Source organism: Grampus griseus (assembly GCF_964374135.1).
Source record: "Grampus griseus genome assembly, chromosome: 1".
Classification (NCBI taxonomy): domain Eukaryota; kingdom Metazoa; phylum Chordata; class Mammalia; order Artiodactyla; family Delphinidae; genus Grampus; species Grampus griseus.
The window spans coordinates 69,150,901-69,221,838 of NC_139017.1; the positions used below are offsets into that span (position 1 = coordinate 69,150,901).

Consider the following 70,938-nt stretch of genomic DNA (forward strand, 5'->3'; position numbering starts at 1 on the left):
TCTGTGCAGGACCTCCCCCCCAACCCCACCCTGCATGATAATTCCTGAATTTTGGAGTGGAGTCTGGAAGGCAGGGAGACTGGAGAAGTGAAAGGTTCAGGGAACCAGGTCTCCTACCTGCTGGGGGTGGGGTGGTAGATGGGGGATGCTGGATGAAAACAGAGCCCAGGTTGAATATCCAACAAATTGTGCGGTGCTCCCCAAACTTCCATGAGCCAACAAATCACCTGGGATCTTGTTAAAGTGCAGATTCTGATTAAGCCGTGGGTCTGGGGTGGAGCCTGAGAGTCTGCATTTACTACAAGCTCCCAGGTCTTGCCAATATTGTGATCCATGACCCACACTTTGAGTGGCAAGGGTGTAGAATATGTAGCATTAATCTTTCCCAAAGAGTTGGGGGAAGCTCACCGTGGGCTGCTGAGCAGGTAAGTTCTCCCACAATAAGGAGCCTCCAAAGATGCCATATTCCAAGGGACAGAAACTATAGGAGAGAACATGTGAGAAGAGCTGGAATGTGGCCATTTTAGGGTCCCTGGGGAAAGGTTGGGTATCATAAACAGCATTTAGGTGATATCACTTTTTGGCAGTTCAGGAACACTTTGTGCTCTGCCCTAAATAATACTGTAATGCAGCAAAAGCCAGCCCAAATGCCAGCAAGATGCCTGTAACAGTCCCTATTATTACCACCACCATCACCCCCACTCGCTCAGCCTCTCTTTTAAAGGCACACTTCCTGGGAGCTTCCTATTAAACTGTCTCAGACAGATTCTGTTAGCCCTTTGGTCACAGGGTTAAGTGGAGACAGAAGGACAGAGGTGGAGGTGAGTCTCAGCAGTCCAGCTCGTTCTATGTACTATTGCCTTTGTAAAAACGTTTCAGGGAATTGCCCAGAAGGCAATGGACTATTTAACCAATTGTCTGCCCGGCAAACTTTAATACTAATTGCATTGTATTTCCTCCTAGCTGTAACTCATTTCACAGCTTCCACATCTGCCAGTTCATTTAATCTTTATGTCAGATCTGTAAGCTAGGCAGGCCAATGTCATTACCTGCCTTTTCTCAGGTGGGAAAACTAAACCTCAAAAAGCTGGTAAATGACACGTTTCAGAATGCCACGATCCCTGTCTCCCAACTCAACCCAATGCTCTATCCAAATACCCATTTCTCATATTTTGTATGTTCCCAGGGAATTGAAAGGACCCGTGGAGTCCCTAATTGATGGCCTGGTGTCCTGGGGAGTTGTCAACTCTGGTTTTTAGAAGTTACCTAAATTGAGATCATCTAAGACACGGCAAGGGGCAGGAGGAATTTGGTAAGCGATTTCTTAGTTTTACCATTTCTATTTATTAACGTTAATTCTAGTGAATAACTTTCTAAAATATGTGTTTAGGCTTCTCTGCTTTATTTTCGTAAGGCTCCTCATCCTCACAGAGCCTGTGTCAGAAAATAATTCTCTGGCTAAACGGGGGTCTGGAGAAGTGGAGCCGAAGTGATAATTTCTGACCACTAGAGGGACCCCAGGCACCAGCTACAATTTTTCTGCAGCAGCTGGTGCCTGGAATGGTACCCACCGCCTGGAAAAATTCAGGTCAGGGGCATATCTGGCTAAGAATCCCTTTATTGTTCTACACACCAGGTCTGGAAGAGACCAAAGCATCCCAGCTCTGAGCCAGAGGACTTTAATTCGAGGATCCAAACAAAGAGATTAAAATGGTCACAAGTGAGACCCAGACACCAGAATCAAAGAATATGCATTTTAGTCTATAGCTCTTTCATTTAACATATCACCTTAGGGTTTTCAGAGTCTTCTAGTCCCAACTATTCGGCTTCAGAATATCCTGACTTGAGTCAAGGGCTGTTGAAAAAAATCGCTTCCCGGGAGATTCTGACGCACTGCCAATTTGGGAAAAAGCTGCTGGACTGGTCCTGGCTCTATCCCAAAGCATGGGATATCCCTCGACTATATTCTGATGATTTGTTACTGCCCAGCCTCAGCTTGAGTCCTTTCTGTTACTGTGAAATCCTGACTCAAATCAGTTCTATCCTCTTATTCTTTTCCATGGCACCAGTTCTTTTCTCTTATAACAGCATTTGTAATTTATCTGTGTGTTTAGTGTCTAATCTCTGCCTCTCTTATGGTCTCTAAAATTGACAAAAGCAAGGCCCTCATCCTCTATGCCCATCACTGTGAAACAAGAACACAGAGCCGTATAGAGCACATAGTGTGTGTGTGTGTGTGTGTGTGTGTGTGTATGTGCATGTGTGTGTGTATTATTTTTTTACATTATCAAAAAAAAAAAAGAATGCCACAGCCCATCCCTGTACACTGCAATCTTGTTGAGGAAAGCCTTTCCTAACATTCAGTCAAAATCAATCTCTGTTATTTCTCCACATCCCGTGTTTCTAGTTTTAAAGCTCCAGCTACATATATGTTTAATGCTTCTCTCAAGGACAACTCTTCAGTTATACAAAGATAGCTGTGTATTTTTCTACATTTTTCCAGAGTCAATGCCCCACCCACACTCAACCCTGCTCTTCCAGCCCCTGCTTATAGAAGAGGCATGGTCTCTGGAGTGGCATCATTTTGGCAACCCCCCTTGGAAGAGCTCTGATTTGTTAGTGTCCAACATTTGGTACCCAGAGCTGAGCCGTTTATTCCCCAAATGGCCTGTCCTGGGCAGGAGAGGACGGTGTAGTGCCCTCCCTTGTCCTGTACACCACATCTCTTAATGCAGCTGGAGCCTGCATTAGCTTTTCAGTCTGCTACACACACTATTGAATCATCTTTAACCTGTGCCCAAGCGAAACCTCTAAATTTTTTTTTTTCATAAGAACTTTTGTTGAGCCACGCCTCTTCCATCCTGCTTTTATGCAACTGATTTTTTTTTTTTTTCTTGCGGTACGCGGGCCTCTCACTGCTGTGGCCTCTCCCATTGCGGAGCACAGGCTCCGGACGTGCAGGCTCAGCGGCCATGGCTCAGGGGCCCAGCCGCTCTGCGGCATGTGGGATCCTCCCAGACCGGGGCACGAACCTGCATCCCCTGCATCGGCAGGCGGACTCTCAACCACTGCGCCACCAGGGAAGCCCATATGCAACTGATTTTTTAAAATACACGTTTTGTATTAATCTCTCAAACTTTATTTAATTTCTGCAAAAGTTTTTTCTATCTCAGTGACCTTCCCTCCAACTTACTCCTTTCACACTTCCAGAGTTTCCATAGATCTCCCTCTGTCAGTCAGTCAAGAATGTGAAGTGAATAGCCCTCTTCTGGGGCCTGAAGGAGTAGGTGTAGAGGAGGAGAAACATGGTCATATTTTTGGAAGCTTCCAGGCTGATAGTCAAGAGAGTCCACTTCTTCCTCACCTCTTTCTCAGGTCACAGACAGAAAAGGGCCAACTGATTTGTAAACAGCTTTCTTTTCCAATGCTCCACACCCATCCCTCTTTTCCGAGTAATTGGCCTTCACTGCACTGGCTTCCAGAATCCACCACATCTACCTTATAAGAGTGTGAAAGGAAAAATGTCCTTTATTCTTGTATCTTCTCTGTATCTGTACATAAAGAACATTCTGGATGTGACAGAGAGACAGAACTACCCATTGGCCAGGGGCTTTATGGTTTGCTAAGGGTCTGTAGCTGTGAAACAGAGGCCTGGACGGAGCAGTCTATGTGACGGAGGGCCTTGTAGATTCCCAGTGTGTCCTGGGATCTGGATATGTCCAGGGTTATTAGGGAGAGGGCTGGGAAAGCCTGCGAACCAAGGAAGGAAGGGGACAGGAGGGGACCAGATGAGTCCAGAGAGATGCTGATGTCCAGAATTGTGTCTGATTCACTTCTGTGTCTTCTGGGACCTCTCACAGTGTCTTGAACTTAGAAGGCACTCAATACATCCTTTAAATGAAATGAATTATACACCCTTAAGTGCCTTAAAGGGTTAACCCGACCAAGTACCTAGAACTGCAGAGAGATGAATGCCATATTCTGGCTACAGGGGCCAGAATGGGAAAGAAGGAACCAGAGTTCAGAGGTTGGGAAGGGCTAGGGGGCAGGGGCACTAAGCTGGAACTAAAGAAGAGGAGGAGGGAGAACAGAGAAGAAAAAAATCATCAAGGAGACGGAAATGACTTTTAGATCCAAGGAGGGTGTGGGCTCTCCCGCTGAGTGTGATGAAACGTGAGGAGGTGGCTAGGCTCCAAATTTGGTTCTGAGCCAATGGAAAACTCTCTCCCAGAACTCTGGTGAGTCTCCTGGGACTCACTTTTCCGCAAATAAAGATGAAGAATGACAGCCCTTCCCAGCTCTCCCCTGCCGTCCAAAGCTCGCAGCTTTGTCCCAAAGGAAAGCACGCATTATTCCTCCGACATGGCTGGGGAACTGAAGTGGTGAAGTCCCCCAGCTTCAGCCACCTGAAAGTTGATCCAGAAATCAGGTTCCCAGAAATCGTGTGCTGACAGCCCTCCAGTCTCTTCAGCCCCCAGATGCTTGCATGGTGCGGGAGAGATGGCCTATAGGACTTAGGGAGAGGAGCTCCGTTTTCTGGCAGTTCTTCTGTGCTAATTCTTTGCTTACTTGTTCCTCTTCCCCATGGGACCGTAAACCTTCCAGAGTGGGGACCATGCTTTATTCATATAAAATTAACTAATTCCCATATTTAGCACATGTTTACTGAGCTCTGACTATGCTCCAGTCACAAAAGGGGAAAAGTTCTCCCACTCTTGGTGCTAGTTTTCTAGTGGTGGGGGAGGAAGGGGAGATTAGAAATAAGCTGGTAAGCAGACAAATGAAAAAAGAGACGATTTCAATGTGTGATACACTGTACACTGGAAACATCTCAGGTGAATTGGTGGGGAATCAGTGGGTGCGTGAGGTGGCCGGGGGCTATAGCCCATTGGATGTCAGGGAAGGTCATTCTTGGAGGAGGCGAGATTCGCATTGAGATCTCAAGTATGGGAAGGTGTCAGTCACAAAAAGCACAGGAAAGAACATTCTGGGCAGAAGAGATGTCAAGGGCAAAGACTCTTAGAGTGGGAAAAGGACTTGCCCGTTCAAAGAACAGAAAGTCCCCTGGGTCACTGGGCCTCTGGCTTAGTGAGCAGGGAGGAGACTTATGGAAGTCCCAACAGGCAGTGCAAAAGCATGTGAGTTTAGCTCTGGGTACAGCAGGGGAGAACTAAATACCAAATTTGGGCTGTAATATTATATTTTCCTGAAAAGAGACTTCACAACGTTCATCAGATTTTCCAAGAGACCTGCGATCTCCCCTCCCCCATACGTTGATGATACCTGATGTAGAGGGAGAAGAGAAGGCCCAGGCCCTTCAGAAACATTCAGTTTGGAGCCACATGCAGTGAATTCTTCCAGGATGCAGAGAATTACCCAGGAGAAAAAGTACAAAGAATGATCCTTGAGGAGGTCAAGGGTGGAACTTGGGACATTATCTGTGACATCTTAGGGAGTAAACAACATCTAAGTGTCCCCCAAATATGGTAGGAACATACCCCAAAATATGAGGAGAAATGGCAGGGTTAGGAATTTTGGGGATCTCATGGAAGACATCAAATTTGCAAACAACTGGACAATGAATCAGAGATATTTGAGCATTACAAGGACCTCTTTCTCTTGTTTCTACAACTGTGTCTAAAAGGTTTCTAAAAGTCTAAGGGTGATGTAAAGATGCCTAAAATCCCCCCAATACTATGCCCCTAAATTTCCCTAAGTCAATTTTTTTCAAGGACCCCTTTCTCCTGGAGATTCCCTCTTCCCTCCACCAGATAGTTATAGGGAAGATGAAAGCTGACACACATTTTGGCTGAATGGACTTCTAACCTCCCCACACAGCCCGCGTGCCCCATGCCCCTCCTGCCCAAATCATTAGAAGATGTGCAGAGATGATTTGGAAGGGTTTGGACGTGTTTATTAACCTAAACAGTCACATTCGTCTGCAAGGTGCGCTATTGTTAATTAAAACTGCGATTCTTCTTGTGCCCAGAGAGTAATTGGATAGCATACAGTGGTTTTCAAGCAAATCCCTGGCAATTAGAGTTGGCAGTGAATGGGGTTTGAAACACCAGTGAAGTTTTCAATCAGAATTCTCTGAGGGTGGTTTCTGGAGGAAGGTGATGAAGGAGCTGGGGGTTTACACAAATAGGAGTAGATAAAAGGGTGTGAGGACCAGGTATTTGCTTCCTAAATCCTTTGGGAGGAGCTGCAGTTTGAAATCAATGAACTATGGGCGTCCATGTGATCTTCCACCTTCCCTTAGGAAATAAGTCTCTCTCCATAAAGAGGCAGTGCAGACTGACCCTACCCAGGGCGTGGAGTGCTCCCAAGAGCTTGCTCCCTGGCTGTCATCTTTCTGAGAGGGCATTTTTCTTTAGGCCCAATAACTCATACACAGCTAAAGTCTCTGCCTTCCCTGAGATTAAATTCTGAAGGGTTCAGAGGAAATAGGATTTGTATTCCTGAAGGGTTTCAGAAAACATGCCAGAGTTAGACTAGTTTGGGAGTGGTTGGTGGCATTCAGTGGGTTAAATGGACTGGTGTGACAGGACCCCAGGAAAACCTTAAAGAAATGACTGAGGCCAGGGTTAGACTTACAGAGGAACTCTCCAAATGCAGTGTAGATAACACAGGGAAAGGCCAGCCCCCTAGGGGACTGGGGCAAAGCTGTGGAGATGGAATGGGGAGGAGATAGCCATGGGGAGGCGTCTCCAACCCATCCTGACCTCTTATCAGCTGCAGGCTTCTGCCTCTGCCTTTCTTTTGTGAAAGATGTGAGAGCTGCAGAGCTATCTGAGGGTCTCCCTAACAGGACTGAGCAAAGAGGGATTTCTATCTGGAGGCATGGCTTGGGGTGTAGATAAGACAACCCCAGTGGTCTTAAATTAAGCCTCCCTTGCATCAGGTTGACACTGGAAGGTTCAGCAAGTCGAAAATGCCCTCTCCTCCCCCTTAACTAGGTCAGCCTCCGAATCCAATAGCTTGTAAAGGAGTTGGCCAATGTCTGAAGGATTGAGAGTGGTCAGGTGCTGGAGGGGGCAAACTACGAGAATAGGCGGGAAAGGGAGTAAGAAAAAAGAGAACACTGGGACACATGCATAAACTGTGGTTGGAGACCTTAGCATAATTTAGGTTTGTAAATTATGTCTTTTTTCTTCATTTTCTCTGCCTTCCTTTCTGTTTCAGAATGTCTCCCGCCTCTCAATAGGTCCCTAAATCCCGCCTTTCAATTTAGGTTACACCAATCGGCAGCTAAGCTGGTGGTTGCTAAGAGACAGGAGGTGGGGGACTGAGAGGATTTGTCACTGCACCCACCCAGGAAAATTCCCCAAGCCTAGGATGCTCTAACTCACCTCTGCTCCTCTCCTGCACTCTCCTACTTAGCTCCAAAGTCCAGAGTCAAGCAGAAACGGTTTAGGGGAGAAACCAGTTATAGCACATCTTTTTTTTTTTTTTTTTTTTTTTTTTTTTTTTGAGGTACGCGGGCCCCTCACTGTTGTGGCCTCTCCCGTTGCGGAGCACAGGCTCCGGACGCGCAGGCTCAGCGGCCATGGCTCACGGGCCCAGCCTCTCCGCGGCATGTGGGATCTTCCCGGACCGGGGCACGAACCCGTGTCCCCTGCATCGGCAGGCGGACCCTCAACCACTGCACCACCAGGGAAGCCCTATAGCACATCTTTGAAAAACGAAAGACCATACCTAGATTCAGACAGATATAAGGTACCTCTCAAGTCTCCCCAGCTTTTTAACTGGGTTGGAGGGAGAAACTCATTTGTGTGTGTGTGGCATCTTGGGTAGACGGTGAATTTGTTGGTGCAAGTAGAAGTTGTTCCCCTTATGAAGTGGGGCTTATTCATGGTCCTTCCCATCATCACCTGAACTTGGCTGAGAAATAGCCCTCAGGATCATGACTAAGCATCCAGAGAAAGGGGGGCGGGGGGGGGGCGCCCAGAGTGAAAGGGTACAGCGTGGAAAGCGGAAGGGTATGTTTGTGTAGCAAACAAAAAAAGGTTTATTTTGAGAGCTGAAAGGTGTTTGAAAGGGAAATTTGGGATCCAAATTCTTGGCATCCAAGAAGATGACCCAGCCAGATCAGGCCCTTCCCCATTAAGTATCTCAGGCTTCACAACTTCTTGGTTTGTTTAGTTCCCTCTACACATCCTTCAAGGAGAAGACTAGATACAGAAACCGGAGTAAGGAAAACTCATTTGGTAAGGAGTGAATTACAAATCCTGATTCCATATCCTGAGAACAAGGAAGGAGAACAGAATGAGGTGAAGGGAGAGGCCTGAGAGAGATCGGAGCATACACAAATGCAAATCAGACACTGACGGAGAGGCAAGTGTACACGTAGACATCTGTTATTACATGCATTCATCTAACGTGGATGTGGGTTCTAACAGATTGAGGACAGACAGATGCACACATGCACACACACACACAAGGATGAGGATTATGCTGAGAAATAAACCTGGGAGAGATGACTCCTGGGAAGTGGCTTTAGAATTATCTTGATTTGTTCCCTGGGCTAAGCAAGGTCCCTCAGGATGCTTCTCTCCACCTTCCCGATCTCTAAGCAAAGCCAACAGGGAGACAGACGGCAGGGAGGAAGGCTGGACAGGCTGAGCCGGGAGGAGGAGTCATGCTCTGGCCTCATCTTCAGTCTTCTCTGTTTTTCTCTCTCTGGCTTCTACTCTGATTTCATTTGCTTTCTGCAACAGCTTCTCTTCTTTCTTTACTAGCTAAGCCATCTCTTCTAGTTTAGGTTTAGCTGCTCTCCTCATAGTCTGATCCCCCTGCTCTTCCCCCTTGAGATGGCAGTAACCCCACACTTCAAGAGAACATCTGTGTGCCCCGAGGATATTTGCACATCATTCATTTTCTCCCCAGGCCAGCCAGACACTGCCAGGAAAGTCTACTGTGAAATCTCTCTCTCTCTCTCTCTCTCTCTCTCTCTCTCTCTCTCCATTCTCCTCCCTCTCTTCTACATCCCCAGACAAAACAAGAAACCACCAGCTTCATAAAAACAGTGTACACTTTAATTCAAGTTGACAGGTGGGAAGAGAGCTAGGATTTGCATCCAAGGATGTCCAGATGAGAAGACTGTGCTGCTGAGAGGGGCAGGGAGGGCAGAGAAGTTTGAATGGCCTGGTAGCAGACCTGGGCGAGGAGCAGGGGTGTAGCCACACAGTGCAATATTGCCAGGGCTTCTGCCAGGTCCAGCAGCACGTCCAGGGTCTGCTGGGCCAGACATGTTGACACCACCATGGCCCTGGACCTCACCAGGGAGTCCAATCCCAGAACCATGCCCTGAGGCCACCAGAAAATGAACCAGACATATAGGATATCAACCCAGGGACATGGCCCCCTGCCCAATGCCTTCTTCAGCCCCTTGGCTCCCAACAAACCCAGTGGCAACAAGATGAAGATGGCAAAACAGGCTGCAGCATGTATGTACCGCAAAATTTCCCATTCCCCGCTGAAGGTCACTGTGCAGAGTCCATGGGAAGTGTCACTGCCCAGCGTGATTGGCAGTGACAATAGGGCAGCCACTCCCCAAAGTCCCACACTGATCCGCAGCCTGAGGCCTGGGACGTGACCTCTACCCAGTTTGGGGCCCAGGCAGGCATGGCACCCTATCAACAGAGCTTGGGCAAAGGCTGAGCCATACGAGACCAAGTGAGCTAGGTGGCACAGGGAGGCGATGAGGGCCCCACTCAGCCCCCGTGCCAGGACGGGCACCATAATGCTGAAGAGAGCACTGCCCACAGCCAACTGCACCAGGATAGACCAGTTCTGGTAGACCTGACGGGGGAACAGAGGTCTGAGAAACGCGTAGAGGACAGCTCCACTAATCAGGATGCCCAGGACACTGGCGAGGATGAAGAAGGGCAGCGAGGAGTCGTCGAGCAGGATACAGGAGTGGCAGGGCGCAGCTGCTTCCACATCGGTGATGTTATAGTCTGCATCATACATCTCAAGAAATTCACTCCAAATCTTGTCTTCAGTGGCCAGTTTAGTAGAGTTGTCATCAGCCACCTGGAGGACATTCTCAGAAGGGGCAATCAGAACATCTAGTTACCTCACTGAAGGGTATCCTGGGAACTGAGGGCAAGAGGTGGGGAGAGAGAGACAGTGGGGAAGTGGGGGCTGGAAGAGCCGGATGGAGTGGGGATGGCGGGAGAGGACAAGGAAGGGCGACTCAAGAGGAGCAAAGAGTCGTAGAAAAGCAAGGGAAGGGCCTCCCCTGGTGGTCCAGTGCAGGGGGTGCGGGTTCGATCCCTGGTCGGGGAGCTAAAATCCCACATGCCTCGCGGCCAAAAAACCAAAACATAAAACAGAAGCAATATTGTAACAAATTCAATAAAGAGTTTAAAAAATGGTCCGCGTCAAAAAAAATCTTTAAAAAAAAAAAGAAAAGAAAAACAAGGGAAGGGGAGTGGACAGGACTGGGAGAGCGGGGAGGGGGGAGGTCTGGATGGAACAGACAAAGATGAATGAGGAGGACCCAGGACACTGAGGTAAAAAGGGGAGAAGGAAAACGAGGGAAGGGACAAGAGATGAGAGAAGGATAGAGGTATACAGACCCGAGGGGCAGACAGAAGGAGTGGGGGGGCAGAGAGGGAGGGGCTGTGGGCTCAGACCCACACTCACCGGGTGCAGACAGTTCCCCATGACACTGCTGGGCTCAGGGCAGGCAGAGAGATGGGCTGGGATAGTTCTGTCAGTGGCTGTGGTTCCCAGATAAGTGCCAGGGACTAATGAAGGCCATCGGCTCTGGGCAGGGCTATGGGGCGGGCAGTGCAGGATGGGGATGCATTCAGGAAGCCTTTACCCCACGCCCACTGCCTTCCTGAACCTCAGGACCACTTGAGGCCCTGGCCCAGGGCTTCCTGTTTTGAGGGTGGATTCCGTTGGTGGGGACCTGCGCTCAGGAAAGGAAAAAGGTGGGGACCAGAAGGTGGGTATTTTCCCGAAGATGGAAAGGGAGACTTACTGAAGGTGGAGAAGCCAGGGGGTTCCCAGCATAAAGGGATTCTTCAAGCACAAGGAAGGAAGAGGGGGCCAGAGGTGAAGTGTGAGACAGAGATAAGAGATGTGCTGGGAAGTTGGAGGGAAAGGGCAGCTGATGGCTCTCACTGCTTCTCTGTCCCCTTGAACTTGATCCAAGGAAAGATAGTTCAAAAGGGACGTGTTTGTGGGAGGGGGTGTTAGTGGTGCTTGTGGCTGGATCCACGTGATGCTGGCAGCCTGAGCCACATGTGTGCGAGCAGGGGCTCTTTGTGTATCCGTCTGGGTGTAGGAATGTACTTACTTATCTGTTCTCGTCTGTGTGTGTGGCTGTGTACCCTGTGTATCATATCTTAGTGCTAGGTTTTAGGCAGGTGTCTTGGTGTGTGTACTGCTATCTCCAGGTCTGGGTGTTTCAGTGTGCGAGGAGGGAGGGCTTGGGGGCAGCTGTCAAGGTTGCATAATGAAGCTACTTCAGGGAGCGATTGGGCACTTGCCCAGCCACCTATGGGCACAGCGAATGCATCTTCCATACCGAGCAGAACACATGACGTGACAAGTTAAAGCAGGCTCTGGGGGACAATGGGACAGCATATTTTAATATGGGACTGTTGCCTATGGGGTAATCTCTATTCATATTTCTGTTGGGGGACATAAAAGCTCTGGAAATGCTACACTGGCCTGGCATCTTAGCAAGATGTAACGTTTCTTGTGGTGGGGGAGAGCTATTTCTCTCCAGTTGGCACAGGGAGAAAAGGCGTGCACCCTGCAGGAGGATGCCCCTAAACCGACACCTCTGCTCCTTGGTACCCCCTCTCCCCACCATCCCACTGCTTTCACGTGATCTCTGCTCTTTTGTTCCCTCCACCCCTACCATGCATTTTATTTCCTCACTTGGGGACACTTAGCCTGGACATTGGGAGGGGTGACTCATGGAGTGTCCGAGCTGGAACGATGAGATAAACAGGGTTGGTTAGGCGACACTGTTTCATTTGTCCAAGAAAGCGCGGGATGTGGTAGTCAGTTCTGACCAGTGGTCTTTCCCACTCACACAGCGCCGCCTGGAGGTGGAAGCAAAGGTGCAGAGGGATGGCCATCTTGCTAAGACGGTCCCCTTTCTCCCAGGACTCTAGCTTCAGTTTCAGGTTCAACGTGAGGTGGGCTAGAAAGGGAGTTTGGGGGGTCTGCTGAAGTGGTCCCGGAATGGTGTTGGGTCGGTCTTCTTCTCCAGCACAGCCTGGCACAGGACATGGGGAGCAGTCAGGTGCTGTGGAATGAAAGGACCTGGCCAAAGGGGATGAACACACTTCTCTCCCTTGGAGAGTTATATCCATTCCATACAAGATACCCTGGGGCGAGCAGCACGGCAAGGCACACGCCACCCCTGGAGGCGCCACGTGCGGGGGGACCAGCAGAACAGCCCTTACACACACGCATCCCAACAGGAGCAAGGGCGGCAAGAAGGAGGCAGCCGAAGGACACGGATAATCCAGATATATTGAGGGTGGCCCCTCTGAGATTAGCACAGGAGAGTTAGAAAGATTATAAAGATACACGATGCCCTCCCTGCTCCCTGCCCCGCCCCCCCCACCGACAGACACACACACACACACAGCACAACGGCCCCTCCCCCTCCCCCCCGTACAAATATGGCTTCTGTGTAATATGGACAGAGTGGTTCAGCTCGAAGAGGAAAAGTCATTTTCCCAAAAGCGAGTGCTGGGAGGCAGGGAGCCCACAGGCCTGGGGCCCTAGGCTGCCTTGCTGCTGTAAGAGGAGGGGACCCCGGGCTCTAACCAGCGGCTGGAAGATTCACAACGGTATTACCTGAACGGAAAGGGGTGGCAGATCTGCTGGCTGCAGCTGCCCCCACTTTGCACGCCCCTGGGTTGTCAGGGCAGGAGGACATGCTGGAGGAGGGGCAGAGCAGTGCCCAGGGGCACCCTGGGTCTGAGGCAGGGCGGCCGGCTGGCGGGGAGGGCGAGCAGTCTCGTCTCCACGGCAACCGGCTCGGCCACAAGGAAGACAGAAAATCAAAAGCAGGGGTGGAGATGGGAAGGAGACAGGCAGCATCACTCCCAGCCCTCAACGCGCCGGGTACAGACTATGGGAACAAGAAGTGACAGTGGTCATTCCAGGGTCAGCGCCAGGGAGAGGCCTGGGGGATGCATAGCAAAGGCTGTGGCACTGACTCCTTGGCTGTGAGAGGGGAAATGGAGGCGGGGGTTGAATGCCCTGTGTTTTAGGGAGAGATGAGGTGGACGACTGAGCAAAAACACACGCTGGGACTGTTTTCTCCATGACAGATGGGCGCTGGGGATGGCATGGAAAATACCAGGACGGAGCAGCGTCCCAGGTGAGGTACACAGCCTGCCTAGGGACCGTCAGCTCCCAAAACCCTCCTTTACAGGAGCCGTCCTCCCACAGCCCGCCCACATGCCCAGGAGCCCCTCTGCCTCTCACTCACACACATATGTGCACAGACACACACACAGACACGCACTCACATTATTCCCTTCGTTTGGGCAGGAAACAGCTCAGTGCAGAGAAGCTCCTTTTAGTATTTTTGTTGTTATGTCTGCCTGGCTGCTGAGGGAGGGAGGGAGGACTAGGGACAGCTTCGGGAACAGGAAGGGCCACAGGGCAGCACAAGACGGGGAGGAGTTGCTGAGCAAGGCCATAAGATGAGTGGTTGCCGTGCAACAGACCAGGGGCTCGGGTGAGAGTGAAGGGCCCCTCGGCGGGGAAGCAGATGCAGTTTAGGGCCCAGAGCAGTGCCTCTCCCACAGCTGCTGGAGCAAGGAGGGGCAGCCTTGCTCTGCTATTCCCCCCCCACAAGGGCGGTTCCTGGGAAAAGGGCCTGGCTTCGTTCATCGTGGGGAGCCATCTCCGCCATCCTTCCTCTCCAAATCTGCCCCTCCTGCAAGGACCTGTGTCCTCCCCCATGGGGAAGCCCTGCCCCCCCCCCCGCACGTGTGGCTGCATGCCACCTGCAGGTCACATCCCCTCGGGGACCGCCATTCACTCCTTTCCTGTTGGGGTGGAGAAGTGGTGTCAGGTGGTACCTGCTCCTGTGTCCAGAGCTCGAGGTGTGCGACTAACAGAGGAAAAGCCACCTCCAGCTCCTGGTCACAACCTCCCCGTCCCTGGAGAAGTCCAGGAAGAGCCCCTGCTGCAGAAGATGGAGGGCTGGTGAGAGCCCCCCACCAAACTGACCCCGCTTCTTTCCTGCCCTTACCCTTTCCTCATTCTCCTCCTAACACTCTGGGTTTTTTTTTATTTTGTTTTTGTTTTTTTTGTTGTTGTTTGCTTTCCTCACCCCAGGACCCCCTGCCCCTCCAGCCTGGAGACGGATTTGATTTGGGATTGTTACAAAAATAATAATAACCCAAACGCAGAGAAGCCACGGAAAGGGCTGAGGGCAACCCTCCCTCCCCCCGCCCTCCTCCCTCCCCATTCCAAACCGAGTACAAAACCGCACCCAAAGCAGACATTCTGTACGGGGGGGGGGGGGGGGGGGGGGGCTGGGGAGCAAGCGGGAGGGGCGGCCCTGGGGTCGCTGTACAAGTCCAGGTTGGTGATGACCCCAGCAGTCCCCACGGGGTCCCTGGGGGGCTGCCCCTAGATGAAATATTCCTTCTTGTCGTCCCCGCCCGACTGCCCGCCTTCTGCGTTGATGATGGCTGTGTCTGCATCTGGGGCATCGTCAGAGCCTTTCGCCTCGTGTGTCAGGTAGGTTCCTGGGGAGAGAGAGAGAGGCTCCTTCTTTTAGGAGCAGTTTCCAAACCTCTGAAGCCCCTCTGTCCACTTTCCCACCACCCACCCACACCTTGCTTCTGTAATTTTTCTCCTGCCTAGAGCTTTATTCTTCCTCCCCACCCGCCCTAATTTGCATCTTGCTGCCAACATTCGTCACCTGACCACACCCCCAAGAATTAACGAATCCTGCCTTTAACTAGAGTCTGATCTATAATACAGGCCAAAAAAAAAATGGTGTGTGTATGTGTATATGTGTGTGTATATGTGTGTATATATGTGCGTGTGCATGTAAGGTGGTGATAGGGAAACTGCTAGGTCAGCTCCATGACAACGAACCTAAGATCTGGCTAGCATTTGCCCAGTCCACGTAAGTCCAGCTGCTGGCTAGAAGGAATAACAGAGGGGGAGGTCTGAGAGGAAGGCATGTGAGAAGAGGGGAGGGAGAGATGGCAGGGATACAGGAGAGGAGAGAAAAGTAAAGGGGTGGTGCGAGGACAAAGCACAGGGAGACCAAAGGACAAAAAAACATGAGGCTGAACAGAAAGGAGGAAAGTGCAGGAAGGAATGGGAAGGAGAGGCAGAGTTTCGGCAGTTCTCTGTCTTATGGCAGGAGACCCTGGAGGCAGAGCAGCATGGGAGCAGCAGCTGACTGAGTGGGAAGGTTTGATTTTACTTGGATGGCCACCAAGGGATCAGGCTCTACTGTGGGGTTGGAGGTGCTCAGTTATCACAGGGTTGGCTGTGTTCTTTCTTGCTCAAACTCTCCAAGGGGCCGACTGAGTCTCCAAAGGCCCTGCCTGCAGCCTTCCCTTCACTGATCTCCCTACCCACTCCCAATCCCTCCTGATGCTTCCCTCATGCCTCTGACCTTTGTGCCGGATCAAGTAGTGGCCAAGGAAGATAAGCAGGACGAGCAGCAGGAAGACGATGAAGGCTACGATCCCACCAATGATGGCGTGGTAGGTGCTGGAGGATGAGGGCACCGGACTGGGATCTGGAGGGAGGTGGGATGCACACAGTCAGATGTGGGAAGAACTTTTATCTCACAGCATTTCTGACCTGGCCGTGGATCATCTTACACAGCAGACAACATGGACTAACATCAGGAGAATGGAGTGGCATCTTCCAGCAAAAAGGGATATGTCTTCTTTTGTACCTAGTTTCTTACAGACTATCTGGAACATAGTAATTGTTTTAAAAGAATGTAATCATGAATAAATAGATACATCTGCTCACACTCAACCTTTTAAGTTGAGTTCGTGAACCTGAAGCTTGACCTTGGTCAAAGATCATCACTTTAATGTCTAAATCATCTCTTGTTCTGTGTGTGTGTGTGTGTGTGTGTGTGTGGTGTGTGTGTGTGTGTGGTGTGTCTGTGTGTGTGCTGTGTCTCTCTCTTTCTTTCAATTTCTGGGTTAGCAGAGTATTTCTTCCCCATCACCCATGCCCTCTTACCCTCCCGTCTGATTTATATTCTGAGCTGGCCTTTCTAGGGGGGCTTCTCACCATATTCACCCATTGTCCTGATATCAGATAGGGAAGGAGAAGTGAAAAACTGATGGAGCCAGGAATAGGCACTTTGAGAGCACCTTACAAAAGACGATGGGCTGTGACTCCCTGTATAAAGAACAGTGTTCCTTCTTGGCAGGGGAACTTAGAGTTCCAGCAAGACGCAATCCTCCAGCAGGTCTCATCAGCGAGGTCTGGGACTCCATCTTCACTTCCCCACCAACCAGAGGTTTGTGGGAAGGACAAAGACTGAACTGCTTCCTCCCATGATGGCAAGGTCTTGGCCACTGGATATAGAGAATCTGTCCTCCATAGCAGCATCAATAGAGGATAGATTCCCAAGCACAGGCTTGGCCAGGCATGTGAAGGAGAGCCGCAGCCTTAGTCAGGGTTCCGCAGATCTCAGGAGACAGTGCACGGGCCAGGGCACAGTTCTGATGTGTCCCAAATTACATGAGCTCTCGTTGCGGCTCTCCCACCCCTGGGAGAGCTACTGTTGTTTCATAGACTCAGCTTGAGCCTTGATGCCTCATTGACTCCTCATACATTTTGTCTCTCCTACCTTATGTCTCCTCAGGCTTGACTGGACCAGCTTTTTAGTTCCTTGCCTGTCTCCGCCTTATTTGGAAAAAAAAAAACTTATGCTCTGGTTTTTATGCTCTGCTTGGGAGGGAGGGAGAAGAGGGTCCGCGGGGCTCTATGATAGGAGGGGTGGGTGTGATGTTGTAATCTGGAGGGAGCACAGTGAGGTTATCCACTGTTCTTCCTTTTCTCTCCCCTCTCCCCCCGCCCCCGGGAAAATGTGAGACACAATCCACATTAAAAATCAGTCCTGGATAATTATCCCAGAGGCTATGGGAATGTAAATTCCCTAGAAGAGCATAGGTCTGCACGACCAAAATGAACTCTGGGGTTGTCAATTACATGTCACTGTCTCTAGGTAGAGCTCCATTTAATTTCACTCCAGGTCGTTGGGAGTCAACTCGGTTTAGGATGATTTCTGGAAGGAGATGCAGTAACTCATTCTACCACCAGGCGTCAGCACTGGCAGAAGATGCAGTCAAACAGGAGCGCGCTTTCTAGCACAGGGTGGCGGGGGATCAGCAAGAAACCAACCACAAGGGCACAGGAATTTTCTCTCACTGCCAATCATCGTCAGAGATCTGGGGGCAGACACAGGACCTCAGTGCATTGTCCTTGCTCCTGGCACCCTACAATAGCTTTGTTTGTTGTGCTGAGGCAGCTCCCACATGCTGAGGTCTGCTCCTGGAGTTGGAATCACCCCATCTAGACACTTTGGTCCCAAGATCTCCGATCTCTTATTCCTGGGAGGCCTGGCTGCTATCCCTACACTGCTTTAATGGGCATTTCACATAAGGGAGTCTCTGATGTTCCCCTGATGATGCATTTCCCCTGTTATGAGGAAAGGCTTATTAAGGCTTTCTGGCAGGACCCCACTGCTGTTGGGGTCTTCAAAAAACCTCCTGCCAACTCTGCATAAAGAGGCCTCTGTCCTAGCCTATCACTTCTCCTGAAGCTGGATTGTGTGGTCACACCTTTGGGAAGAACTTCAGAGAAGGAGCATCATCTAGTCTCTCTAGAAAATATGGCATCTGAGAAAAGATTCTGACTGTCTCTCAGCACAGTATGAACTTAGCTCTATTTTCCACCTGAATTCTGTATAATGGGTCCAAGGTCTGCAGAAAAGGAGATGACAGCAGCAGCATGCATCCTGTACTAGTCACAGGAGAAGCAACTCTGAGGACAGCCTGTTGCAAAGGGAGACGCATCTACACTCACACCTGAGCGGCTCGGGGGCCTCTACACACAGAATTCTTATTCTTGTTGCCAGGTGAGTGCAGGGGCTGGAGGATGGTGTTGCCTGGGTCACCACTGCTAAACAAAGGCAGATGAAAGTCCACCATTCCACTGGTTTTTCCTTATTCCACATTCTAGAATGGACCTGGAGCCTAAGTCCTCGGGCCCTCTGGTGGTGGGCTGTTGCCCTACTAGCCCACTCCCAACTATGGTCTGGGGATGCTATCAGGAGATGGAAAGACTGGGGTACCAGATGTTAGAGGAGAGGAGAAGGGGTTTGCTGGAGGAGAGCTGCGGAAGGCTCACCGTTCACATTGAGGGTGTAGTAAGCCTTGTAGCTGCCCATGTTGCTGGTGGCTGTGCAGCCATAGGTGCCGCTGTCACTCTTGTTGAGGAAGGGGAAGATCAGGGCGCTCTCCTGGGTCATCTTTAGCGGCGGCACACTGCCCTCCTTCTCCCATAGGTACTGCTGGGGGCTGTTGAGGCAGAGAAATCGAAGGGTTCAGAAAAGAGTAGGGCAGGGAGCTAAAGAAGGACAAAACAAAACAAAACTGGGAGCAAGGAAGTCAAGGACAGTTTGATGAAGGCTTGAGCAGTTATAGGGGCCAGAGACACTGAGCTGCTCAGAGGCAGGTGGAGAGGGACTCCTTGGGGTTCAGTCTGGGGACGAGGAAGATTGCCTAGCTTGTATCTAACTGTGACTTGGTTCCTTACAGGAACCTCAGGGGCTCAGCCAGGGGGCAGCCCCTCCCCACTTCTGCTGCTTTGCAGGAGAAGCAGTCAGAGGATGGGTGTCGTTAGACAGTGTCAGGGAAAACGAGAGGCTCAGACAGTACGAAGGAGATGGGAAGACTTCAGGCAAAGTCTCCGTCTGTAGAGGTGCATTACAATCCAGGAAGTGGATCTCCTTACGCGGGGTTGCCACGCCCCTCGCAGTGGAGCAACAGCTTCTGGCCCTCGCGGGGATGCGGAGGGTCTGGCCTAATCTTCGCTGTTGGTGTGTCTGTGGAGAAGGAAATGGGGTCAACGTGAAACTCAAGGTCACCTCGATCTCAGAATCATCCAGTTATGCATTTCAGCTGCCACCCCTAAAGGCCTAGGAGCCCAAGAGGCTGTGAACAAAGACCACCCCCCAACCTCTGTGAGCAAAGACCACTATGGCTGTTGGATGTGTGAGGGAGCCATATGGCAACCTTGCAGAGGTAGGATTATGGAAGGTCTGTCCTCGCTGGGGACCCAAGGGGTGTCTTAACAGAGAGCTGAGAAGAGAGATCACTGGATCATCTGTGCCTAGCACATAAATGGAACTTAATACATATTTCTGAGGGAACAAATAAACTTGAATTTGATCACTGATTGAGTTCACAACCTCTCCATCCTCTCTGCAAGGGAGCTTAAATGGGAAGCAATGCTTTAATGCAGAACATCATTTTTAGTAGCTGGTCCAAAAATGAAGTGAGAGCTTTGAAACAGCAAGAGATGGAGGTCATATTCTGGCTGCAAAAAGGCCCTGACACAATATAGATGGGTTCTGGGAAGGAATGATGGCATCTGCCACCGATGCCGAAGGGCTGCTTAGGAGGCTGGGTCCAGATGGCCGCATAGAACAATACAACCAGATGCCGGTTTAGAACAACAGATAAAGAGGCCGAGCTTCCCCTAAGGAAAGAGCCAACCTTAACATCCGGTTAATGAACATGTTTCAGTCCAATCAAACGGGATGAAGAGAATCAGGCCAGGTGAGAGAACGGGTGTTCCAAGGCCTCACAGCCAGAGAAGCCTCTAGTGCAGCACCTGTTGTATAGCATTTGTTGACTGACTGCTGATCACAGTTGGGCCAAAATGATCCCTGGAGAGTAACTGCCAGATGGTCCAGTACCTAACAGAGGAGTCTTTGGGGCTCAGACAGGGGAGGGCCTTCTTTAGCCCTGGCCAGGGACCAGGCCCTGGACAAGGAGACCAAGGCCAGGGGCTTTACATTCAGAACTAGTTATCAGAGAAACACCTTATAGCAATACAGAACTTTGAAGTTTACAAAGTTCTTTCATTATATAGTGTTTCATTTACCCTCATGAAAATTCACTGAAGTAAGAAGGGGCCGCTACGAGATTGAATGCTTTGGTGAGAGTGACATAGCTAGTAAGCAGTGGCTCACTGTGGCTAGAATCCAGGTTGTCTGTTTCCAGATTGAGAGTCTGCTAAACGGACAGTGACACCACCCCAAACCTACCTCATGGTCAAGTTTCAGCAATGGGTCTAGCAATTGATTTAAAGAGCATTGAAGTCAGGCCTGGATTTTCCATAAGGAAGAGATGAAAGGTTTGAGCTATTTTAGAAAAACACCCAGCCTTTAGATAAGTTAGGACAAGAAGTACATTCTTTTATAACTCATTATTTTCTCCCTTTCTACTTTATTTATTTCCCCTTGACTTTTTTTTTTTTTTTTTTTTTTTTTTTTTTTTGCGGTACGTGGGCCTCTCACTGTTGTGGCCTCTCCCGTTGCGGAGCACAGGCTCCGGACGCGCAGGCTCAGCGGCCATGGCTCATGGGCCCAGCCGTTCCGCGGCATGTGGGATCTTCCCGGACTGGGGCACGAACCCATGTCCCCTGCATCGGCAGGCGGACTCTCAAGCACTGCGCCACCAGGGAAGCCCTCCCCTTGACTTTTCTACTCAGAAAAGTTCTTTTTGAAAATTTGTCAATTTCCTCAGGTGAGTGGGTCGTTTCCCACCCATATTCAAGGCAGATTCCATAGAGGGATGAGGATCTTTGGAAAGGTTGGGAGTAGTGATTTTGACAGTGGCCATTTCAGGTCAGAATCCCAAGAAAAATCATAGACCTGGGGCAGACTAGTGGGGGGTACTGTAGGGAGAAATCTGGGAATAATGATGCCAGACAGAGAGAGCATGTTTTCCTGCCACCTCTTTTCTTGAACTCATAGTATGTTAGACCAAGAAGAAGCCTTTGTGATTCCATGTCCATCTTCTCATTTAGCAAATAAAGAATCAAGCTCAGTGGGGTAATTTCCTTAATATCACTCAGCTAGTAAGCGGTGAAGGGCAGACTAGAATCTGTCTTCTAATTCTCGATTTGCTACAGTTACTGCTACAATTTACAATCTAGGTGCATAACACTGGCCTAGCCCAGGAGATGGTAAATTTACCTATCGGGCCAAATCCTGCCAGCTACATTCTGTAAATAAAGTCTTATTGGAACACAGCTACGTTCATTTGTTTACATATGATCTATGGCTACATTCCTGCAGCAACTGCAGAGTTAAGTAGTTGAGACAGAGACCACATGGCCCTCAAAACCTAAAATGTTGACTATTGGGCCATTCATAGAAAAAGTTTGCTGACCCTTGGCCTAACCCCGGCAATTCTTGTCTTATTTTTTTTCACCTATTTACTTATCTGTGCCTGGTCCTTCATATACAGTAACCCGCACGTTTCTCTTCCCCACTCCCCATCTCACACCAGATCCTCTTCACTCACAAGCCCATGACATACATAAAACTTCAATGCGTTGAGCGGTGGATCTGTCAGCTCCCTTGAGAGATTCGTGGTTCACAGAGCATACAATGTCTGCCCCATCGTCCTCCCGGGTGACCTGGAAGGTGACTGAGCTGCTCACGGTGAAGGTTTTGCCATTGGGATCTTCCTGTATTCGGGTTGGTTCCCCTAGAGAGCAGAAACAGACACACACTCGCACACACACATAGACACAGAGTGAGCCCTAACATGCAGAGATTGTGTGGGCCCCACTGTAGACATACAGATGGTGCGTCTCAACTTAGGCAGACTTAGGAAGTTGTGAAATGGATATGTACACACAAGGAGGATGGAGTCCCCGACGGGCGCACACACACACACACACACACACACACGACTGTACACAGAATATCTGTCATTCCCCTTTCTTCTTCTACACCATGCCTTATGTGCACATACACAGGCATATAGACATGTGCCCCTCACTCCCTCTCTTCTCCCCGCTGTCCCAGCACCACTTCCTCCTGTCACCCCCAAAGCAGGAGGAACTTACCATGAAGCTCTTGGTCACCCTTCCTCCAGGTGAGCTGGGCTGCAGGTTTGCTCCCAGAAGACTGACAGTTTAGGGTAGTTGTATCCTTTTCCCGTAACGATGACTTGTAGCCAGTGATTATGGGCTTCTGTGGGATTCCTGCCATGGATAGGGGACGGCCAGGATAGGAAAGAGAAGCACCCGGAGGTCACACCTCATCTCTCCCTGCCGAGGTAGACTCTCTGAGGGTTAGGATATCTGAGTTCTAGTTTGGTTTATGCTGGGTAGAAGGCTAGAGAAATTATCTTTCTCTTTGATAAGAGAAAGACCACCCCAGGGGGAGGAGATATGGTGGTGGGAGATTTACCATACCTGAGATGATACATGACCCAACAACCCAAAAGCACAGCTGGGTGGCCACAGATATATGTGAGGCTCAGGGGAGCAAAGAAGGAAATTAAAATGTAGGATCAAGATGAGAGCATGCAAACCACGGGGGTACTCATCTTGGAAATTATAATCATACACTGCACATACTTCTCGTGTTTCCCTTACACAATCTTGGGAGGTAAGTGGAACAGACACCATCATCCTTTTGTTACAGGTTAGGAAAGTCAGGCTCAAGGAGAGTAAGAGATTTGTCCCAGAGCAAACAGTAAGTAAAGGAGAAAAGATTAGACCCCAGCACTCTTTGCATTTCATTCCATTGCAACGGAAACGCACGCTGAACTTTCCCCAAATGCTTGGAGACTTGCTTGGCTCTAGGCTGCTTCAGGGGCCCATGCAGGGAGATTTGTTTGCAAGGAATCACGCTGTGGAGACACTGGGGTTTGGGAGCCTCACCGAGCACGGTGACGAGGGACTTGGCAGTTCTCACGGGCATAGTGAAGATGGAGCAAGTGTATTCACCCTCGTCGGCCAGGGCCACGTTGCTGATGCTGATGCTGAGCTCATGGGGCGTCGATCTAACCAGCTGAATCCGATTATCTCGAAGGGCTGGGGGAAATTGGGAGAATTGGAAGCAAGGCTTTAACTGGTGACTTTCATCTTTATCTTCCAATCCCAGGCCAGCTTTTTTTTCAAGAGAGGGTCTAGTGTGGTTTTGGGGCAGGGGAAAAAAAAAAAAAAACTGCTCCTGAGTTTGATTAGTCTTTAGTTTATTCAGTTACTTTCCTGGGCCACTGGGCTCAGTAGCCTCAGAGATACTCAGAAAAGTAGGTTGGATTTGTGGGCCACATTGGGGCAACACTGACATCAGCTGTCTCTTAGGGCTCCTTTGGGGTGAGTCACTCCAGGACCCTATAAAACCATGCATGGCCTAGGTCAGAGCCATAATTATGAAGTTTCCCTGGAACCAGCTGAGGACCCCATGGCCTGTTGCTTCCCCATATAGCATCCCTTCACATTTCTCAGCCTCTGGACTACAGGGACATTTCCTCTCAGCTCTGCAGCCCCCTTCCCCAGCCCACGTTTCCCATGGAGGCAGATAACTCGTGGGACACTACCTCTCTTCTCTCCAAAGTAGAGAGTCTGCTGGGCAGGGTTAGACCACTGCAGGGATGAATCCTCATGATCTTTGACTTGGCACTTGAGCACCACGGTGCCACCAGCCACCACTGTCTCATCAGATGTCCAGGGCTGACTGTCTGCAGGAGTAGAATTGGGTTAGTTTCCTAAGGCAGCACTAGCCCCTCCACCCATTTCTGGGCCACAGTCCACCTCGTCTAATTCAGACCATCCAAGGCCCGTGTCTCTGTATTCTCTTAACGCATCATGGGGGAAGGAACAGAGGTGGGGTGAGGCAGGGGAAGACAGACCTTACTTCCTCTTGCTTTGAATGCACAGAAAAAAAGTCACTTGTTGACTATTTGCTGAATGAACTGACAGGGCCACAAACATTTAGAGGGATAAAGGCACCCCAAATCTACACATACCACTCCCCATGTATCTTTTCTGATAAGAGTTCTACCATTCACCTTTGAAAACACACATACAAGTCTGTCATTCTGTTTCACCTTCCTGCCACCACCTGCATATAAGGGCAAGAACAGAAGTGGTTGTAATAATGCCCAAACTAAAAGCGAAGGAAAGGCCAACCCCCAAGAATGTGAGTTGCACATTCGTTTACACAAGAGGTAGCTGATAAAACTGCAAAATAAACGAAAAAGACTTTTAAAAAAACCTAAAACGTTTTGACACAGACTTTTCAATTCCTCCAACAATAGCCTCCCTTCAATCATCAGCTCCCTTAACATATTCCTTTCAGTATCAGTACTACCCGCCTCCCAAATCAACACACAAACCCAAATCACTATCCTGACATTACTTTAAAGAATAATGGATTAAAGTTTTCCCTTCGATGTGATAGAAATATGGTTTCTAATCCCTCTCTACTTAGTCAAGTTAAACAAAAGAAGGACTAGTAAGATAGCGTGAGGATGACTCATTTGAATCCCAAATGTGCCTTCTAATCAGGCCTAGCTGTGAGCCCCTCAGTCTGTGTGACACTTGCTTCCTCCACCCAATGTTGTCCCATGTTCCCCAAAGCGTGGATTCTGATTCCTAATATTGATTCCCTCATCTTCAGGTCTGACTTCCTGTGACCCGATGGCACTGACCCCTGCAGAGCTAAACTAACGCATTCTAGCTCTGATTCCTGAAACATCCACACAATTTCTTCTACGGTACTAAATTACTTAACCAGCATTGTCGCCTCTGAATCAGAAACCAAGAAACGTACTTCCGACACTCCCTGATGGAGCAATTTAAAACAATCCCCATGCTCCCTATGGAACCAACCTTACCCCTGCCCTATCTGCTTATTCCTGTCTTTCCTGGTCACCAGAGCTCCATTTCCAAGGAATATTCAATGAGCGTTGCTAGCAGAGAAGGGGCCCTGAAGAGTGAAGGTGGCACCTGCCAGAGCTGACACCAAACACCAATGCTTCTGAGTGGCTGTCTCCAAATTGGAGCCCAAAGCCTTGCTGCTAGTTTTAGTGTTTAGAATCCTAAAAATTAGAACTGACAGGGACCTTAGGGATCATGGAATCCAATTCCCTCATTTTACAGATGTAGACAATGAGGCAATGGAGGCGAAGCGATTGCTTAAGATCATTCTACCCATCAGTGATCCTAGTCAGGACTAGAATCCTGACTCTCAAGGCAGTGCTCTTTTCACTGGAATGCGCCTCAGGTAATCATCTAACTGGAGAATCAAAACTACGACTTCCGTGTTAGCAAGCCAGAGACTGAGCCGGCCTAATAAAGGTGGAAGTGATATCTTCCTTAAATATCTCAACGAAAGGTTTGGGAAACCTATCATTTACTGCTAGCCATATGCCGATTTTTGACTTGTAATCCCATTGTCCCTGGATCCTTTTGAAGAATTCTATCTTGATTGTGTCTTTCCAGAACCTCTTTATTCTGAGTAATACACTCCTCCTGGCATCATTTTATTTTTGGAAAAAGGTGTAAGGGATACAGAGGTCCCTGTACCGGAGTGAGGGAAGGAGGAGTAGGTGCCAAAGGAGTTGGTGGTGTAGAACTAAGTACTAAAATGTCAGATGGAGATGGGGAAGAGTTGTGTGGTAATGAGTGGAGTTGAGAACACAGGGTGGAAGCAACATGAGTGGGGGATGATGTGAGGATGGCGGAGGGAACTGCGGGACATTGAGATGAGGGGGCCTGGATTCTCACCTTGACTGGCCAGCATGTCAGGGCTGCTCCAGACTGTGGAGCTCATGGCCTCTTCGAGTGGAGCCAGAGTCCCCAGCTCCAAATTCTGCTCTTGCCAGTAGCCTGGGGAGAGAGTCTCCATGAAGGATGAGCCCTACATGTAAGCTGCTACCGTTTGGGATCTGTACTTTCATTGTTGAGGATGGGGGAGAGGACTGGCCCCTGTGAAAAGCAGGTTCACCAGGGTACCTAAGAGAAGGTGGCTTTCTCACAAAAGGGGGAGATTAACTCAAGTCCTGAAAAAGGAAGTGAAGTCTTCCTCCGAAGGGGTGAATTAAAGGAGGATGCTAAGCTTTGGCAGTCAATCACATAATGTTAGAGCCAACAGAGATCTTAAAGGTCATCTGGTCCAGTTCTCCCAGTTCACAGGTGAGGACACTGACGCCCACTAGGGTTAAAAGTGACTTGGCGAAGGTCATACAGAAACAGGAAAGATAACCAAAGACTTTTCATTCCTGATCCGGGATTCTTTCTGCTACACCAAATTATCTACTAAAATAATGACAGGTTTAATAATTAAAAAGTACGTTCCCATTTAATCCTTTTAATAAACCAGTTAAATAAGTACGTTGGTATTATCACTTCTACCTTGAAGAGAAGAAACAATGAAGTGACTTGCCCAAGGTCCTACAAACAGAAGAACAAAGACTGGAAATTAAATGCCTGATTCCAAATCCAAAGCTCTGTTTCAAGGTGACACCCTTAGCACTGAAGACAGAGACCACAGCTGGGGTTGAAAGTTACCCCACGCCTTCCTAGATTGTTACCTTCTATCCGGCGCTGCGACTCTCAAGCTTTCCTCCTCCACTCTCAGTCCCACTCACCATTTTATATCACTGACTCTGCTCCCTCATCTGGCACAACACACGCCCAAGACTTGAGTCACCGGCTCTCTTCCTAGTAGGTAGCCCCTAAACCCTTTTGTGAAGTACTGTATAGTTTCCATGGTCTATTTTCCCCAACTCAACCTGAGAGACGGAGGGACAAAGAAACCGGCCCTGAGAATCTTTACAGGATCTCCCATTGCAAAGCCAGTAGCCAATCACACGCGCAAAATTCAGTAACGTCACCGGCTGCTGAGCAGAGTCCGGAACTGCTCCTTGTCCCGGGCCTGGAGTCAGGCAGAACTTCGCCAATTGTCCCAGCGCGCCAGCGCCAGAGGCAGCGGGGGAGGGGAGTGGGAGAGAACAGGACGAGAAGGGGGCGATGGGACCGAGGAGGATGGGTAGGGGAGGTGGGGAGGGTACGGGGTGGCAGGGGTGTGAGACTAAAAAGATAAGTGGGACGTGGTCTTAGGGTCCACGAGAAGAAAGGGGACGAGGAAGAGAGTTGCAGAATCAAAGGGAAGGAAGAGTGAGGGAGAGGAGAGAGTGGGGGAGGGAGGGAAGGGAGTACCGGGGAAGGGAGAGGGATGGGGGAAGGGAGAGGGTGTTAGAAAGAGTCCTAGCCTCGGGACAGGGCTCTAAGATAGCTTCAGAGGTTCACTGGCCTTCAAGGAGACGCCTCCCCTCTCCACTGTTCCTCAGACATGCTCCAGGAGGTTTGAGAAATGACTCTGTTCCCGAACAGGAGAAGCGCTAATGCCCAAATGGGGAGGGGGAGTAAAGCAGTGGAAAAAAAAAGAGTATCTGTAACAGGTAGAAGTAGGCAAGAAAGCGAACAAGGAAAGTGTTGGTGAAGAGAGGCAAGAGGATGGGAGAAGGAAAGGCGGCCAGGAAGAGGACAAGGGCGCTCAGATCCAACAGAGAGTCCCCCTGGGTGCCCTCGCCCTGCTGCCTTCTGTGGACATCAAGAATGGAGGCAACCGGAAGATGGTGAGTGTTTCACGGTATTTTGCAGGTCGTCTGTTTGTGGGCGCTTCCACACACAGTGGGAAGCCAAACTGGTTGTGCTGAAGCTTGGAATGGTGGAGGGACAGGGAGAAGCCAGAGAGGGGTCAGTGCCCCACACCACAGTATTGGTACCTAGCGCGCAAAGTAAGCACTAAATAGACGTTTGCTCAAACGGATAAAATAGCCATCTCCTACGCTGGCATAGGGCTTTCAGTTTGCAGAGTGGATTTTCAATCATGAATTCATTTCATGTCAAAACAACTTTGAGGGAGAGGCAGCCAGATAGAATCACTTTTTAGAGATGAGGTTTAGAGAGGTTCAGTGACCTACCTAAAGGCACACAAGTAACATCCTCTCAAGGATCCTCTTTCTCCTGCTGGTGGTGCACTCAAAGCTTTTTCAACAGCTTCTGTTTCTTGTAGCATTTCAGTCCATTGTACTGCAATTTACTTGTTTAGTTATCAGCCTCCTCATCTAAACTCAGAGTTGGTGAAGAGAAGGAGCCTTCCCTTCTTCATCTTTGTATTTTCAGCACTTAGCCCAGAGTGGGCTCTCAGTGCATTTAATTGGCTCTGGTAAAATTCATTCAGTCACGACTGGCGCTCTGCTGTGTCCATTCTTATTCAGGCAGAGCATGTCTTCTGTCCAGATAGCATAGGTTTAGTCTTCATTCTCTTGCTCCTTATTTCATTTGTGCTGTTTTCTGCCTTCTTCTCAGTTGCTTTTCTCCTTGCTTATATTCCTTTCATCCCTCCCCTCCTCCTGCATTTTGCTGGCTTTTTTTTTTTTTCTGAATAGGATGAATAAGTGAAATGATGATGTCGGTCATTCAAACTAAACTGAATTGTTTAGATGAGGGGTCTGATAACTAAACAAATAATCTCCAATAAATGGCATATTGGGGATATGCTTGAGATACAGTATTGTCTCTGTAGGTTTACAAGGAACTCACTCTGGTTTGCTGTGTTTTAAGAAACTGATTAAGAAGTAGCTGGGTTTTTTTTTCCTCCTGGGGGTGATACTTTACCTTGTAATTCTCCAAAGTACTTATGATCTCATGTCTCCTCTTGAGAACTGTCTGTTAATATGCCTGAAAGTTATCTTGCTGGTTTTATAAAATTGTATACCTGTAATGATAAATTCCGAAGAGCCACTCCCCTGGGTGCAGATGAGCGATTATAATGTTATTCACAGAAACATGGATAAATGGCAGAAATTATAACCTGGAACGGAATGTGAAAGCCTTGTTCTTTGGATTTAGAGCTTGCCAATTGTTTGTGACATCAGCATAAATTCCCTCAATGGATTCAGACTCGAAAGGGAAACTTAAGAGCGCTCTGAAAAGGTGGCATGCACTTTGAAGTGGAAATAATGACAGTTCTGCTCAGGCAGGGTCATTGGAAGGAAATGCAGACTTTGAGTCCACAAGACCGTTAGTAAGGGGAGGCCCAGGTTAGTCACATTGAAAAACATAAAGAGAGAGAGCTCCAGTCATATGGGTCATATTGTTTCCCTGCTTAGAAACCCTCACTGACTTCCCATTGTCTGCAGATGATATCCAGATTTATTAGACTGGCTAATAACATCCTGCACGGTCTGATGCCAATATGTCTTTCAGCTTTGTCTTTTCTTTACTTCACTCACCCCATATCCCAGACATATGACGCTATTTGGAATTCTTTCTATAAACCCTTTCCTTTCCTGCATACATTCCCTTTCCCACAGTCATTCTGTTGATAATGCTCTTCACCCATCTTCACACATCTAAGCCCTAAAAAGCCTATTTTCTGTGGCACTTCCTTCAAGAAGGCTCCCCTGATTCCCTGATTGCCTCAGATGGAAATACTTTCTGATTTTTTCTGAGTCACAGCACTTTATCTACTTTTCTTAAATTATGCATCACTCTTTACTTTTTGTACTGCAAGTTTCGCTTTCTTCCTAAATTTTAACGATTCTGCAGGTAGGGTTGATATCTGATTCGTCTCTGTATCTGGTACTGGCCCCAATACAGCACATTGCACTTAGAAGGTGCTTAATGAGTATTTATTTAATAAATGAATCAAAGATGCTTAACATCTTCAACTGTGAGAACTAGGTTCAAAATCTGCCAGTGAAAAGCAAATAGCAAACCAAAAAGGCTAGGAAGAAATGGGCCAAGGAAGAGGGTAGATCATCTAGAAGCTGAAGCTCTGTAAGTTTACAAGATGGGTGGAAATCTCTATTTATTGATTACCTTCTGTGTGTCATGATCCAAGCAAGGTGCTCTATATTCATTATTCCAGAGAAACCCTTTAATAGGTATTATTACGCACATGCTAAGGATGAGTTAACTAAGACTCAGAGACTAACTAAGACTCAGAAAAGTTAAGTAACTTGTCCATATGATGCATCCAATAAGTGTTGGGATAAACTTGGATCTCTCTGACCACAAAGCCCACACTTTCTGCATATCTTCAGTACACTGCCTCCCTTTGCAGGAACATGTGCTTCGTGTGTGTGTGTGTGTGTGTGTGTGTGTGTGTGTGTGGTGGGGGAGGGCAGAGGTTATAGGTGGAAAGATTCCTTCTTGCATTGCTGGCCTGGGGGTGCTCACCTAAACAAAATTCACAACGCTAGCCTGAAATATGGTAAAAATAACAGTGGAGCGAGTTGGAAATGGGTGCTTGTGGTGGTGGTGTGATTTGTATCCACTGAATTGCATTTTTAATTGGATTTCTTGGTGTGTCTTCATCTTTATCTTTGGGGGCTCCCCCCAAAGGCCTTATAATTTGGGATGATTCTTCAGTTAACCAAGCAATAGACGTGTCTGGTTAAAACTAACAGAATGCCCTCACGTGTTCATAGCACTCTAGCACCTAGGCTACGAACTAAGATTGTCTTCTTATTTGCTCTCAGTTGTCTGGAGGGTTTCTTAATTCTTGGTCTATTTACTCATGGGTTCCAGTAGCTTTAAGACTCCCAGCATTTTAAAGGACAAAGTAGCCCTTTCACCCACTGATTTCCTTCTGATTAATTGTTCGTATTAAGAGTAGCAGAGGTGGGAACCAGGGACTTACTAATGTGCCTTTTAAAGCATACATTGGCACCTCTGATTTCATTTTTCATCCATAGTACAGGACCTCACACATAGTAAGTGCTCAATATTTATTGGATAAATAAATGAGTAACTCAAATGAATAAAAATGTATTGTTTCCAATTTAAGTGATGCTAGTAAGGAAGTTTATATGTCAGTATAACCCCTTATTGCTTGGTTTATGTATCTTCCCTGCCCTGTCTGTTTCGGGAATCTGCATTGTATGGGCCTTAGGGCCATGTACAGGGTCACGGGTGCACATTTGGGATGGTGGGACAAGGGGACAGAGCTCCCCTGCATAACTGCTGCTGGCCTTGCCAGTGCTTGGGTCCAGAACTCCACTTCCCAGATTATAGAAAACACCAACTCCCCGAGTAGGAGTTGATGGTGATGGTGATGATGATGATGATGATGATGGTGATGATGATGATTCAGCATTTCTCTAACTCCAGAGTTAAAAATACTCTTCATCCCAGCCTACTTGTTATTCCTCACGACTACCATGACAGGTGGGTGGAGGAGTGTTATCTCCAAGGGAAAAACACATTGGGGGCTGTGGCCCAGAGTGCTGAAGGGACCCACTTTTAGAATGGTTTACCCACCCCCATCACTGGGCTCCCTGACCAGGTGATCTCACTCTGATTCTTCCCTAACACTAGCTATGCAGTGAATTCTTTTATGTATTTCGATCACACACTGAAGAGAATGGCCATGAAATCAGAATTAGAACTCAGCGCCTTAATCTTTTCTTTACGCGCAGAGCCACATTTGTCTTTAGCAGTGAACGTCTGCTTCCGCATTTGGAGGAAAGTGGACCAGTCTCATCTGAGGCCTGATTTAATAGATAATTCCAAGGTTTGGGAGGGGAGTTAATTTGACCTGAGTAACTTTAGAGCACAACACCGTGATCACAAAGGACTCTCTTTAAACTCAATTTTCTACATTTGCTCCTAGGTTGCCAGGAATTATGCTACTTCTGCGGAAGTTACTGTGTAGTTTCCTAGTCTAAGACACTGAGGGCAGGAGTGTCAAAATATTCTCTCACTTCCTGCTCTACGTTCCTTTCTAACTTTGTCGTCCCCAAACTCCCGATTCGCTTCCATTCCCAATGTTATAGTGCGGTCAGACGAAAGAAAGCTGGGGCCATAGAGGTAAGGTATTCTGTCATGGGGGCTTGTCTGTCTTTTCAGGTGTACTTCCTTCCTTTCCTGTTGCTCTTCAGGGCAGGCCCCTGTCCCCTCACAGGCAGTAGGATCCCCTAAAGGATCTCCTTGCTCAGCTCAGATATGCTCCGGCTCACATCCACTTCAGAGCCTCACAGCTCAGTCACGCTTCAGCTGCCTGCCTCCCTGATCTAGGCCTTCTCTCCAGCTCGCTGGCGCCTCCACCCTTTCTGGCTTGAGCTGCTGAGGCCTTGCTCCTTTGTGTTCCCTCCCTCCATTATTTCTGTTGCTGTCTGGTTTTCCCTCCTGGAGTCTTGTTTATCTACTTTCTCTCTGGCTCCCAACAGCCTCTTGGGCCCGAAGTCACTACTCTCTGGGTGTAGCTTTACTCTCCCAGGAGGCGTACACGATATAAGTGAAACTGGAAGGTGAATAGGGTGGGGAAGGGAACCTTCCCTGTAAGAAGTTCCTACTATACTGATTAGCCTCATAGCTTGGTAAAGGGTGGCCAAGAGGTACAGATTTATAGAACCAGGGATCCTATTCTGTTAGATGATCCAAGAGATTTAGGTTTGGAAAGGACGGATCTGGGCTCAAACAGGTTTATTACTGCATGAAGGCAGATACCTTTTGGTTCCATCCTAAGCAGCTGTTGAAAATGAAAGGCTTTTGTTTCCTGGGTTTGGAATGGTGTGGGGCTTAGCTTTTCTAGGCTGAATGAAGAGGAGGGAATCTTTAGGGTACTTGGCTAGTTTGGCTAGCTTGCCTATGGTGGGCGTGAGGGTGGGGTTAAAACAAAAAGCACATCTTGATGTTAACCCTCTTTTCACTGAAAAAACAAACAAACAGTTATTCCAAATGTTTTCCTATATCCAAATGTTAAAAAAGTATACAAGTTTAAGATGCCGTGAGTAACTATGTTTGCTAAAACCCTGCAGTCCATTTGCATGTTCTAGTCATTTTCTACTGACCCCTAATGGCCAGAGGTGGTTATTCCTCAGATCTTTCTGAGTCTTCTAGACAGAGGATGGAACTGGATGTCCTTTCTGACTCCCTATTACCAAAGTTCAGTAATTCCTTGCCTTCTCTTTCTGCACCTCATTCTTCCTAAAATATTTTCCCGTCTAGGATTCTTAGAAGCATAGACTTTTAGAGTTGACAAGAATCTTAAGTAGCATCTAGCGCAAACTTCCCATTTAAAAGATGAAGAACCAAGGCTCAGAGAGGCTTAGAAACTTAAGCATGGTCACACAGGCAGCTAGTGGGAGCTGTGGTTACAACCCCAGTCTTCTGTTCTCGTTGCCATTTGATAGCAGTCCTGTGAACTAGCTAATTTGGAAGTTAAGTTGCCATTTAGTGTTACTTTACTTCCAGTGACGTCCACTCTCCCTGCTTCCCATCTCCCTGTGCGTTGTAGTGTGGAACCCCAGGACCCTAGATCTCAAGGGAAGTAACTCTACTAAATGCCGGGCAGGTTACAGAAGTTGGGGTGAGATGAGGAAGGAGTCCCTGAAGGTGCGAAGAATGGCATCGTCAAATGTCAGGGTCTTCATGGCAGATTCCGGTTCTCACCAAAGAGGAGGCCATGGGGCAGAAGCTACTTCCATGCCCTTTAGGAGTTAAAAGGGTGATGAGAAGGACAGGCCGTGTGTACGTGTGCGTGCTAGCATCTGTGTGGTGGAGAGCTGGAGGATGCTACCCTGATTGTGATGTGGGAGACAGAGACTCGAAGAGAGAAGAACGCAGAGGAGCTTTTCTTATTCTTGAGCTAGTGAGAGAAGAAATCTGGAGGCAGAAGTGGGCTTGCAGTAGGCTGGCGGGGGGGCTCTCGGAGACTTAGTTAAGATTCTGAGGAGCAGAGACTGGGAAGTGGGTGGCAGAGAAGGAGGTGCAGACAGCTGTTGCTTTGATTTGCTATTGAGTCAGTGTTCTCGGTGCATTAGCACTGGGAGGGAGCCCTGGGCTGGCCCCCAACAAAAACAAGCCCCTCTGGAGCCAATACTGTGTTGTAGTAAGAACTGCAGTTGGGAGACAGAAAGGAAGGGGATCTAATCCCCAAAGAGCCCCTTCCTCGCCTTAGCACCTACCTTCTAGGACTGGGCTCTGTGCTCCAGACAAGTGTCTAGTGTTCTGTACTAAGAGGCTGGGGGGAGGTGATGAGACACAGCAGAACGGATCGGCTCAGTAAGGGCTGCTAGGAGCATGGGTTCTGTGCAGGGCTTTGACTTTCATCAGTTGTTTCTCAAGCAAGTCCCTAAGGTAGGGCATGAAATCACTCCAGTTGAAGACAGCTTGGAGCCATTTTAGAAGTGGCCTTTTACCCCTATCTCCTCATTCCCTTCCCACCATGCTCACATACTCAGAAATCACAACAGGTATGACCTGGAGTCTGTATTCTAATGCAATAGAGAGTCAGGAGTCTAGACTTTGAACTCTCAGATGTCCCTTGAACCAAGTGCAGGCACTTTTATACCCTTTCCCTAAATGTATCTAGCTGCTTTCACACGTATGTAATAGAACTGGGGAAAAAAATCACCCCATCTTAGGAAAGTACTTAGGAAAGGATACATAACAGAGTCAGCGTGGAGTAAATGAAAGCATAATTCAGTTTAACTTGTTGGAAAATATGTTTAGCAATGAGAAAATACGGACTGGGAATGGGAGGGAAAGCCCAGGGACCCTGGGGAGAAGTAAAGAGCAGATTCCCTGAGGAATCTCCAACCAGGTGCCAAAGCCTTGCTCCTAACCCTCCAGAGCCTCCATACCTGTTCGAGTGCATGGATGCATTCCCTTCTCAACAAGCTCTATCTTATTCTTTGCTCTTTAATGTGGCACTTTAGATATTTCAGGCTGATGGCTTGGTGTGGCGGGATAACAATGCTGTGAAAAAGTTTAATTTGTTAGAAGTCAGGCAAGAAAGCGTTCATCTCGGCCGGCTCTCATTTTACGGACTTGTTTCTCTTCACTGGGTCATCAGAATCAGGGTGTGGATGACAGGTTCGGGGCAGTGATCAGGAAGACCACATGGCGAAAAGGTGGTCTGCTCTACACACCCACACTACTCTGGGCTCCCCTCTTCTGCCAGTCCTAGCTGAGATGTAGTCTCTGCCCTTCACTTTTCTCACCTAAAAATGTATTTTTCGGCAGGTTGTTGTTCAGTTAGCCTTACTTTGGGCCTTCCTGGGAATTTAACCCTTCTGTGAGATAGACACATTCTTCCAAGTCTGCAGACCTCACAGTTCCCGATATGGCAAATAATTCCGTTCTGACCCAAAGAGCTCCTCTCCTTAAATCTTCTTGAGAGTCTCTTCTTCAGTGTGGATATACATTTGATTTTGTTCCCCAAGATGCACATATATTCCAACCTGGTGACTCTCTTTTTCTCCTTCAGGATGTGTCCCTCACTACACACATGACAACTACAATTTTCACTATTTGTATCTCTGTTTTCATTATTTTTTGGTCATAAACATAGCATTTTCTTATGACCCAGATACAGAGCCCTTTTCACAAGCCCGTTATTAATCAAAATCCCTAATGTCCAGCAAACCATATGGTTTACACTCAGAGATCCTCCCCAAAGCAGAATTCAGGCTCTCTCTCCTGCTCAAACTCCCCAGGAGAGGGCCAGAATCCTCTTCTCCCCAGGGCTGAGGCTCAGTCCATCTGTCACTGACACTGGACGCCAGGGCTTGGAAACCAGAAGAGAGTTGGCATGAAGCAGCAGTTGAGGACAAATGAGAATGTGTGAGGCCCATGGGCTTAGTGATGGTGGTTTTTATATTTGTTTGAGATTACAGGATGGAGATTAGAGGAGGGAATATATAATATATGTTTGGAAATACCTCATCCTTAAGAACTAGAGTAAGAACTAGTAGGGCTTCCCTGGTGGCGCAGTGGTTGAGAGTCCGCCTGCCGATGCAGGGGACACGGGTTCGTGCCCCGGTCCAGGAAGATGCCACATGCCGCGGAGCGGCTGGGCCTGTGAGCCATGGCCGCTGGGCCTGCGCATCCGGAGCCTGTGCTTCGCAACGGGAGAGGCCACAACGGTGAGAGGCCCGCGTAACCGCAAAAACAAAACAAACAAAAAAAAAGAACTAGTAAGAACAAGTGAGTATAACTGTCTCACTGTTAAGTTTACATTTGCTGAGGGACAAATGATTAGGAGCAGATGGTAAAACGGGCCCCTCATTTTATGATAATGAGAGAACTTGACTCTAGGCTCTTCAAAGACTGACCTAGGCTAGGCTAAGTCTTAAGTTACTTGTCATCGATGTATTTATTAGAGGTTTGCTGGGTTTCCAAGGAGTATCGGGTACTTAAGTCAGAGACTCAATAAACCAGTTCACCTTCTGGAGCTTTTTACTCTGTCTGAGGCTTTGGCTGGAATTCTAGAATCCAAATTGGAAGCAAAGAGCCAGGTCCCAGAAGAAAAATGAACACAGGAAACAAGGATCTGCATCTTCCCAATGAAATCTGCTCTTGGAAGTATAGTTCTCCATTCTATTTTGCTAACACCTGGGACTATATGAAGGAAATGGAGAACTAAGTAATGGCTAGCTTAGAGATAAATGGCTGAGATGTCAGCCTTCATTTCTTTTTCTTTTTTTCCCTAGGGTGAGGTGATGCATCTGACCTTTCTGACCCTGAACTGGAAGTAAATGAGCCAAAGGTGCTTATCATTAGCAATCAATACACAATTAGTGTAGGTCTAGCTGGGTAAGGAAAAATAAATCCTTAGAGAAAACAACATTTTAGTTCTTTTTATTATTTAGCTTTCTTATTCTCCTGGAGATGTCCAGGAGAAAGATGGAGAGAGATGAGAGGGCTAAAGAATCCCAGACGTAAGAGCTCACATAGAAGAATGATACACATATTGAAAAAAATGTTGGCGTCTCTGCATTAGAATCCTTTCAGAAACATGTCTGCTCTTTATGAGAACGGGGTCTCAGGGAGATGAGGAGATGGGAGAAACTCCAGCTGTTACCATAACCCTAATTCTGTCTTCTTGAAGGCTCTCTCATGGAGATAAATCACTTCCATTACCTGTCCTTGAGGAATGAAGTTTCTCCTTGTATCAAATAAGGAAATGGAAGAGGGGTCCTGGAAATTAATTCTGGAAACCTGTTTCCCCAGCCTCACTCTGGTGTAGGTCATTCATAAGTGTTAACTATTCTATGAACTATTATGCAAAACTGACATGGGGAAATCAGCATTTAGGGGAAGAGAAGCTTGTGTAGCTTTGATGTGATGGGAGGAACATGTTGGCTGTCTAGTCTCAGACTGGCAAGGGCTGAGCATTCTCATTGGGATCATTGGCAGATACCCCAAAAGAGTTTAAAGATCCAGCTCCTGAGATCTGGCCAAGGACTTGGACTCTGGGATAGGATGGTTATATTTAAGGCCATGTAGTCTGTACTAGATGGTTATAATGATGAGGGACATGAGTCAGGGATTTGATATTTATCTTCTATGCCTCTCATATATCGAATTCCTCTATTATCTATTCTGATAACCTATCCTATATGTTGTCTTTACATTTACTGCTAAGGCTGAGGGGACAGGAACAATGGGTACCATGACAGGACAATTAGAGTTGGTTGTCAGGCTCAGAGTGGTGTTAAGAGGTACATGCTCATAAACTGAGTAGGACTCATTTTGCATTCCACATTTATAGTGTATATGTGGTTATAGTGTATGAGCAATGCTGTCTCGATCTAAACCACAACTGTTTATAGTTCTGTTTTAAATCTATGAGTCCATATATGGCAAAACATTCAGTTTTTTTGAGGCCATTTGAGGTCACTCTATGTCCTAGTCTCCTGAACACTGCAAACCACACTTCTTTTCAACCTCAGTATTATTTGCTCTTTCTGTCCCCTTCCTACAGGGGATTAGGTGGTTATGAAGACTCTCCAGAGCTGTATCTACAGGTCTTGTTTACCTCTTTCTGGTGGAGCAGGTCAGGGATCATAACCAAGATCATGTGTGTGTTTGTGGTAGGGGGAGGGAAGTTCCAGCCCTGTTCTGAGGGCTGCAGTGTAGAGAGTAAAGAGATTAGGAGCTTGGATGGGAGCAGGACCACGGAGAGCAGCAAGAAGAGCCTGGAGCATCCATGTCAGGGGTTAGCACCATGGAGAGCTCAAAGCACCTGTGGTTTGTTCCACAAAGAACAGGGCGACCAGGATCATAGGTTAAGGCAGCCAGCTCTCAAGCCAGACATCAGGGCTTCTGCTAGGATCACACCACACACATCACTTGCTCTCAAAGGCCTCCTGAAGTACTCTGTTTGAACCTGCCACACATACAACCAAGAGACTGTGCTAAAAAGTGAGGACCGCCACCAGACTGAGTTTGTCAACATAAGCCTCAGTAATTATGAAAATTACATTAGTATCAGTGGTGGTGGAAGAGGTTTTGACTTGCTACAACCAATTATGCATGAAATTAATAGTATCTTTCAGTGTGGGAAAAAGAGCACCACAAAGCCTGTGTCCCCTCAGAGACACGCTAGGCATGAGGAAACCAAAATGTGTATTACAGTCAGATAGGGTATGAGGTGTATCAGAGTCCGGGTGCTCTAAGGCACCCCAAATTGCTGTGAATCGTCCAGTCTTGATCATACACAGAAAAATGGAATGGATTATGACTCTTAAAAAGGGTATTGTCCTCAGGACTTAGAGGCCTCTGTGTTAGTTGGGAAATTTGGCCACTCTCTTTAGACTTAGGGGAATTTCAGTAAAGGGACAGATAGTTCTCTCTTTCAGTACTTGTTGCTTCCATGAAGAATATGTAGCTTTAATGAGCTTATATTTTGTAAAAAATCTCAGCAGCTTCATGTGTTCAAGACTCTTGACAACTTGACTTCTCAGTGCTAGAATGGATGGATCTCCTTGTTATAACAGGATTGGATTGGGTTTTTACTTAGGTTATAAAACCTCTGAGCATCAGCTGGTTCTGACCCTGTAAAGAATCATCTCTGCTGCTGATCCTAGAGGAAGAAGCAGATCTTTGGCCCCAGAGACTTGTTCTCCTCTATTTTACAATTACGTGGAGTGTTTGTTCTTAATTTGACTGAGTTCTTAGAGACCCTGAATCTTTTTCTGATGGCTTGCTTTTCTGGTGGTTTGTTTCTCTCTATTTCTTATAAGCATTCCCATGAGGATGGCTATTCTCGGAATTTATGGATGGACTTCTAGGACATGACCTTATCCAGGAAACAAACTGTTCCAGTACGTTGACCTATGGCCGATGATTAAACAGGAAATATTAACTTTTAGCATGAAAAATGAAAGGAGAAGATATAATTAACAAAACTATCTAATACCCTGGCTTTTTCATTCAGTAGTCAGTAAGGAGCTGGTCCAGTCCACAGCTTGCTTTCATGGAGAACCTGGAGGCTAGATTACCACCCTTCAGTGAAATTCCATTACTGAGAAATAGATGACAAAAAAGGGATTGTTGGGCTGGTTCTGTTGGAGTAGGAAACAACAAAGAATGTGACTAGCCACAGCCCCAGGGGTTTTATTATTTCTCTGATGAGAACTGTGAGGATCTTTTCCTAGGTTATTTTTTTGTGACCTAAGGACAAGCAGCTTTTGATTCTATTGTATATATTATTTGGACTGCAAGAAAGTAGTAGTAATACCAAGGGGTACCAAAATCAGATCTAAGGATTTTCAGAGCAATGGCACAACTACTTAGTCTGCTGTTTCAAAGTGACCAGAGCACCAAAAAGATGCCATCTGTGGAATTTTATGGCTGCAGAACTATGAGTCATTCTTCAAGTGAATAGTGAATGTCTCCAACAAGGCGCTCTTGAAATTAGATTTGGCCCTCCTTTTCTCCTCAGCTGGAAGAAGAGAGAGAGAGAGAGAGAGAGAGAGAGAGCGAGAGAGAGAGAGAGAGAGAAGACACCTAAGGGTAGTGAGCTGTCTCATTTACTGTTAGTCTAGGGCAGAGGATTTCAAACTGTATGTGGCAGAACCTCTGTCTATGCCTTAAGGATTAGGGGGAGTGTAGGGGAAGCCAAGAAGAAGGGTGAGAGGGCTCCAGGTCTTATCTGTTTCAATAAGAGTAATTCTCCTTGGATCTGTTTTATTTATTTGATAAAGGAATTTCACATCTTTAAAGATAAAAGTGAGAAAACCACTGTACTAAAAGAAACTACTAAAACCAACAGTGCTGCCTAGCCCTAGGGAGAGCTTAGGACAGAATCTTTGGTGTAACTGCTGGATAGGCAGCTGACATGCCACAGCTTGGACCCCACATCAGACAGACTGTATGATACCAGTGTCTCTCTGACGGTTTCAGCTTCTTTGTGCCAGAAAATGCACATGTCTGAGGGGAGAGCATCTCCTCCCCAGGGGTTCCCAGCTGCAACTGGGAAGAGAACAGGAGCAGAAACAGAACAGCTACAGCTGCAACTAGGAACAGAAACTGGATGGAGTAGGTCTGCCAAGCAGATCTGTGGGCAGCTCTAGAGTGAATGCCTGCTGGATTTCTCTGGCACACTGGGCATGATCTCTGCACTGGGCACCTGGCCAGGGGGCTGCAGAATGGATGGCAGTGGACAGAAGGTCATTGGGAAGGGAAAGATATTCATGTGTGAGGCAGTGCAGTCCAAAGTTAAACTGCTATATCCTGGTATAAAGCAAAGTGAGGCTGCCCACCTGTCTGTCTCTGCACTAGATCAGCTCACAGAGTGCTGGAAATAACTTGAAAAGGAAGAATCCAAGGAAGTCTGGTTGCAATGTTGAATGTTGAGCTGCTCACCAGAAAGACAACCACAGAATACATTAAGTTCACAGGCCTTGTATCCCCCAAAGCTGGAACTGCCAACTTCTACCAATACTAGTGGAAAACGTGAGAAGGAAGGGGCAGGTGGCAAACTCTGAATATCTAAGCCATCCCTGAGTTTCTAGCCACAGCACTCATGGCCGGGTTCAGATAACAGTTGTTTGCCCTTCTCCAACCTCTCAATCCCTGTTCAGCCTTATGAAACCTAAAAAAAAAAAAATGTATGCTGTACTTCAGGGAGCTGTATACCCCAGCAGCATATGAAGTTTGTTTTCCTCATTCTAAATGGAAATAGCCTCTCTGCCATACACCCTTGACCACTCCAGCATCCGTGTATTAGGATATCTTGTCCTTAAACTTTCACACCACGTCTCTTCTTGTTTTGGTCAAATGTTACCAGGTAAGCCATATACTGCCTAGCTCCCTGCCCAGGGACCTCAGGCCAAGTCAGGGGTACTAGACACACCTTCTTCATGATCCTGGGCAGAATGGCCTTAGGATCACCACCCATGAGCATTAAATCTATGCACCTACCTCCCCCGTCAGAGTGGGTCTTTTTTGATCCTGAAGCTAAGAAGTAGAATTAATTTAGATAGAAGATCACATGTGGTTGTGCCTCTTGTACATCAGTACATCCTGAGACATTACAACCAGACATATGTCCACTGTCTGCACAGATGATGCTCTACAAGGAAAATGATGCTTGATTTGACTCTGTCTTGGGAACAGATCTCCCTCCCCATCGCCAAATTCTCAACCCCTCCTCCGGACATTCTCCATTCAAAATGTACTGCCTTCCACTCTTCCCTCAAGCCACTGCTCTGATATATATATATATATATATATATATATATATATATATATATATATATATATATATATATATATATATGGATAAAGCATTTCTCTTCCTCTAAACCTTAAAGCCTGAGTAGGGGCTGGAGCCCGAATTGAAGACCAGGAAAGAATAGTGCAGTTGGTGAAGAAAGACTTGGCTAGGGTATGGATTTTCTCTCTTCTCCAATGTTTACATCCTAGGATTGAGCTCACAGCTTTCTGGGATGACTTCATTCTGTTTAGGTCTCAGCCTGGCCCCATCAGTTCCCATGGCCGAACAGGGGCAGTTTGGGTCATGCTTGTCTCTCTTAAACCCAGCTACCAGGATGGGAAGGCCAGGGGCTGCAGCTGAAAGTCAAGGCTTAGTAGAGACTCGTTATTGTGGTCCATACACCCAGCAGCCTCTCCTTGCCTTGCACTTAGCCTGCCCTCCCTCAGGACTCTCTTCACCTCCTCAGCGAGTAGGGTCATCAGGACAGTCCTCTGGGGAAGGGGGATTCCACACAGGGGAGAGGAGGGGCTGCTGTCTCTATGGTGACTTGGGCAGGAACTCCCCTGGGGAGGGTTAATGGGTACAGAGTAGAAGGACTCAGCCAGCCAGCTGTAGGTAGGGGATCCCCAGTGTCCTCATACCAGCAGAAACTCCTTTATCATGATGGAGACAGGGCTAGGGGAGCAGGTCAGGCGAGATGGAGCAATTATTCCTCCAGCACCCGGGCTCTTCGCCTGTTTCCTTCAGATGAAATTCTCTACATCATCATCCCCAGTTTCAACCCCTCCCCTCTCCACCCCCGCCCCGCCCTGTGCCCATCCCTTCTGGCCACTGGGTCCATCACCCAGGAGCCGCCTCCCCTTTCTCCTCCCCTGCGGTTCTTTCTGTTTTCCGTTGGCATCTGGCCGGGCATAGCCACCACCCTCCCCTTCACTGTCCCCACATCCCTTGGCTCTGCAGAGGTCCCGGTCCCTCTTCCCCTCCCCCAGCCCAGCCTGCCTCACATAGGGGCGGAGGAGACCGAAGGATGCATTCCTTTAGTCCCTTCACAGCCTGCCCTCCCTCCTCCGGGAACCTGAGGCTCGAAGCTGTGGCTCCCTTCCTGGTCTCCCTACAAACTGCCCCCTGCCACCCCATTAATCGTCAGCAGCCTTTAAGAAAGCTGAGGTGCCCCGACAGAGCTGACCTACATAGCCCGGTCCAGGGCAGGAGGGGGCCCCAAGTCCCCTCACCCCTGGCCCCGCCTCCTTTCTCCCCCCGCCCCACTCTCTTCCTTCATCTTTCTACCGTGACAAACCCAAGAAGGTTTGAGTTCCTGACTGAAGCAAAGGGGGCTAGACAAGACACCCCACCCCAAATTTGGAAAATCAATCCTTAGCCTTGGAAAGCTTTGGGTTTTCTATGCATCCTCCTCCCCAAATACCTTCATCCTTCCCTTTGCCCAGCCTCTCCCCACTGCCCCCCCCATCCCCCTCCTCCGCTCTCGTCTGGGTTTCTTTTACCAGCTTCTGCCACAGCTAGGGATGTTGCCATCCCGGGGCCCTCTCCGCCCAGTGTTGTTGTTTTGCTCCAAGAAGAAGCCCCCCACTTCCTTGCCCACGCCCCCCTCAAGAGCCTCACCCAGGCTCCCTTCCCTGCCCACTCGGAGCTCCGCCGCCGGTGGTGGGGACGGGCTGGGGAGCAGAAATGTTTGCATACAGCAGTTTGGGGTATTGCACTGGCTAACCAACCCCTCCAGACATACATACACAAACACCCGACACACGCCCTGACTGAAACAGCGACAAATCTCACTCCGCCCCCAACACACACTGACACAGACATACACACAGATACTGACACAGAAACGCAGAACGAGACACCAACACAGACGCGCACACCCAGACACACACACGGACATCAACACATCCATACCCCGGGATGCTTATAACAGACCCAAACCCCGACTGCACACGCAGACACACTCGACGGTGTACAAGGAGGGGGCATACCCGGCACACCCCACGATCCACAGAGACACGGACGCTCAGAGACAGACACAGGGGTATCAGCAGCGACTGGCGACTTTAACCCCCGCTTCCAAACAAAGCCAACAGGCTCCCTCCGCCCCCGCAGCCGGTCGGAACCCCCGCCCCGGTCCCACCCCCCCTCCCCTGGCGCCGCCCCCTCCCTCACTCACCGTCCTGGGAGAGGTTGGCCCCGCCGGGCGCCCAGCAGCTGGCGAAAAGCAGGAGCAGGGGCAGGGCGGAAGGGGCCCCCATCGCGCTTCCCGGCCGGCTCCCTGGCTGGGCGCTGGCGAGCCTGGGTCCCCAGGGGCTGGGGCTGGGGAGGGGGTAGACGACGACACTGACCGAAAGGGCGCCCCCGAGCCGCTTCGGAGCCCGGGGCCGAGGCGGGGACCGGGAGGGAGCCGGCGCTGCTGCAGTCGCGGGGATTAAATAGGGCGCTCGGAGCAAACCATTCGGTTGGAGGTGGAGGGGGGGTGACGGGGGCTGGGCTGGTCGCGGGGGGGACAGGTTGCCGCATTCCCCACGCCTCCCCCCCCCCCCCCCCGCCTCACGCACCCCCTGCGCGCAGTCGTGGTGCCTTCCACCTTCTCCCTCGGGAGCTCCACCAGCCCGGCTCGGGCGTGGAGCAGAGGGAGAGAGCTGGCTCAGCAGTGGGACCTGCCGCCCACCCCTCTTAGGCTTGGGGTGGAGGGAGGGGGGGGTCGGGCAGGGCCCTGGGCCAACTGGCGGGATCGGCCACTGCCCGCCTGGGCAAGGGTGTGCCCACTAGCCCGAGATCCTCCAGCCCCGCCCTCCCTCCTTTGGCAACCCGGGATCCCCAGGAGCCCTGGGGTTCCCCTATCAACAGTATGCCCAGGGACATCTCTTCCATGGGTAACCAGTTACCCTGGTCAATCTCCAAAGCACTAACATCCCTAGTTCCTCTGACCAAATGAGCCCCTAGTTATACGCCCAGTAACAACTTGTAGCCCCAGGCAATTTCCTTTGACAGGCATCTTCCAGCAAGCCCCCAGGCCATGGGAATCAACACTTCTCTCAATCCCTCCTCAAAGAAATTACTCCCCATCTAAAAACAGTGACTTCCCTTCAGACTCTGCCCAACCAAGCTGCCTACAAAGCAACTCAGTGGTTTCCCCCCTTAATCCTTCCTATTCCCCCACTTTACTCCCAGCCCTTACCCCCCAGTATTTTTCTTCTTAATATTTCAAAGGAGTTTGTCCTTCCTTCTCAAATTTTAGTGAGTAAGATTCCTGGGTGAACAATCTGATCTACAGACCCTCAGGAAGCTGCCCTCTTAAGGGCCAGTGCATCTGTGGCTAATGCAGTTCTTGCCCCTGAGGCCAGATATAAGATGAATGAGAGAGGTGGGGTGTCTGTACTTGCTCTTGGCTCCTGAGTGCCAAGCCCCCTGGGGTTTGGGTTTTTTTTTTTTTGTGATTGAAGTTCTCTGGAAGAGTCTTGGTACGTCTCAGAAAGAGATCCTTCTGAGTCAGTTTTGCTCAAACTTAGCTTTTGGGAATACATTCCTAAATTTTAGAATCTCTGAATCAAAGAATTTTATATATATAAGGATTCTTAGAAAATATTTGGTCCAATCCCTTATTACACAGGTGCAACTGAGACCCAAAGGGTATGAATTGATCTACCCAAGGTTATACTGACAATTAATAGTAGAAAACACAAGGAATCATATGATTTTTAAAGTGCCGTCCAATCTTGGGAGGCCAATTTTGTCCCTAGATGAGGGATTTGGGTGCCTGTCTTCTAAGCCCTGGACGAGTCCCCTCTCTGAACTGCTTGTACCACACTGTGCTAATCTTCAACGTTTGGGTAATCTTTCCTCCTCTCAGATAGACTTCACAGCTGTTTGTGAGGGACTTAATGTCTCTGTCACCTAGTAACTCAAGGACAAGGATGTGGAAAGTACTTAGTAATCAGTAAAGCTCTGTATGAATGTTAGTCACTGGTGGAGAGGATGAGAGAGAATATTCTCCAGGAAGACCCTTGAGGATAGCCAGAAAGCTGCCCCTCTGTTTTTCTTCTTGCTGTTTGTGGAGTTTATCTATCGTTTCTGGGAGAAGAGCTCTGCCTACCTCTTGAACACTTACTGAATGTCTGGGTGTTTATTAAGAATTATTTGTAAGAGTTTTTGACCACCTTGGGTTGCCTGACTTGCCTACCTTGACACATCTTAGTGACTCCAAACCGTTCTACTGCCCTGGGGTTCTCTGCCTCCCTGGGGGTTCTCTGACACCTTGAAATCTGTGAGAGGCAAAGCTAGAGGGAGGAGTGTGGTTGAGGGATACAGACACCTAGATGTAAGAGAGAGGTGAGACTGGACTATGGGGTGGGGCAGGAGGGGAGATAAGGGGAAGATTGGACCTTCTGACAGAGGTGGGATTAGGTTGGCATGAGTTTAGTCCTTCAGAGAAAAGGAACGAGTGGGTGTGTTTTCAAAGAGAGAATACGGCTTCGGAGAAGAAGGATCAGGCTATCCTAGTTAGAGTCTTGATGGATAAAGAGTATTATCTTTGGAGCTAGAAGAAGTTTTAGAGATCATCTAAGTGGGATTAAGAGAGGACAGGTTAGTGTTGGGGGAATGAAAGTGGGCATGGGTGGGATTGGGATGGCAGGATGTGGGATTAGGTCTCAAGCTCCTGTAACTAATCACCTTTTCCATCTGCTACTCTGCCGTGATCCCCTTCTGCCTGTCCTTTAATTCTCTAACGACTCTGCTGGTCTGTCCCCACCCTCTACTGTAACTGCACTGGGATGAGAACCAAGGGTGGGAGGAGAGGGCGAGAGCTTTTGTGGAGAGAGAGTATTAAGAGCAAGCAAATGAGACTCTGGAATGCTCTTTCCTACTGGCTCCTTCTCTTTTCTGCATCATTAGCATCAGTTTGGCAGTACTTTAGGCCCTGGGAATAGGAAGCAGTCATTGGCTTTTGGAATTATAGGATAAAAGAGTATTAGAATTGTAAGGGACCTTCAGGATTACCTAATTAATACCCCTTGTTGAACAGATGAGGAAAATGAAACTCAGAGAAGTTAGGTGACTTTCTGTGTTCACACGGGGATGTGGTAGAGGGCTTAAGGTATTGGATAAAGGAGGCGGATATACTCTTGGGGGCAGGAGGAATAAGGAGAATCATTACTCTCCAGCATTGTCCTCTTTGAGGAATTTCCACTTCTGCGTATCTCAGAGTGAAAGGGTAGTGTCTCCTACAGAGGCAGATGTCTCCATTTGGAATAACTCATTACCTATAATCACTGTAATGCCCTTTGTCTCTGTGCACCCAGCATCTTACAGGCACCCTTTTCACTAGGAAAAGAATTTTACAAAGAAAGCCTGACCTGCAAGGATTATCCTCATCCTGAAAACAGGTAAAATAAGAGTATCCATGTTGCTTTGTGATCTCTATGGTTACTTTGCACTCTAAAATGCTATGACATACAATCTGTGTTTCCCAGAGACTTGCACAAAGTCTGGAGTAGGTTGTCTGTGGGATTAAAGAACTGGTCACCACAGTGAAAACTGGGGGGAACAGTGAAGGGGAGTGGAGAGAAGGCGAGTTCTGGCTCCTGGGTGCCCCTATCCACTCAGCAGCAGCCTGGGTGGCTAGGGTTGAGGAATGTGGCGCTGGCACCGGTGCTGGGCTGGATGCAGCTGTGTGGGCCCTGGGCATTCCTTTCCCCACGCGCCTCCTCTCAGGGAGCGGGGAGGGCAGGAACTCGGCCTGAGTAGGGTGAATACTACATATTCATCTAGGAGGGGGATGACAGCACCTGAAGGAAAAATCTCAGAAGCCTGCCTCGGTTCTGCTTTGCCCTCTAACCCTTCGCCTCTGTATGACTTTTTCTTTATCAGTAAATTCTATACAGGTTTCCATATTTGCTTTCCCCTTTAATTTTCCACCCAACTAAACCAGGATTCCTCATACTGCTTCTTGTTTCTATTATACAGTTTTAATTAACCCTATCCTTAACAATAACCTTTGTACGTGTTTTAATTCTAACCTTAATTGAATTCTAATTTCAACCCTAACCCTAATCTATTACAGACTCTAACTACTAATCCTAATACCAACCCCAATTTAATTGTCAATTTTAAGCCACATCTTACTTCTAACCTGTTATAAGCCACCAATTTAGGACAGCAACTTGCACATCATAAAAATGATCACAGGTACCATTTTTTGGGAATCCGTTGTATGCCAGACTTTGCACTGGGTACTTTACATGCACAGTATGTCATTCAGGTACCGGAAAGTACCCTAATGTGGTTGGAATTATCAGCTGCCTTACAGATACGAGGAAATAAAGGTTTGATGAGATTATGTAATTTGTAAATAGTGGATCCAAATCCACTGTTGATGTTCATCTCTCTTTCTGCTAACAAATACTTTCTGATCCATCTTTTCCTAAAATCCGAATTCTGACTACAATAACTTCTAAAATACTGAGTTTCTTGAAAGTGTATTATTAGTTACGTTTAAAAAAAAAATAGTGGTACAAGATAGAAACCAAACAGACCAACAAAAAGGCCCAAATTCTCCCTGCCCAGAAACCCCACTGCCACTTTAAAACATTAAAGTAATGTATTTATAGAGTTAAACTAATCAAACTGTGGAAAGAAACCAACCAAAAGGAAAAGCCTCCTTCTCCTCCCCAGGCTTGCGGTACCCCTGGGGGCATTGTTCCCATTGGAGTTTTGCAGCACAGCTGCCCTGCCTCCCACTGTGTATCAGGAAAGCACTTAGAGTCAAAATAAATACCTACCAATGAAATCACCGTATATATGCACGACTTAGGCTTGAGGCCCTCTAGACAATTTGAATTTACGATTAACAATGACTGTTAAAGGCTAAGGGTGTGCCAGGTTCTATACTAAGCTCTTTACATTTATTATCCCTTTTAATATTCACTAGCTCCTGGTGCAGAGGATGCCTCACCCCGATTTTACAGGTGAGGACAGCAAGGCCTGGAGAAGCCAAATGACTGGCACAAAATCACAAAGATGGTGAATGAGAGACACAGGTTTCAAAGACAGATTTGTCTAACTACACAGCCTCAATGTTTAACCACTAGACTTAGCCAGGGAGGCATGTTAGAGAAGAGGTCATTTGAGCTTTGTTCTAAAGGAGAGAAGGGAAGTTGCTTGACATTAGAAAGGAGGATGACCTATGAGACTGTAGATAGACTCAGATCGATATGGGAGGAGACAATACAAGGGGAAAAGGAGCAAGATAGCAAATGGAGGGAAGTGAGTAAAAGGTGAGAGCATAACAGGGAAATAGAACGAATATGAGCAGAGACCTGGGGGATTTTTTTGTGATGCATTCAGGCAAAAATAAAATCATGTAATAAATATGTGTGCCACTGTTGTTTCAGCTACAGGCTGATTGATGTATTTTGGAAAGACAGTAGACACACATAATCATCTGCAAACAAAAACACACATTTCAGTTACATGGATATCTGTAGCCTCTCCAACAAAATATCTCCGCATCCCTCCCCTTACATTCTGTGTTCCACCGACATCCAATGGCTTGTAATTTCCCAAACACAGTATGTCGTTTCATGCCTCAGTGTCTTTGCACATACTGTTGTCTATACCTGGATTGCCCATCTCATTAAGCTTGATGAAACTTGTGTTTATTCATCCAAACTTTGATTAGGTGTTGTTGCCTCTGTGAAGCCTTCTGCACAGAGTTAATCACTCCTTGCTAGGTGCTACCACGATATTGTATATATCCTTCCACTGTTACACTGTTTTCACTGTGTTACGATAGTTTGTCTACATGTTTTTCTCTTCTAACTGTGAGCTCATTGAGGGCAGGAATAATATTTTATGAATGTTGTTATTCCCGGTGCTTAGTGTAGAAACAGAAAAATAGTAGATTCTCAGTTAATTCTGCTGAATTAAACTGAAATGATATGTTTACAAACACATAGGCTTAATCAACCGATTTTTTTTTCCAGAAGCATGGGCACACTGATTTCATTGGTATACTTCCTGTACGTTTGTATGTGTTAATGTAGATACAGTGTGTCCCAAATTAGGTGAATGAGTCTAATACACATGTACACATATTTTCATCCACTTATTCAAGATACATTTTGTAATTCTTGGAGTTGACTTAGAGCATTCCACTTCCTTTTGCATATCTTCAATTGTGGAAAATTTTTATCCTTGGAGGTTAGCTTTTAATTTTGAAAATAGCCAAAGTCTTTGGGATCCAAGCCTTTTAGATAAGTGGTGGTTCATGTTGGGTAATGCAAAAACAAGATTTGGCTGTAAAGTAATAGTAAATGGCTTATAGGTTGACTAATATGTTGGTTCTTAAGGCAGTTTCTGAAGAGGAGTTCTAGAAAATTTCTGAGCAGTGGCATTCTGATCAGTTTGTTAATACAAACAAAGTCAAACAGGATTTTTGTCATTTTATAATCACACTCGAGTATAAGAACACAAAAAATCATTTGTCCAGGATAGATCCCTGATCTTTCATTCATTCATTCATTTATAGTTTATTGAGTTTTTATGTGCAGTGCACAATGCTAGTTGAAAGTGGGTGTTTTGACACAGCTGTTTTGTTGCAATCTATAAAAAAAAATCTATAAGCCCAGGTTTTATTTTTACAATGACAAAACAAAATGATCAGTGGATGCTCTTACCCCATCCCCAATTCCCACCCTGTTTGTTGAGCCTCACTTTATCTGCAAGGAATAATGCAAGGGTCAGGATAACATTCAGGGATGCAAAGTTCATGATGATGAAGACCAATCTGGCAGTAATAGCTTACTTTTTAGAATCATAAAGTAGGAGTGAATGTTAAAAAATGTTATGTCTAGTGTTGGCCTCTAGAGAATACAAAGATAAGTCATGAAATTTACCTTCAAGGAACTCATAGTCCAGTAGGAAAGATAGGCAAACATATAATTACTACACCATGTGATAAACGCTACAGTACAATTATATATAAGGCATCATAGAATCAGGGAAGGGGCAGGGATTAAATTTATGGAAAACCTTAAGAAATGACTAGGAGTTGGTCACGTATAAAAAGGATGAAAGGTATTGCAAAAGGGAACAGCATATACAAAAGCAGGAAAGCAGGCAAAGCAGACTATAGTCTGTTGTGGCTAGATTGTGAAGGGAATTTATGCTCGAGATTGCTCTTTATTCTGCAGACGAGCAGTCATTGAAGGGTTTTAAGCAGGGAAATGTCACTGCCACATTTGCATTTTAGAGCGATAACTCTGGCAGTGGTGGATGGATGTACTGGAAGAGGCACATCATTTGATTCAGAAGCCTGACCCTTCTGGGGACCACACATCCAGTTCCATGACATTGACTAGGACCCACCACCGAGTGTGGTCTTGTCTGATCCTATGGGTAGGGTGAAGATAACCCCAGGATACTGTTGTAGGACCCAGACATCAATATATAGTGTAGATGGTGCTGTAGAGCATATACAGACCCAAACAGTGGTGCACAGCAATGTAAAGTTGTATAGAGAAAGGGGTTAGGTACCATGACCAACTGTCCCTGCTTGCCAGAGGCAATTGCCAGGACTTTCAGTGTTAAAATTGGAAAAGTTCCAGACAAACTCAGATGAGGTTGGTCTCCTTAGGCAGTTCCTGGCAGAAACAACCTGCATTCAGGGGCACCTGTTACTTAGACCATCTCCCTGGCAAGGAGCTGGGATCATCTCCAGGGCAGGCTGGAGTGGGAGGAAAGCTGAGCGTGCTCTTTTCTGTTTTAGGGGAGGGTAGCAGTGGGAAGGGGTAGAGGTGGCGATGAGTCAGAATAGCTAGGCCAGTTGAACGAGAGGGAAGAAGAAAGGCTAGGCAGGAGGCAGAGGGTGGACGCTGGTTTCTGGTCCAGGATCTCACCTCCATTCTCTCTGAGATCCTGGGCTCTCTGCTGGTGGTAAGGAGTACTGCAGACTCGAAACAGAAGGGATTGCAAAGAATGAATTAAATGTATATATTTAGCTTTTCATTCATGCATGGGGTTCATATACAGTTGACTCTTGAACAACACGAGTTTGAACTGCACTGGTCCACTTACACGTGGATTTCTTTCAATACGTGTAGTCAGCCCTCTTTGTTGGAGGATGTGGGACCTGACGATACAGAGCGCCAATAGTAAGGGACTCGAGCATCTGCAGATTTGGTATCCTGGGGGTGGGGGTGGGGGCCTGGAACCAATTCCTTGTGGTTGCTGAAGGGTGACACATATTCACACATGTATTTATTCCTTCAGCATTCATGGAGTGCTTACGATGTGCTTGGCACTTTGCTCATGCTATATCATTCAGCCTTCACACACAGCCCCGTGTCTTGTCGGTATTATTATTCCCAGTTTACAGATGAAGAAAATGAGGCTCAGGAGATGTGGTAACTTCCTACAAGGCACACATTAACTGGTGGAGTCCTTGGTCATCCAGAAACCCAGTATATCCATCTGTGCCTGATTGTAGGAATTATATGGGAGCAGTGGTTAAAAATAATACAGGTACCCAGGAGATTCTTGTTCCATAGGGTAATAATGAAGATTCCTGACCTCACTGTTAATAAGTGCTTCCAGATGATGCCTAGGTCCTGACATTCCCGAGAAGCAACACACCACAGCTTGTGTCTCCTCATAAGGGGCTGACTGACTCCTGAGAGAACTGTGTCTGTAAATAGTCTTTTGTGTTAAGTTTTAAACCCAAAAAATATCACTGAGTCTTTCAACACAGAATTTCCTTGACTCTTCCTCTCCAGCGATTGCTAACCTTGTTCATAAAACCCTATGCAGTCTGGCCCTTGCCTATGCCTCTGACCTCATGTTACTTTTTGGCCACACTACCCCTCCCACACTATTCTTCCTTTTGTATCTCTAACACACCAAGCTCGTGCCCACCCTAATCCTTTGCACTGGCTGGCCTTCCTGATCTGGAATCTTCCCTCTCTGCTCTATGCAAAGCTGGCCTTTCTTGCACATCTCAGCTTAAAATGTCGCCTCCTCAGAGAAGCCTTCTCATTCCCTTGTCATCAGTTAGCATTTTCTGCTATCTTCTTAATAATTTATCTTTGGTTTATTTGTTATCTGTACTCCTTCTCCCAGTAGATGTAAACTTCACGAGGAAAGAAACCCTGTCAATTTTTCTGTCAAGTTGTGTTGTCAGAAACAGAAGGGATATTGCACATAAGACTGCTTGGCACATAATCGGTGCTTATTAAGTGTTGTTTGAATGAACGCATGAAAGAGAACTCTATCCATCACATTTGGAGAAGAGTGTCCACATTCTTTGATTCTACCCGTTGATTTTACAATCAAGAACCTCCCACTGTCATTTAAGGCTTTTCCCTCTGGTTCACGAAAGAAGACATCTCTTTCTCTTTCCTAGCATCTGTGTAATGTCCCTCTAGAGCCTTCAAGACTGTTCTTAAATTGCCCCTCAGCCTCCTATATATCAGGTGGAGTGTCCTAATTCTTAACCTTCTGCCATTTCCTTTCTCATTTCAGAACGTCTTCTCTGATTTCTCTTAGATAGTTGAGTTCAGAACAGGTCCCAGTAGGTAAGGCCATGGCTGATGGTTATGAGTTGGACATGAAGATACTATTCCAGGCTCTCTTGTATGTTTTTCTGCTATCCTTGATTTTAAATCTGTCTTCTTGGCTAACTCATGATCACTTGTGGTCCATGTTGGTCCTAAGACCTTTTTAAGCCCTAAAATTCCAGAGCTTGCTACCACTCGAGGAGTATTCCCTTGCCAGGTGACACTTGATGAGATTCGCCTCCAGAGAGTCCAGTTCCAGGGCTTCCTTGTGGACTACTGTCCCCACTACCTCTTACCACCTGTCAGGCTGACCATTGCTGCTGCTCTTCTTGTGGCGAATGAAGCCAGATGCCGAGGCAGGTACATTAGAGTGTTCTTTCTACAGTCACGTGGAGCCCTGGCTAGTGATGGTGTGGACGAAGGAGGCCAGGAAAGGCTGCGTGTCCGGCTCTAAGGAAGTTAAACAGGCTCTAGGGTCCAGCTGCAAGGAGCTATTCCTGACTCCTTGTAGAAACAGTGCAGGACAAAGGATGGCTTTTGAAGTTGGACTGTCCTGGGCTTAAATACCAACCATGCCACTTCTTTTATTTGAGATCAGTCTTTTCACTTGTTGAATATTCCACATTGTTGTTTTCCACCTTGTTGTGAAGATTAAATGAAGACATTTCTGCAAAACTCCTAGCTAAGAACTCAATCCATGTTAGTTACCTTTCTCTGTGCCCCTTCACCTTAGAGCAGATGTGTGAGGGATGTTTCTCTGTTCTGCCTGTGTGTACCATACAATTTTTCTCTGTGCTCATTGTCTGAATAGAAAGTACTTCTTGGGTCTAGATGTTCGGTTCCAATAACTTGTTCACTCTTACCCAGAGCGTTTCTGTTTAGCCTGCTCTCTGCTACCCTCGTGTGGCCACCCTGACCCCTCACCATTCCTGGTCCTCTGCTCCCTCGCTGTGGTTGCTTTGCTGTAATGCAGCCTCTTCCCAGCTTCTCAGCTGAACTGGCTCCCAACTCCTCTGAGTTTTGAACACATACATACAGCATTTTTCAGGTTAACTTCAGTCTTTTCTCTTCAGGTAGTATTATCTCAGTTCTTCTAACCTCTCCTGATTCCTTTCTAACATTCATCTCATCAGTCAGAGATTCTGTAAGAAATGTATGCTGAATGTTATGAGTTTGCATGCCAGTAAGGCTTCTTCAACTTTCAGATCCCATTATCTGTTGCCTTGTTTAACACCAAGTTCTCTGGCCTAGGAATGCTGAAAGAGCGGTATGTTGCCATAGGTTATTTAATCATAGAAATCCCCTCTTTTTTACCCTCAACGTCAGAGCTTTTTAAGTTAATAAGAGAAAATACACCCATTCTTGCCTTGCCAAAGGGTAGTGATGGACCTTGGACAGACCCACAATGCCAGTGCTTCAGACTAAAGATGTGTAGACAAAGGATGTATCTGCTTTCGTTCTCTCCTAATTGCAAAGCATGCCTAGCAAAGGTAATGAAGGATTATTTAGGATACAGTCAAGTACACTAGTTTGTTTGAAAAACTTTGTGGATAAGAATAAAGGGAAATAAATTTGGTGAGGTGGCTTTAAACCAAATTTGAGAAGGTAGGACGTGAAAACCAGACACTGAAAAGTTTTATCTTCAGCCCAATGTCAGTGGGAAAAATTTTTGTAGCAGAATGTTATGTGATTGAATAACCAAAGTGATTCGGTTATATATATACATATATCTATTCTTTTTCAAATTCTTTTCCCATTTAGGTTATTACAGAATATTGAGGAGAGTTCCTTGTGCTATACAGTAGGTTACTGCAAGATTTTTGAAAATTGATATAATTGTAGACACTGTAGGCAAAATTTAAAAGTAAGTTACAGATTGGGATAATTTTATTTACAACATATATAACAAAGTATTAAATTGATAATATGTAGAATATTTAATAAACACACGTAAAAGACAAACAATTCAATAGAAAATTGGACAAAGGGCATGAGTAGGAATTTTCAGAACAAGTATAGCTGTCCAATAAACATCTGAAAAGATGGTCTACTGCATGTGAATTTTGAGAAATGCAAGTTAAAGCAACAAAGAGACCCTAGATTGTTAAAAATTAAAATGATGGATAATATCCAACTTGCCAAGCGTTTGGAAGAACGGGCACCTTTATATATTGTTAATGAGAATGTAAATGGATGCAGTTTTTTTTGGAGATATTTTGGCAGAATGTATCAAAATTAAAAATGGAAATACCAGCAGTGCTATTTCCACCAATCTGTGCTATAAATCTATTCACATGAGTACCATGATTTATGTACTTAGGAATCACGTCATTGTTTACAGTAGTGAAAAATGGAAAACAACCTGAATATCCATCAACAGTGAATTGGTCAAATAAATTATGCTATAGCCATACTTTGTAATAACATATAACAAAGAATGAAGTGAATTTATACGTACCAACATGGAAAGATAACCAGGATGCATTGTTAAGAGCAAATACAAAGAAAATACACATACTGTTATCCCTTTTGTGTAAAATAAGAGAAAGGACTAAAACGATATTTTTGCATATGTTATATTTCATATATAACATATGTGAAAATGTGTTTAAGTAAATGAATAGCTACTTGCTGGCTGTGTGACCTCGGGCAAGATGCTTAACCTCTCAATATTTCATTCTCCTTGAATGGAAAATAGAGATAATAAGAGTACATGTGTCCTAGGGTTGTGTGATGTGAGGCTTAAATAAATTAATCTATTTAAAGTGCTTTGAATAGTGCCTGGCACATAGGACATACTTGATGAGTGATCCTATTATTCAGACACATATAAAACTTGGAAAATTATTATTTTTGGGGTGGGAGTGAGATTTTCAGATTTAAGATAATTTTAAAAGCTTATTTTAAAGAGGTTATCCAAAGATGATTATAGAAATCCAAGAGCAAAGTCACAGTCCTGAGCTAGGGTGATGGCGCTGGGAATGGAAAGGAGGCTCTGTGTTTGGTGTTGATGATGGAAAGGCCGAGAGGGAGAAGGCAGGGGCCGCTCTCAGTTTGCGGGTTTGAGTGATTGACTTGGAAAATGCTGAACCCTGGAAAGAAATAGTGGAGGCAGGAGAATCTTTCTGTGGGGTGTAGTATTTTGGGATGGAGGGAGGTTAGTTTTGTATAAACTATGTTGTTTAAGCTTCTGGAAACCCATCTAATAAATATTCAGTAGACTGGATATAAAAACTGGAGCTCTGGAGAAAGTTCCAACTACCACTTTGAGGTAGAACAGAAGAAAAAGTCTCCAGTTCTTAGGACTCATTTTAAGGGTTTCCATCTAATATTTCCATTATAAAAAAAATTATAGTAGTATTATGGGATAATTTCTGGGTGGGACAGAGACCAGTTCTAGTCAGTTTGTTTGTCTATTCTTTTTTTTTTTTTTTTACCCAGCAAACATATGTTGAGCAACTCCCATGTGCCAGACACTGCTGGACTGACGAAGTAGAAGGAACTCAGTTGCTCACCATCTGGTCGGAGAGAGACCTGCACAAAATTGATTGCAGTACAGTGTGCTTGGTGCTCCAGTAGCCATCTGCACAGGGTTGTGTGAAGATGGATGTGATCCAGTCTGCTTAGGGCTATGGGGGAGGTCAGGGAAGATATGATAGAAAATGAGGTGATGGAGTTGAATCTTCAAGCAGGAGGAGCAGTTCTCCAGGCAGAGGTGAGGGTGGGGAGAAGGGAAGGGCCTTCCAGAAAGAGGAAGCATTGCATCCCAAAGCATGTTAGCATGGGATTGGAACAGGTTTTTCATTCTGGTTTATTTTGTTTCTATTTTAGGGAACTGTAAGTACTTTGGCATGGCACAACATGAGGGTAGGGGTAGGGAATATTAGTAAATGCATTGAAAAGGGGAGGAGAGATCAGATCATAAATGGCCTTTAGGCTCTTCTCTAGGCCATGGAGAAACATTGAGGGGTTTCGCCTTCCAGAAAAATCACAATTGCTCTTGGTGGTGGTATGGCAGATGGGTAGAAGGGGCACAGGGAGGGTTGCAGGTAGACAAGAGATGGGTTATTAAAATTTTTAAATTGCCCTGGTTACAAAGGATGAACTAAAAGTAATGAGAATGGAAAGTGAGGGATAGATTTGAGAGCTAGAGAAGAAGCAGAATTGCTAGAACTCAGTAGCTGATTAAATTTGGAGGATAAAGGTGAGGGAAGGAGCCTTGACAGACTCCATGTTTCCAGCTTAAGTGAATGGATGACCAGTTCTTTCTCCTCAGTACTCTTTATGGCAAATCAGTCTTCTCCTGTCAATTTACTGTTGTGTAATCTCTTCTATTACTGGGGTCCAGATCTCCATCATAACTTACCTTGATGACTGCCAAAGCCTCCTCACTGTGACCTCTTGAAATTATCCACCATGCCGCATCCCGAATGATCTATCTTAAATGCAAATCAAATCATAGTTCTCCCTCACTTAAAACTCGTCCGTCACTGCCTCTGCATCTGCTGCAGGATGAAAATCGAAGGCCTTTAACATGACATATGAATGTCTCCAGGATGTGGTCTTTCTGGCCATGTTCTTTGTAACTCCCTGCCTGAGACTTTGGACTTAAGCAACCCCTCATTTCTTGTAGTATCTTACACAGAGCTATATCATTGCTTGTGCTGTCCCCTCTCCTTAGAATGCCTTTCTTTCTCTGTTTCCCCAACACACACATACACACACATGCACACGCACGCACACACATATGCATGCACTCTTCCCACTCTAACCTCTTTGGCTCAGATTCACAACTGTTCTTACTTTAAACCTCAGGTTAGGTCTGCAGCTCTAGAAAACTTTCTCAGGTTCTGCAGCCTGGATTAGTTTGCCCATATTCTTTGATATTGTAGGACGCTGGACCTACTTCTACAGTTGGGCAACATTTTTTTTTTTTTTTTTGCGGTACGCGGGCCTCTCACTGTTGTGGCCTCTCCCGTCGTGGAGCACAGGCTCCGGACGCGCAGCCTCAGCGGCCATGGCTCACGGGCCCAGCCGCTCTGCGGCATGTGGGATATTCCCGGACCAGGGCACGAACCTGTGTCCCCTGCATCGGCAGGCGGACTCTCAACCACTGCCCCACCTGGGAAGCCCTGGGCAACTTTTTTGTTTTATGATTCTGTTTATTTTGTTTCTGACTGTGACTCTATCCAGGGCAGGTATGGTATCTCCATGATCTCTGTGTCTCAAATGCTTAGCACTTTCTTGGTATATAGTACATGTTTGTGGGTTTGCGAAATCAATAAATGGATAAATGAGTAGGTGGATGGCACTAACATTAGCTAGACTGGTGGATTATGAAGAGCAGGAGATTTATGGGGAACTGTAAGTTCAGATTTGTACATTTTACGATTGAGATGCCTGTGAGTCACATAGGGATGGCTGTTTCAAGGCAGCCAAATACACCAATCTGGCTTTCAGGTGAGATGTCTGGCTTTGAGATATGGGTATGGAAATTTTTAGCTCGTAGTTGGTAGTATGTGGTATGGTGCTATTTAAGATCATTCAGGGTGAAAATATGAGAAGAGAGCAAGGCACACTTTGGGAGAGTATTTTTGACCACAGCTCACAGAAAAAGTTAATTTTTATTGTGCCCCAGAACATACAAGCCCACACAAATCCATGTACATGTAACTAAAACAAAATTTTATGAACCGGTACATGGTCTTGTTAGAAGGTGATGCCCTCTGATATTTTCTTTTTTATTTTGTCCTGTCTCTTCCTGTCCCATCATTTCTTTTCTCTTCTATTTAATAATATGAAAACACTGCTAACATTCTGACTGGCACTCTGATAAACGCTGCTCTGTGGAACACTGATATTTAAGAAGGAAGAGGAGGGGCTAGTGAAGGAGACTGAAAAGGGGTGGGGGGCAAGAAGTAGGAGGCAAATTAGAAGAGAGTAGCATGTGTCACAGAAACCAGAGGAGCGAACATTTTCGAGAACAGAGGTGTGGTCACTAGCGTGAAATGCTGCAGAAAGGTGAAGTGAGACTATTGAATCTGGCGATTAGGGAGCCATTAGTGACTCTAGTGAGAACATTTTCGCATTAGCTACATTGAAATCAATCGTGGCATGGGTCGGGGATAAGGGAAAAACCCTGGGTATAAGCTCTTCTCTGTAAAAATGGAAACTACCTGGCACTAGTCTACTAAGGATTTTCTCATCCTTTATCTCATTTATTCCTTATAATGACCTTACATGGCATTATTACTTGTGCGCATCTAAAAAATCAAATGAGTAATGCAAACCTCAGAGAGGTACATTTAGGTGCCCTTCGGTGCCCATCATCCCATAGTAAGTTGCAGAACTGAGATTCAAACCTTGGTCAATCCTGACTTTAAAGTCTGTAGTTTTCCAATTAGACCATTATGGTGAGTCTATTTTTGTAATTTTGGGTGAGTAATTTAATTTCTATGGTCATGAGTTTACTAATCTATGTAATTACGGATGGAGAGGGTTGACAAAAATTACAGACTACAGAAATAGAGAAAATAAAGAGCAAGCATGCGCCCACTTAGCATTATCAATTTAATCTTCAAATCAGTTTTTTTTTAAATTTATTCGTGTCATAAGAGCATGTGGTAAAAATTCAACTGATGCATAAGGTTAAAAATGGAGACAATTATTTTAAACTCTTTTTCTATTTTGAGCCTTCAGTAATTCTGGGAAGAGTTTATCCAATACTTTTGATTTTTTAATTTATCAGTTAAGACGGAATACTAAGCATGTTGGTCTTCCCTCCCCTTCCCCACACGCACTGCACAGGGATGATATTGAAGACTCAAGAGTGAATTGGTGACACTATAATAGAATAAAAAGGTCACTGAAGTTTATCACTGCTGTGCGTTATCTAAGAAAGTTGTTAAGAGAGCAAATCCTGAGAGTTCTCAGCACAAGGAAAAACATTAAAAAAAAATTGTATCTGATGAATGAGCGCTGTATTTGATCTAAGGATTGAATCTGTTAAAATGCTTTTCTCGCTTACCTGTTATTTGATGTATTTCATTAAAAGGTGTTTGATGTTTTCTGACTCCTACATTTTTGCACTAAAGTAGGAGTCAGAAAACCTAGAATTGAGTGCCAGCTTTGTGAATGACTAGTTGACTGATCTTGGGCAGGTTATTTTATTTATCTGGATATCAGGTAAATGTTTCCTGTGTTTTCACTTAAAGTAACTGAAAGGGGAGTGAGCCACTAAAGGGGAGCCCGTAGAGAGCTGCCTTACCCAATGCTGCTGTCTGTTTTCTAAGCACCATAGCCTCTTCCTCCGCCCTGTGGCTCTTTCCAGACCTGCCTGGCCCTTCTGTCCTTCCCTGGGCCACCACCCTGTGTATGCAAAGGCGGGGAAAGGTCTCAGAATCTCACTTCCTGGGACAAATCTTACGGGCAGCCCGTGCCTATCAGCAGATCTCTTCTGTGGACAGCTGGCTAGAGCGGTGGCAGAAGTCAGAACACGGCACTAGTGGCTCTTCTGCCCCACCGCTTCTGAGCTGAGTGACTTTGGGCAAGCCACTTAATGTCTTTTTGTTTTAAAAGGTTGTGTTATTTATTTTTGGCTGCATTGGGTCTTTGTTGCTGTGTGTGGGGCTATGCTTCGTTGCAGTGCGCAGGCTTCTCACTATGGTGGCTTCTTTTGCGGAGCACGGGCTCTAGGCACACTGGCTTCAGTAGCTGTGGCACGCAGTCTCAGTAGTTGTGGTGCACGGGCTTAGTTGCTCCATGGCATGTGGGATCTTCCTGAACTAGGGCTCGAGCCCTTGTCCTCTGCGTTGGCAGGCGGATTCTTAACCACTGCACCACCAGGGAAGTCCCAAGCCACTTAATGTCTTTGATCAAAGTTTTTCTTTGTAAAAGGAGGATAACGATAATCACTTTTTCCACAATCTAGGGTCTGTTCTGATGATAAAATGAGATAAAGAATTCCAAAACCTTTTATCATCATTATGACTACTGTTAATAATGTTTCGTAGAATCGTAGACAGGTAGCATGAGGAAGGACCTTGAAAATTCAGCTACCACCTTTTAAAGGAGGAGAAGCTGATCCTGAAGGAGATTAACTGGCTTACTCAAGGTAAAATGCTTTCCCTTAACCTTGCTTTCATTGTGGGGACTAAACACTCTTTAGGACAGACTTTAGAAGGCCCAATCCTCTGTAGGCAGTGATGAACTGCTGTGTAAGGATAAACTGTGTATAGATGTTGCTATGGTTTGTCAAACAGAAGGTCCTTATGTAAGAACAAGTTTAGTTCCTGGGATTGAAACTTTCATGGTTGTACTTTTTTGTTTAATTAAACCGATGCATTGTAAAAGATGAATGCCTTTTTTGTCTGGCCATTGTGGAGCCTGCTTTATTGTGTTCACCTCAAGGTTCCTTCCAGGCTGAAAGGGAAGTGGAGCTGAGGTAGACGAAAGAGAAAGGAAGCTCAGTTTACTCCTAGTATTAGGCAAATCCAAGGTTCTTGAATCCCTTGGCCAATGACTACAGAATAATTGGCCTTTTAAGGATCCATCTTCTAATTCTTCAGCCTCTGTCCTAGAGCATCTGCCCCTTTAAGGACCAAGGGCCCCATGGTCACTGTGAAGATTAAGGATCCTGGTTGCCAGCCCATCCCTCTGGTAACTCAATGCTGTGGGGATTAGCAGGGCCCTCTTCAGGGTCTCTCAGTTTTAAAGCCAGTGGTGCACGGAGTCCCAGGCAAAGAAGTAAAAGAGACACAGGTGTGTTGTAGAGACTGGAAGATTCCAGGATGTCTGGAGGTGAACATGGTGAAGAAGGGAAGGACCAGCAAGTCATTCTGGACAACCCTCAGAAATCTGGCACTGTATGGACTGGGTAGGAAGAGATTCAGAACAGGTACTATAGACTGAAGATTTAAGAAGGAGAAGAGATCTGGGCTGAAAAGATGGGAGGGAAATAAAGAGATCTGGGGAATGAAATCTAGAGGAAAGAAAAAACCTGAGGATGATGGAAAGACAATACCAAGACTCTGGAGCCAAGTGACAGAGTATTATGATTGAGGGTGAGGGTCGAGGAGCTTGGGGGCCTGCGAAACTCAGAAAGTCTTCAGGGTGGTGGCTACGGGGACAGAGACAGAGAGGAGCAGTGGGCTGAATCTGGGAGAGCCCAGGCACAGTGAATTTGGGCAATAGTTCTTAGGATAGATGAATCCAAGTGCAGATGAGAACAGGTAGGAAAATGGCCGAGAAATTGAGCCTTGCAGGGCATAGGGACTGGGTGGGAAAGGATTAGGGAATGTCAACTGCAGAATGTGGGAAGAAGTGAAATGAACATGGCTGAGGAGTGGTGTGGGCAGAGGGGGAAGGGACATTTTAAATCAGGAAATGACTAAGGTTGATGTACCCTGAGGAAGAAGGAGAAATTGTTGGAGATGATGAGAAGAAACTGTAAGAAAACACAACGGGGGAGTTAGTACTGAACACACAAGAAGGGGATGGCTTGGGGTTAGCAACGGAGGCATAGAGACACTGGATTTTATTTTATTAAATTAAAAAAAAACTTTTTAAACATCTTTATTGGAGTATAACTGCTTTACAGTGGTGTGTTAGTTTCTGCTGTATAGCAAGGTGAATCAGCCATACATATACATATATCCCCATATCTCCTCCCTCTTGCGTCTCCCTCCCACCCTCCCTATCCTCTAGGTGGTCACAAAACACCGAGCTGATCTCCCTGTCCCATGTGGCTGCTTCCCACTAGCTATCTATTTTACATTTGGTAGTGTGTATATGTTCATACTACTCTCCCACTTCATCCCAGCTTACCCTTCCCCCTCCCTGTGTCCTCAAGTCTATTCTCTATGTCTACGAGACCCTGGATTTTAAAAAGAAGAAAAGGCGTTGAACTAGAGAGGAAATACCAGAAATTAATTCATTTTGGGGGGAACATTTTCCAGCAAATTCCCAGAAAGATCTGGTGGGACATATCGACTCACTTCCTCTTCTTTTGTTAGACACTGCTAGCTGCCTCATCTTTTTTGACCAAACAGAGAATTCATATCCTTGGAGACATGCCATCTTGAACTTTGTAGACAGTTTCCTGGAGAAGGTTGAGAAAGATGGGAGATAGAGGCAACCAGGAAAGGGATATTCTATCTCCAGATTCTTTGGCATTATTTAGACTCCCGTAGGAGGTTGACCCTATGTGGACTCCATTGTGACCTTGACTAGTCATTGGAAGTCCAGCCCATTGTCAAGATAGGTTGGTTCTAGGTCTACCTTTGGGGAAGCTTGAGAGGGCTGGGTAACCCAATGGGACTGGGCTAGACCTGGAATGGTTTCTGAAAGTTGGATGTGATGATTAAAGCAAAATTTGCTCAGTATTTGTCCTCCTTTGGCTTGATCTCAGGCTCAATTATTATTTGGATTAACTCACTTCTTTCTGCTTAGATAACAGGAAAAAGATGAGGATGGAACAAGCAATCTTGTCAAGCTCCTTGACTGAAGAAGGAAGGAAATAGAAGGCTTTAGGAACATAAATGCTTTATTATCATGGGTTAGAAAAATGCATGAGAGGAATAGACAAATGACATGGAGCAAGGCCCCAAAAGGATGCAGTATCTGGAAAAGAACTCAAGGCCTTTTTCCAGCCTTATGGATATGTCCCTGCTGCCCTTTAAGGGATAGGGAGTTAGGAGCTGAGCATCTGTTACTTCTGCAGAATGGGCCTAGCCCCACAGGCCTGACCTTGCAAAACACGTTTCTCAACCTCTCTGGGAGGTGCTGACAGGAGGAATGAGGTGGGCTGACTTGTAGGGGTGAAAAAGTAAGAGGGAGCTTTTAGTCATTAGGGACACTAGAAAATGGTATATGGAAACCACTTCTGGAGGATGTGTCCACACAGATGTGAATGAATAAGGTTTGGAACATTGTGGGGACTGAAAGATGAAAGTATGGTGTTTAAAGGCTGTGCTATCCAAATGACTATTACACTGTCTTACTCCATCTAATATCTCTTAGTATTTAAAACATGGACTAGTTGGTATAAGTACCTTTAGGGAAGCTGTCAGCAGGACCACAGTAGGATGTGGGATTTAATTGTATTTGTTTCCGGGCCAATGGGAGAATTTATTTTGGCATTTATCATATGTATCCCAGCAACACTTTGTGAATGAAATAATGTATGAGCATCACCAGTGTGTCTGTGGGGTCAAAGGGTGGTATTCAGTTAGAAGCATGAGTAATGCTTGAGTCACAGATCTTTGGAGAATTCAATCAGTACAAAATTTCTTTTGGAAGGAGAATGTACTCATCTTCTTAAGGGTTTACATAAACACAAATGACATACCTAGTTTAAAAGAAGAAAAAAGATGTACTCTCTTTAATCATTTTGAATGGCTTAACCTTATCTTTCCTGCCCCTTTAAAAACTATCACTTTCTTTGATTGTTTCCCTTCTTATTTTTAAGTTAAAAACCTAGTTGAGAGACAGTATTCACACTTATCAAGAAGCTTTATCTGATTTATGGATGTAAAGTGAAATAACAGATGTCAGAGGGACATTCCTTATTTGATAAAAATCCTTGGACAAAGTGCAAGGGTATTTTTATTGATACAGATTGTAAGTATAAGGGGTCCTGGAAAGACTCTTGTTGAGGAGGGGTGGGTTTTTTGCTAGAATGGAGAAATTGCTGTGGGGGGTGAAGGAAAAATAAAGGAAGGGTATTTAAGAGTAAGGAGGCAATCCAGGCAAGATAGTCAAGAATTATAACTCATGGGACAGAGGAAGGAAGGGGACAACGGCGTGTACCATGAAGTCTCAGATCATCTTTCTCAACAGCATTTTTTTATTGCCCTCAGTTTATAAGGAGGAAATGGAAGATAGAGAAGATAAGTCATTTTCCCAGGGTTTTGAAGCAAGTAAGCTGCACAGCTTGCTACTGAAGCTGGATCTTTCTGTTTCCAGAGTTACGGTCTTGGTGTGAACTTGGAAAATTGACACCTTATTTGGTGGGTAATAAGACTGATTCCATCTTTTCCTGTAAGTCTTTCAGAGTAGTTCCTAGATTAGAATTTGCCTACAGGATCCTTGAGGGCGGGACCATGTCATTATTATCTCTCATCATTGTATCCCCAGCCCCAACTGAGAACATTACGAACAGCGAATGAAGGTCCTGGAGGGAGTTGGAGAGCTGGGGCTCTTCATTCAGGTTGTGGAGAACACATGATCTCTTAGGGTAGTGAAGCTTTGGGCAGAACTTGGGACTGATAGATTTCTTGGGTATAGGGCTATATCGTTATGAAGAGCAAAGGATGTGTGTCGTGTCTCAGAGAACATGGACAGAGCCTGGTGCAAAGTACCTTGAGAACCTAGGCTTTCCTATTCCTTGTGCCCAAGGGGTTCATGGCTGGCCTAAGGGTTGAGCTTCCCTTTACAGGCACACGGATCTCCTGGTGAATTCCTTGACTAGCACCTTGCTACTAGCCACTCAAAGTAATACAGTCTCTGGCCAGCATGGAGTTCTGTGTGTCAGGTTCTTGGAGTTGTCTAGGGTAAATGTATTAAGAACGGCCTATAATGAGCCTCCTTGCTTTAGGTTTGTAATATGCATAATCTGTTTCACTTTTCTGAGCTCCTATCTCTAGGTCCTAGACGGAAGGCAGGCTTGATTGGAGTGGCTGTTTTTCCCCAAGTGTTAAGAGTCTTCCCCTTGCATCCCAGCCTGACTGAATCACCTTGGTCCGTTCTCTCCCAGATCCCATCGTTGGGGCTATAGGAACAGGTAGGGAGGTGTGAGATGTTGCACTAGGATGTAGTCTGAGAGTTAGAAGAGCCCTTAAAGATTCCTCTAATTGAAGCCATTCATATTGTCATATTGTTCTTCACTTGGCCATCACCTAGATCTGGAGTTATAATCGGAGTCAGTTGGCAGTGCCCAGAGCCGTGGGCCCTAAGAAGAACACACTGAGGGAGCACGAGGGGAATCTGAGCCAGCGCTTTGCTCTTATTGCAACCTTTTGAGTGGGAGTACGGTCCTGAACACTGAATCAAAGTCTTTAGATCAATGCATTGTCCCCTGATGTATCTGGGAATCAAATAAGATAAAATGAGCTGAAGGTGAGGTAAGAAGGGCTTAGATTAGACTTTCAGAAGGACTGGCATAGTGGAAACAGTGATTATGGCATTGTCTTCTCTAGGAAGCTTTTAAAAATGGGAACTGTGTTATTGGGTCTGGGCTGGGTATGGAGGTCTTTATGTATGGTTGTGGAGAGATGGTCAGTTTGATTGTCCTGGGACACCTCTAGCAAGCCCAGACAGCTGAGAAATCCTCATTCTTTAAATGAGACAGTCCTGGGAGGAAAGAAAGGCAGACTTGGAGTCGGGGAAGGTGGGGGAAGGGAAGCAGGTATTCGTGGAGGGCTGCTTGAAGACCATCTGTATTTCATTACAGAGCTGCCACTCTCACCCTCTTCTCTGTGTGTGCCCTCCCTCCCTCCCTCTCACTTTCTCTCTCTCTCTCTCACACACACACACATACACACACATTCACTGCTGCTCGACTCCACTCCCATCCTTAATTCTAGTGAAGATGCTAAAGAAACGTCATATCAGACTCCCGTTACCTCTTCCCCAGACTCGACAGATACAGCTCTCAAAGCTGAGAACTGGACCAGTCCCCTGGAGCCCAGCTTCCCTGCTAGCCGCTGCTGCCGTTCACACTGTTTCTTTACGGAGGCAGCTCCTTTGTCTCAGGGATCGAGGGTTTTCCTGAATCTCCCAGCTTTGCCCAGCCCCTGTCTGAGAATAGCTGGAATGGGATGAAACCACAGCGAGGGAGAGGGGTGGAGGTAGAGAAGGCTTCAGTTTTCTCCGCTGGGCTGGGTGCGCTCTGCTTAATTAGCATGAGAATAGAAAGGCATTCTCCCTATCCTCCCTTAGGGATGGAGAGGAAAGAAGAGCAAAGGCTGTAGCTCTGTCCTACTCCATCAGAGATTCTGGGACTGGGAGAATGACCACCTTCACATTTCTCCAATCCTCTGAGGACCCCAGGACCCACGGTATTGAGAAAAGCTTTGATGGAGCCGGCTGGTAGATCTCCACTCCAGATTTTCCAGCTGTCCCTGTCCCCCCACCGCTCAGAGAGCAGGATGCTGAGATGGCTCGGTGATGCAGAAGGTATGTGCTTTTTCAGTTCTGGTGCTGATGCTGTGTGTGTGGTGAGGTCTCTGTGGCGCAATGGACGAGCGCGCTGGACTTCTAATCCAGAGGTTCCGGGTTCGAGTCCCGGCAGAGATGGTCACCTGGCAGGTGCCTCTTTTATTTTGTATGCTGTCATGCTAGGTCGATAATTATATTTATTCCTTCCTGGGGGCTCTGGGAAGAGAAAGGAAACCCCTTTCCTTGGGAATCCTGGACCTCCCCTCTTTTTCTGTCTCCTCCCTCTTTGTTCTTTCTCTGTTCCTCCCTTACTAATTTTCATTGTCTAATGAAGGCTCAGATGTCTGCTGCATCTCCCTGCTCAGCCTGACTGACACAGCCTTTGAATCCTTTGCTTCATAGAAAAATCATTGGCACAGAGGGATGGAGACGCCTGGCCATAGGTTTTGGAACCACTATGGTTCCATCCCTTTACCTCCGAGAAAACAAAAAGGCAGATCGTCCCATATGCTGATGAGGAAAGGTCCAGTTGTGCTCCAAGGTGACAATCACCTTGACCAAGGTGGGTCAGGAGATGGATGGGGTCATGCAGAGGATGATTTCTTGTGCTGTCTTTGTTGGCTATACTTTTGTATTCCAAAGGGTGGGCTTTTTGTGCTAATGTTCATCACTCACTTCCTCATCTACAAGGTGAGATGTAATCATTGCTCTTTGTCTCAGTAGAATAAACTACACAACAGCATGCTAATTACCAGCAGCAGACAAACTTGTACAAGAAAGTCAAGGTCTTAAATGCTCTTTACTGTGAAAAGTTTGCAGCCTTTCCTGATTGCAGGACAAAGTTGGAAGTTTGTATCTGAATGTTATTTTCATAATTCCTGGTTTCCAACAAGCCTTTTTCTCACCGCCTCTCTCACCCTGCATCCACTTCTGCTGTCTTTCCCTATCTCATCTAATGGGCCATATTCAGCAAGATTGGGAGCTCGGTCAGATTGGTTTTCTGCTTTGGGCTGGTCCGGCTCTCCCTTTCACATTGCAGCCTCTAGTCTATTAGCTAGAGGGAGCCACCCAAGCCAGGAACTGACCTCTACCTCAGGTGAACTCAGGAAACCTGAGAAGACACACCTCTCCTCCTGACTGCTGGGGAGTCAGCATCTCTCCCACACGGGACTCTGGACCGGCGACCAGAGGACACAGCCAGCCGTGCACTCCTGCTCTAAGGAAGCTGGGGCGGGCTGAGAGAGGAGAATCCAAACCATGCCAAGAGGTGGGGAATTGATAGGGTAGACAGGAGGGCACTGGAAGGAGACTGATGTTTTTTAAGCCTTTAGGACACACGCATGTTTGTAGCAAGTTGAAACTCCTGAAATTCTTTTGAAGTAGTCTGGTACTTTAAAGGGACTTAGGATTCTTGCAGTAAGAACCAACACAGCTTTACCTTCCTGAGTTACTTTGGTAGAACACCAATTCAAATGTTAACTCTTTCCTACCAGCCCCATGGATATGCCCTTTGGAGGATACTGGTGTGGACCTGAAATCCCTGGGCAGCCCTTCTGGAGCCCATTTTTAGCTCTGTTTATCCTAGATATTTTTGCTTAAAGGTCAGGCCTGAAAGGAAATTGGTCTGTGTGTCTGGATGGGGGTGCGTGGCGGGAGGGCATGTAGGGAGGAGGTTTAGAGAAGGGGCATATCAGAGTTTTCCGCCTTAATTCAGAATACTACCTACATCTTTCTAGCCACCCCGCCCCTGCATCATTCTATTAAAATTGTGCTGCTCAACAGTAACAGTTTTGAAAAGTAAGAGCGTTGTTCCTCTGTCACTGTTAAAGTTTGGGGTAAGAGTACAGGTTCATCATGGCCTACTCTAAGGTTTTCTCAATTCTAGAAGCTTTCTAGGAATGTAGTTTTTATGAAATTGTGGGAACTGGGAGGGAATGTGCCCAAGTAGGCAGTAAATTGAGATTTGTTCAAGTGTTTGATCAGGGTGGAATGTAGGCTGCTCCTTACGTGAAGTTCTATACCAGTGAGAATTAAACCCCACAGATAATCCCCCAAACTTATTTTAGCCAATGATTTCCATTTTCTAACTTAGAACCAGAAGACCTTGGTTTAAATTGCAGCTTTACCAAGTTTCTAAACCTCTCTGAACCTTAATTTGCTAATTTATAAAAACAAAATGGTACTATCTATCCTCCACACGTAAAAATGAATGAGAAAATCCATTGTACAGCTCTGTACAAGTATATAGGCTCTGTTAGTTTGGGGGTTGCCTTTGTCTCTCTCCTCAGCATGTGGGAAAGATGCCTGGCCAGAGAGTAGGGAAATGAAAGGGACTGAATGATCATCTCCTGCCTGGAACCTCCACTGTGGCTGTATGCCATCAACTGGGGCTGATGCTGACTTGTGCCACCCTAACAAAGAGGCTGGGATGGACTTTCTAGCTAGTGGAGTCCTTCAGAGGGCAGATGGTCCCTCTGTGCCTTACATGGGTAGTTTCATCTCAGCCAGGTAGGTAGAGGCCCCTGCTGGCTACACCACTGAAGGGAAATAAAAGCTTCCACTTATTCAAACATCATCAGCCTTTAGCTCCCTCAGCCTCTGAGGGGTGATGTTTTGGGGACTTGAAAAGGACATCACCAGCACTGGCAGCAAGATTTTCCACATTGGTAAAAATTCCTTTATATGTGATAACTTTTTTCTTAACATATGAGAGATAACTTCTAATTTATGAATATCATAATTATTGTATTTTAAAGATACTCAGAATATAAAATAGAAATGGGTGTTTTTTTTTTTTATAAGCTCATTTCACTGTAGGACTCAAGTGCTTCACAGGTGCTGAAAATGATCATTAATTACAAAGTATGCAGGCAGGCTATGTCATTTATTATTGTGTTCGCACTGCCTGAAATATGGTTGGCATTTGATGGATATATTTGAAAGAATGAATGCTTACTTAGACTGGCTATAAATTATGTAGATAGGAAAGAGAAAGAGCCGTAGCTCCTAGGGATCAGGAACACAGGCGATATCTTCATGCATTAATTCATTCACTTTACAAATATTTATCAAGTGCCCACTTTATGCCATTTTCCATGTTGCAGGCACTGGGATCCGAAATAGCATTGCCCACTTCCCTCATGGAATGCATATTCCCATGGGCCAGATAAAGAATAGATAGGTAAATAATATTATGATAGATTTGTAGGTAGGGATACCTGCTGGAGGAACTAATGATTAAAGATAGAGTGATGTGAAGTGTGGTGGTCACAGAAGACTTTCCCAGGAGGTGGCATTTGAGTGAAGAGTGAATAAAGCAAGAGAGCTCAATGAGATGCAGAAGATGGGTGTTCCAAGCAGTGAAACAGCAAGAGCAGAGAATCTGAGCTGGGCATGAGCTTGATGGCTTTGAGGGAAAGCACAAAGGTCAGTGTGGTTGGAGGGGAGGGAGTGATGAAGAGTAAAGTTCAGAGATAAATATGGAGCATGTCATATAGGATAATGTACTCAACCCTATCAGTAAACTCTGGCCAACTCTGCCTTGTATAATAAGTCCAGTGTCTCCTCACTTTTCCTTTACTCTCTTGCAGTGAAATTTATAGGTTATATAACTTCCTACACACATAATTAAAACAAATCAATGAAATATCCTCTTTGTAATATAAGGAA

The 70,938-nt window shown here is 46.5% G+C and overlaps 2 protein-coding genes across 4 annotated transcripts; both read right to left on the bottom strand.

The window, feature by feature from the left end:
• Positions 1–9,016: 9,016 nt before the first annotated feature.
• On the bottom strand, positions 9,017–10,735 carry ACKR1 (atypical chemokine receptor 1 (Duffy blood group)). Of its 2 annotated transcripts, none has more exons than XM_082663218.1 (2): positions 10,654–10,735; positions 9,017–10,050 (listed from the first exon to the last, which is right to left on the bottom strand). In XM_082663218.1, the coding sequence occupies exons 1-2, from the start codon at positions 10,672–10,674 to the stop codon at positions 9,067–9,069; spliced, it is 1,005 nt and encodes a 334-aa protein (XP_082519344.1). In that variant the 5' UTR covers positions 10,675–10,735; the 3' UTR covers positions 9,017–9,066. The 2 variants fall into 2 exon arrangements, with proteins under 2 accessions (XP_082519344.1, XP_082519345.1); XM_082663219.1 differs by having other exon boundaries at positions 9,017–10,038; positions 10,654–10,725.
• Positions 10,736–14,598: 3,863 nt separating this feature from the next.
• On the bottom strand, positions 14,599–43,827 carry CADM3 (cell adhesion molecule 3). Of its 2 annotated transcripts, XM_082663188.1 has the most exons (10): positions 43,731–43,820; positions 25,816–25,917; positions 23,625–23,765; positions 22,963–23,115; positions 22,141–22,278; positions 21,606–21,776; positions 19,009–19,099; positions 18,403–18,572; positions 15,638–15,763; positions 14,599–14,750 (listed from the first exon to the last, which is right to left on the bottom strand). In XM_082663188.1, the coding sequence occupies exons 1-10, from the start codon at positions 43,810–43,812 to the stop codon at positions 14,632–14,634; spliced, it is 1,293 nt and encodes a 430-aa protein (XP_082519314.1). In that variant the 5' UTR covers positions 43,813–43,820; the 3' UTR covers positions 14,599–14,631. The 2 variants fall into 2 exon arrangements, with proteins under 2 accessions (XP_082519314.1, XP_082519313.1); XM_082663187.1 differs by lacking the exon at positions 25,816–25,917 and having other exon boundaries at positions 43,731–43,827.
• Positions 43,828–70,938: the final 27,111 nt, after the last annotated feature.

Excerpts from the sequence above, each read along its gene's own strand:
- ACKR1 (XM_082663218.1), bottom strand. The coding sequence starts at position 10,674 with ATGGGGAACTGTCTGCACCCG. Across the intron at positions 10,051-10,653 it reads TGGGGAACTGTCTGCACCCG|AATGTCCTCCAGGTGGCTGA; the intron begins GTGAGTGTGGGT and ends GCCCCTTCTGAG.
- CADM3 (XM_082663188.1), bottom strand. The coding sequence starts at position 43,812 with ATGGGGGCCCCTTCCGCCCTGCCCCTGCTCCTGCTTTTCGCCAGCTGC. Across the intron at positions 25,918-43,730 it reads GGCCAACCTCTCCCAGGACG|GCTACTGGCAAGAGCAGAAT; the intron begins GTGAGTGAGGGA and ends CTCTCTCCCCAG. Across the intron at positions 22,279-22,962 it reads GTCCCTCGTCACCGTGCTCG|GAATCCCACAGAAGCCCATA; the intron begins GTGAGGCTCCCA and ends TATCCATGGCAG.